This window comes from Homo sapiens, chromosome 10 (genome assembly GCF_000001405.40).
Source record: "Homo sapiens chromosome 10, GRCh38.p14 Primary Assembly".
NCBI lineage: Eukaryota > Metazoa > Chordata > Mammalia > Primates > Hominidae > Homo > Homo sapiens.
This window is the reverse complement of record NC_000010.11, coordinates 93858737-93930825: the sequence shown is the minus strand read 5'-3', so window position 1 is coordinate 93930825 and position 72089 is coordinate 93858737. Positions and strand designations below refer to the sequence as shown.

General features: G+C 40.6%; 1 protein-coding gene and 1 pseudogene across 6 annotated transcripts, besides 3 other annotated features; one reads left to right on the top strand and one right to left on the bottom strand.

Moving 5' to 3' along the window:
- Nucleotides 2693-3892: an enhancer, noted in NCBI's record as "MED14-independent group 3 enhancer chr10:95686691-95687890 (GRCh37/hg19 assembly coordinates)". NCBI's record gives its function as "activates an origin of replication core promoter dependent on BRD2, BRD4, P300/CBP and CDK7 cofactors, and independent of MED14, by STARR-seq in HCT116 cells {active_cell/tissue: HCT116}" and the evidence as "EXISTENCE:reporter gene assay evidence [ECO:0000049][PMID:35650434]".
- Nucleotides 20996-36848, bottom strand: SLC35G1 (solute carrier family 35 member G1). Of its 6 annotated transcripts, none has more exons than NR_144337.2 (3): nucleotides 36615-36848; nucleotides 24441-24574; nucleotides 20996-23727 (listed from the first exon to the last, which is right to left on the bottom strand). NR_144337.2 is itself a non-coding variant. In NM_001134658.3 (3 exons), exons 1-3 carry the CDS (start codon nucleotides 36790-36792, stop codon nucleotides 29336-29338), a joined length of 1098 nt encoding a protein of 365 aa, NP_001128130.1. In that variant the 5' UTR covers nucleotides 36793-36848; the 3' UTR covers nucleotides 27002-29335. The 6 variants fall into 6 exon arrangements, 3 of the variants coding, with proteins under 3 accessions (NP_001128130.1, NP_694958.1, NP_001332922.1); NR_144336.2 differs by having other exon boundaries at nucleotides 20996-22798; NR_144335.2 differs by having other exon boundaries at nucleotides 36666-36848.
- Nucleotides 34910-34959: a silencer, noted in NCBI's record as "silent region_2631". NCBI's record gives its function as "represses an Ori minimal core promoter by ATAC-STARR-seq in GM12878 lymphoblastoid cells {active_cell/tissue: GM12878}" and the evidence as "EXISTENCE:reporter gene assay evidence [ECO:0000049][PMID:35858748]".
- Nucleotides 36445-36874: a silencer, noted in NCBI's record as "silent region_2630". NCBI's record gives its function as "represses an Ori minimal core promoter by ATAC-STARR-seq in GM12878 lymphoblastoid cells {active_cell/tissue: GM12878}" and the evidence as "EXISTENCE:reporter gene assay evidence [ECO:0000049][PMID:35858748]".
- Nucleotides 48821-49603, top strand: RAB11AP1 (RAB11A, member RAS oncogene family pseudogene 1; annotated as a pseudogene).

The following is a 72089-nucleotide window of genomic DNA, read 5'->3' as shown; positions in this document are numbered from 1 at the left end:
TTTGTGTCTCTATCTCTTTCAGTTCTGCTCTGATCTTAGTTATTTGTTGCCTTCTGCTAGCTTTTGAATGTGTTTGCTCTTGCTTCTCTAGTTCTTTTAATTGCAATGTTAGGGTGTCAATTTTAGATCTTTCCTGCCTTCTCTTGTGGGCATTTAGTGCTATAAATTTCCCTCTACACACCGCTTTAAATGTGTCCCAGAAATTCTGGTATGTTGCGTCTTTGTTCTCATTGGTTTCAAAGAACATCTTTATTTCTGCCTTCATTTCGTTATGTACCCAGTAGTAATTTAGGAGCAGGCTGCTCAGTTTCCATGCAGTTGAGTGGTTTTGAGTGAGTTTCTTAATCCTGAGTTCTAGCTTGATTGCATTATGGTCTGAGAGACAGTTTGTTATAATTTCTATTCTTTTACATTTTCTGAGGAGTGTTTTACTTCCAACTATGTGGTCAATTTTGGAATAAGTGTGATGTGATGCTGAGAAGAATGTATATTCTGTTGATTTGGGGTGGAGAGTTCTGTAGATGTCTATTAGGTCCGCTTGGTGCAGAGCTGAGTTCAATTCCTGGATATCCTTGTTAACTTTCTGTCTCATTGATCTGTCTAATGTTGACAGTGGGGTGTTAAAGTCTCCCATCTTTATTGTGTGGGAGTCTAAGTCTCTTTGTAGGTCTCTAAGGACTTGCTTTATGAATCTGGGTGCTCCTGTATTGGGTGCATATATATTTAGGATAGTTAGCTCTTCTTGTTGAATTGATCCCTTTACCATTATGTAATGTCCTTCTTTGTCTCTTTTGATCTTTGTTGGTTTCAAGTCTGTTTTATCAGAGACTAGAATTGCAAACCCTCCTTTGTTTTGTTTTCCATTTGCTTGGTAGATCTTCCTCCATCCCTTTATTTTGAACCTATCTGTGTCTCTGCACATGAGATGGGTCTCCCAAATACAGCACACTGATGGGTCTTGACTCTTTCTCCAATTTGCCAGCCTGTGTCTTTTAATTGCAGCATTTAGCCCATTTACATTTAAGGTTAATATTGTTATGTGTGAATTTGATCCTGTCATTATGATGTTAGCTGGTTATTTTGCTCGTTAGTTGATGCAGTTTCTTCCTAGCCTCAATGGTCTTTACAATTTGGCATGTTTTTGCAGTGGCTGGTACCGGTTGTTCCTTTCCATGTTTAGTGCTTCCTTCAGGAGCTCTTGTAAGGGAGGCCTGGTGGTGACAAAATCTCTCAGCGTTTGCTTGTCTGTAAAGGATTTTATTTCTCCTTCACTTATGAAGCTTTGTTTGGCTGGATGTGAAATTCTGAGTTGAAAATTCTTTTCTTTAAGAATGTTGAATATTGGCCCCCACTCTCTTCTGGCTTGTAGAGTTTCTGCTGAGAGATCCACTATTAGTCTGATGGGCTTCCCATTGTGGGTAACCCAACCTTTCTTTCTGGCTGCCCTTAACATTTTTTCCTTCATTTCAACCTTGGTGAATCTGACAGTTATGTGTCTTGGAGTTGCTCTTCTTGAGGAGTATCTTTGTGGCGTTCTCTGTATTTCCTGAATTTGAATATTGGCTGCCTTGCTAGGTTGGGGAAGTTCTCCTGGATAATATCCTGCGGAGTGTTTTTCCACTTGGTTCCATTCTCCCCATCACTTTCAGGTACACCAATCAGATGTAGATTTGGCCTTTTCACATAGTCCCATATTTCTTGGAGGCTTTGTTCATTTCTTTTTACTCTTTTTTCTCTAAACTTCTCTTCTTGCTTCATTTCATTCATTTGATCTTCAGTCACCAATATGCTTTCTTCCACTTGATCGAATCAGCTACTGAAGCTTGTGCATGCATCACGTAGTTCTCGTGTCATGGTTTTCAGCTCCATCAGGTCATTTAAGGTCTTCTCTATGCTGTTTATTCTAGTTAGCCATTCATCTAATCTTTTTTCAAGGTTTTTAGCTTGTTTGCGATGGGTTCGAACATCCTCCTTTAGCTTGGAGAAATTTGTTATTACCGATGGTCTGAAGCCTTCTTCTCTCAACTCGTCAAAGTCATTCTCCATCCAGCTTTGTTCTGTTGCTGGAGAGGAGCTGTTTTCCTTTGGAGGAGAAGAGGCTCTCTGATTTTTAGAATTTTCCGCTTTTGTGCTCTAGTTTCTCCCCATTTTTCTGGTTTTATCTACCTTTGGTCTTTGATGATGGTGACGTATAGATGGGGTTTTGATGTGGATGTCCTTTTTGTTTGTTAGTTTTCCTTCTAACAGTCAGGACCCTCAGCTGCAGGTCTGTTGGAGTTTGCTGGAGGTCCACTCCAGACCCTGTTTGCCTGGGTATCACCAGCGGAGACTGCAGAACAGCAAATATTGCAGAATGGCAAATTTTGCTGCCTGATCCTTCCTCTGGAAGCTTGGTCTCAGAGGGGCATGTAGCCATATGAGGTGTCAGTCGGCCCCTACTGGGAGGTGCCTCCCATTTAGGCCCACTTGAGGAGGCAGTCTGTCTGTTCTCAGATCTCAAACTTTGTGCTGGGAGAACCACTACTCTCTTCAAAGCTGTCAGACAGGGACGTTTAAGTCTGCAGAAGTTTCTGCTGCCTTTTGTTCAGCTATGCCCTGCCCCCAGAGTTGGAGTCTACAGAGGCAGGCAGGCCTCCTTGAGCTGTGGTGGGCTCCACCCAGCCACTTTGTTTACCTACTCAAGCCTCAGCAATGGCAGACACCCCTCCCCCAGCCTCACTGCCGTCTTGCAGTTTGATCTCAGACAGCTGTGCTAGCAGTGAGCGAGGCTCCGTGGGTGTGTGGGACCCTCCAAGCCAGTCATGGGATATAATCTCCTGGTGTGCCATTCGCTAAGACTGGTGGAAAAACACAGTATTAGGGTGGGAGTGTCCCAATTTTCCAGGTACCATCTGTCACGGCTTCCCTTGGCTAGGAAAGTAAATTCCCCCACCCCTTGTGCTTCCTGGGTAAGGCAATGCCCCACCCTGCTTTGGCTCATGCTCCGTGGGCTACACCCACTGTCCAACAAGCCCCAGTGAGATGAACCCAGTACCTCAGTAGGAAATGCAGAAATCACCTGTCTTCTGCGTCGCTCACACTGGGAGCTGTAGACTGGAGCTGTTCCTATTCGGCCATCTTGGTACAACCGAGACAGACTCTTAAACTAATAATTAGAACACCCACTAGAACAATTACTGAGGTAAGAACAGGGCACTCCAGAAGGAGAAAAGGGGAAGAAACTCACTGTAACTGGGAGGTGAAAGTTTTTTGCTTTTTGTTTTTTTGAGATGGAGTCTTGCTCTATCACCAGGCTGGAGTGCAGTGGTGCGATCTTGGCTCACTGCAACCTCTGCTTCCCGGGCTCAAGCAATTCCCCTGCCTCAGCCTCCGAAGCAGCTGGGACTACAGGTGCCCGCCACCATGCCCAGCTAATTTTTTGTATTTTAGCAGAGATGGGGTTTCACCATGTTGGCCATGATGGTCTTGATCTCCTGACCTCGTGATCCGCCCACCTCGGGCTCCCAAAGGGCTGGGATTACAGGCATGAGCCACTGCGCCTGGCTGAGGTGAAAGGTTTCAAAGAGAGGTGAGTCTGAAAGAATAACTTGGAGGTGGAGAGAAGAGCCTTTGCCAAGCAGAGATGCTTCAAAAAGCTTGTGTGCTTAGAGACTCGGCTCTCCCCCTCTGTATTCACTATGCTTACGACATCACCTGTGGGCTACTTATGAGAGTGAATCTTTACAACGGCACATATGGGCTACTTATGAAAGTTAATCTTTTTTTTTCCTATACAGCTAATTTTCATTCTTCCTAGCAATACAGGAGGTCAGGGAGAAGGACTGGCAGGAAGGTTAAATTTTCTGTGGTCACACTGGCCTGTCAATACATGAAAGGTATAATAAAACAAAACACTGAGTGCCATAACATGTCTAAATTATAATTAAATACCTTGTAATCCATGCCAAGTTCTTCCCTTTATGGGTATAAATACATAATGATGATCTAGATTTATTTTGCTGGCATCTGACCATAATGAAATCAACTTGCATCGCTCTCATTTCCTTAATCCACTTCTAAATTCCTGCTAGGTAAGTCACAAGTTGGCTGGCATGTCTATGAGAAGAATAGATTCCTGGCTTGTTCTGGGTTTGCATGTGGCTGGCTTGGCTGGGGGAAACCTGTACCCCAGTAGGTGGTCTATTCCTATCTTTCTTCTCAAGGATCTGTCTGGGTTCTAGGTCTGGACCATTCACAGCTGAGTTCATTCTCTCACCATCCCAGGTGCCTGGTTGTGACAGGAAGAATCGGGTTCCTGGTCTGATTTTCGAGCCTTGCTCCTTGGACGAGCGGTGGGCATTTGTCTGGTTTGTTAATGGCCCTCTGCTTGCTCTACCCAGGCACTCTGGGGATGGCTGTAGAAAGATGTAAACTGAAAAGTTCTTCTGGCCCCCCTGGCTTCTTTGATCATCATCTGCTCATTTATTCAAAATTTCATTTTTAAATTCTGCAAGGATGATGTCTGCTAATGCCTAGTGCTGACACTGGCCTCAACCAGGACACAGAATCCTCTTGTTCCCTTAGGTTCAACATACACTGACTCAGGACCCTACAAGTGCTTGGAACAGAGTGTTCTCCTCAAATTCACCTACAATAAAGGTGATCCCCAAAAGCCCAGAAACCAGTAATTAAAAAGGAGCAAGAAACTGGGACTGGAATTGTTTGGGACAGGAAACTTAACATTTCATTTGTCTGTACTATGCAGTGTTTTGTTTTGTTTTTTCTAAACAAAGCATACCTATTAATTACATGAAAAAGAAAAAATAAATTCATTCTGAATTTTTAGCCTGGAAATGAAGTCCTTTCTTCAGATTAGGTTAGCATCAAAGCCCCTCTGGTGGCTTTCTTCAGAGGCTGGCAGCAGGACTCTTTTTCTCTGACTGTCGTCACTTGCCTTTTCTCATACTTAACTCTAAGAGCTTCTTTTCTTTTTCCATGCAGATGTCAGAAAGGAAAAAAAAATGTATAACAGAGGGCATCTCCCTACTGGAGGTGAGTACTCACTGGGAGTGAGATCATGCAGTGAAGTGGCTGAGAACACAGGACATAGGGGTTAGGCTGATGTGACAAAGAGGTCCTGACAAGCTACTTGTGGCTCAGCAAGACCTCAGAGAAGAGCATCCTTCACCTTGGCCCTGAGTGGCCTTTGCTTTTCCTTTCTTTAAAACAATAATAATCTCTAACACTTATTAGGGATCCGCCATTGTGCTAAGCTCTTTAACTCCATGATCTCATTTAATTCTTGCAATGTTCCTGTAAAATGGAGACTAGTAAAGCCATTTCACAGATGAGGAGACTGAAGCTCAGAAAGGTGATATTATCTGCCCAAGAGTCACCTAGCTAGTTAGAGATAGATAGAGCTAGAATTCAAACCCAGCATGGTCTGACTCCAGAACTGAAACTGTTAACCACCATGCCAGACTGTTTTTTCCAGTATAATGCACTTTTTACATGTGTACTGAAACATTATGAGGTGTTCAATAAATCCAATTTGAAAATATTCATTGGCCTGGCGTGGTGGCTCACGCCTGTAATCCCAATATTTTGGGAGGCCAAGGAAGGTGGATCATTTAAGGTCAGAAGTTCAAGACCAGCCTGGCCAACATGATGAAACCCTATATCTACTAAAAATACAAAAAGTAGCTGGGCGTGGTGGCACATGCCTGTAATCCCAGCTACCTGGGAGGCTGAGGCAGGAGAATTGCTTGAACCTGGGAGGCAGAGTTTGCAGTGAGCCGAGATCACACCACTGCACTCCAGCCTGGGCGACAGAAGAAGAGCCTGGGTGATGCAGGGGGACTCCGTCTCAAAAAAAAGAAAAAGAAAATATTCATTAGCTGGGGGGCATGGTGGTGTATGCACCTATAGTCCCAACTACTCAGGAGGCTGAGGCAGGAGGATCACTTGACCCAGAGTTTGAGGCTGTGGTGCTAGCTGTGACTTCGCCATTGCACTCCAGTCTGCAAAACAGAGTGAGACTCTGTCTCAAAAGAAAAAAAATAAAAATAAATCAGATACTTGGTGCTATCACAGTCAAGCATTTACTTAAAGTTTCAAAACCATCACTTTTCATTTGTTTTACAGGTTAAGTAAAATAATGTTATATTTAAAATTTCACCCCTGGAATTTTATCTGCATTGTAAGGTTGGTACAATTATGTTTCTGCATTGCCATATTAAGCTCAGTTAACTCAATTTGAAGCTATTTAGATTTTCTGATTTTAGTAGGATTTGTTAGGTAATTATACATCTATATCTATGCCTGTCTAGCTGTCTATCAATACACCATTTGGCTTCTAGTTCTTAGCTTACTTATTTTACTTCTACTGAAATACAGTAACATTTATAAAATTAAAAGCTAGGCCAGGCATGGTTACTCATAGCTGTAATCCCAACACTTTGGGAGGTCGAGATGGGAGAATCATTTGAGGTCAGGAGTTCAAGACCAGATTAAGCAAAATAGACCTGTCTCTGCAAAAAAATTAAAAATTAGACAGGTGTGGTGATGTGTGTCTTGGTCCTAGCTACTCTGGAGCCTGAGGCAGGAGGATCACATGAGCCCAGAAGTTTGAGGTTAAAGTGAGCTCTGATTGTACCACTGCACTCTAGCCTGAAAGACAGAGAGAGACCCTATCTGTAAAAAAAAGGCTGGGCATGGTGGCTCACGCCTGTAATCCCAGCACTTTGGGAGGCTGAGGTGGGCGGATCACAAGGTCAGGAGATCAAGACCATCCTGGCTAACACCGTGAAACCCCATCTCTACTAAAAATACAAAAAATTAGCCGGGCGTGGTGGCGGGCGCCTCTAGTTCCAGCTACTCGGGAGGCTGAGGCAGGAGAATGGCATCAACCCGGGAGGCGGAGCTTGCAGTGAGCTGAGATTGTGCTACCGCACTCCAGCCTGGGCGACAGAGCAAGACTCTGTCTCAAAAAAAAAAAAAAAAAAAAAAAGTAAAAATAAAAGGTAAACCATAAGCACTCAAACTTTATAAAAACTCTCTTATAAGTATAAGGGGTCAGACAGGCAGGACACCAAAATTATAAGAGCTAAAATTATATATAATATAATATAATCATGGCAAAGCAGCTTGTATGTTCTCTTGCTATTGTACAGTTTGTCATTACGATGTCATGAGCACCTGCACAAAGCAGATGGACCTGAACATTATCCAACATTTCCTGCAGGGCAGCCCCCGGGGCTGTGAGAGCATGCTTATTTTAACAATTTGTTGTGAGTGGTCCTGAAAAGTTCCTGAATTTTTTGAATAGTTTAGAACTACAACCTTCATAATCAGTTTACAGGAAGTTCGAATAATTGCTCTAAGATGGCAGAAGTTTCACTCCACATTGTTTACCAATATGATTTAATCTGGCCGTTTAAATTAACATATTGATGGTCTGAAATATATATACATGTTGTTTTTACTATTGTTTTCAAATGAATGAGGTATGTCTTTATCTTCTGACATGAAAAATTTTCGTGATATACTGTCTAGTGGGACAGAAGTTTCGGGACAGAATGTACCATATGATTCCATTTTGTAAAAATTAATCAATCAATTAAACAAACAAATCTATATGTATCTATCGAAAAGAGAATCCAGCTAGGCATGGTGGTGTACATGTGTAGTCCCAGGTACTTAGGATGCTGAGGCAGGAGGATAGCTTGAGCCCAGGAGTTCAACGCTGCAGTAAGTTCATACTACTGCAGTCCACTCTGGACTACAGAAGGAGAGCTCGTCTCTAAAAAAATGGGAAAAAAAAGAGGAGAAAAATAAAAGAAGAATCCACTCTACTACTTAAAGGTCAGGGGAATTGAGCCTTCCATTTATATTTTACATTTCTGTGTTGCTAATTTTTTAACTATATGGAAGTTTATTAATGATGCAATCCCTGATTTAAGATACAAGAAATGCATCAGAAATCCAGATGTCAATGTCCTATACAGATTCTTGCTTTGAAAATATGTTCTGAGAGCAATGTGATTGCAGTCCTTGGAAAATCTTCTCTGACTGTTGCTGCAACTTTACTTATTTATTTTAAATCTGTACATATTTAATGCATACAGCTTGATGAGTTTGGAGATAAGTATACATCCATGAAACCATTTCCACAATCTATGCCATAAACATATCAATTACCTCCAAAAGTTTCCTCCCACCCTCATTATAATTTGTGTTAAGAACACTTGACATTGATCTACCATCTTAGCAAATTTTTAAGTATAAAATGCAATATTATTAACTCTAGGCACTATGTTGTACAGATGTCTAGGACCTATTCATGTTGCATAACTGAAATTTTTTGTGCCCTTTGACCAATAGTTCCCCATCTTCCTTTGCCATATGGCCCTGGCAACCACCATTCTACTTTCTGATTCTACGAGTTTGACTATACCTGATACCTCATATAATTGGTATCATGTAGTATTTGTCCTTCTGTGTTAGGCTTATTTCACTTAGCATAATGTGCTCCAGGTTCATTCATGTTGTCGCAAATGGCAAGATTCTTTCTCTTTTAAGTCTAAATAATATTCCACTGTATGTATATATACACCACATTTTCTTTATCCATTTGTCCTTTGGAAATTTAGGTTGCTTGCACGTCTTGGCTATTGTGAATAATGCCGCAGTGAACACAGGAGTGAAGATATCTCTTCAGTATACTGATTTTGATTCCTTTGGATATATGCCCAGAAGTGGGATTTTTTAATCATATTATATTTTTAATTTTTCAAGAAACTTCCAAACTGTTTTCCACTGTGGCTACACCAATTTACGTTTCCACCAACAGTGTAGAAGGATTCCCTTTTCTTTACTTTCTCGCTTGTTGAATTTTTAAAGTATCACCTTTGAAAGATAAATACAGTATTTTTTAAAACAAAAATATTTCTCCAGGCATGGTGGCTCACGCCTGTAATTCCAGCATTTTGGGAAGATGAGGCAGATGGATCGCTTGAGCCCAGGAGTTCGAGACCAACCTGGCCAACATGGTGAGACCCTATCTCTACAAAAAATACAAAAATTAGCTGGGCTGGTGTCATGCTCCTGTGGTCCTAACTACTCGGGAAGCCGAGATGGGAGGATCACCTGAGCTTGGGAAGTTGACACTGCAGTGAGCTGAGATCAAGCCCCTCCACTCCAGCCTGGGTGACAGAGTGAGAACCTGTCTCAAAAAAAGAAAAAAAAATCAAGAAACGCAAGCCACTGGTTTCCACAGCAAGTCTTGACCATAGCTCCACACCACAAGGGGGTGCTGTGGGATTCTGAATGAGTCACATCACTGGCACCTCAGTTTCCCCTCTGTAAAACGAGGATAACACCCCCCTCACCGGGAGGTGGCGGAGCTGAAAAGATGTGGCTGTGAAAGCGAGTGGGTCTGAGTGGGTTCTGGGAGACTGCCTTTAATTTTCCTAAATTTGAATGGGGGTTGGGATAAGGTGAGACCAAAGAATCCCTGTTCTGGTCGATTATGTTTCTAAAACTAGAACTAAGAATTCAGTGCTTAGCTTCCTCCTCTGACCTAAGTCTCTTCTCACACTCCTATTCAAAGTGCTGGGGTGGAAGGAAGCTTGAAGTCACCCTGTCCTCAAAGAATCTGACAAAAGTTATGCACCTGAATCCCAGAAAACTGCATGGAAAGCTGAATTTTAAATATAATTCCTGGAGATTCCCAGGCCCACGTGAAGGATCCTTCATTGATTTAATTCAGGCACCTTATTTTACCCAGGAGAACAAAATTTAGAAATTAAGGCCACTGAACCTGGCTGTTAATGGCTCACAGATTCCCCATCCCCAAGAATTGCTCTGGGTATAAGACCCACCTACAATGCAGTGGTGTGATTTATGCTCCTGAAAGCACATCCTCTGCCAGGTGCAGTGGCTCAAGCCTGTAATCCCAGCACTTTGGGAGGCCCATGAGGGTGGATCACCTGAGCTCAGGAATTCGAGACTGACCTGGGCAACATGGCAAAACCCCATCTCTACAAAAAATTTAAAAAGTAGCCTGGTGTGGTGGCAGCTACTTAGGAGGCTGAGGTGGGAGGATTGCTTGAGCCCTGAAGGCAGAGGTTGCAGTGAGCTGAGATTGTGCTACTGCACTCCAGCCTGGGTGACAAAGTGAGACCCCGTCTCAATACATACATAAATTTAAAAAAGTGCATCCTTGCTTGCCTCTTTCCCCCTCCCTGGTCTGTTTTCCTCATGAGCTTTTCCTGAAGAGCATATGCCCAGTAAATCACACACACCTCAACCTCTGTCTGGGGCTCTCCTAGGGAATCTGACCTCATACTAGTACCAAGTGTCACTGGCATCATTTTATAGATTCCAGACATTGATAACATGTGATGACAATACACTGATAAGATATCTAACTGCTCTCTTCACTTTATAAAATCATGCTTGGGACCTCAGAGATCATTTAGTCATCTTAGAGGTGAGGACATGTATTATATATATGTAGATATATACTTTATATTATTTATATATTTATTCTCCTGCTTTTTCCACTTAATATCATAACATGACGATTTCTCTTTACTTCTTTTTTTGTGGCTCCATTTGGTAAGCTTTGTAAAAAGAACTTGTATTTGGGGCCGGGTGTGGTGGCTCACACCTGTAATCCCAGCCCTTTGGGAGGCTGAGGTGGGCAGATCACCTGAGGTCATGAGTTCAAGACCAGCTTGGCCAACATGGTGAAACCCCGTCTCTACCAAAAATACAAAAAAATTAGCCGGACATCATGGTGGGCACTTGTAATCCCAGCTACTCGGGAGAATGAGGCAGGAGAATCGCTTGAACCCGGGGGGCAGAGGTTGCAGTGAGCTGAGATGGTGCCACTGCACTCCAGCCTGGGTGACAGAGCGAGACTCCATCACAAAACAAAACAAAACAAAACAAAAACAAAAACAAAAAACTTTTAAGTTCAGGGGTACATGTGCAGATTTGTTATATAGGTAAACCTGTGTCTTGGGAGTTTGTTGTACAGATTATTTCATCACACAGGTGTTAAGCCTAGTACCCATTAGTTATTTTTCCTGATCCTTTCCCTTCTCCTACCCTCTACCCTCTGGAAGGCTCCAGTGTCCACTGTTCCTCCTCTATGTGTCCATGTGTTCTCAACATTTAGCTCCCACTTATAAGTGAGAACGTGTGGTATTTGGTTTTCTCTTCCTGTGTTAGTTTGCTAAGGATAACGAGCTCAAGCTCCATTCATGTTCCTGCAAAGGACATGATCTTGTTTTTTTATAGCTGTATAGTATTCCATGGTGTATATGTAGCACATTTTCCTGACACAGTCCACTATTGATGGGCATTTAGGCTGATTCCATGTCTTTGCTGTGAATAGTGCTGCAATGAACATATGTGTGCATGTCTTTATGATAGAACGATTTCTATTCCTTTGGATTTCCCTTTACTTCTGTCTTTATAAAGATACTTGTGAAAAGATGCATAATATTCTAATCTATGAAGGTAGCTTTTTTAAACCTAATATACTCAAATGGAATAGTTATTTGTATTTTTATTATTATAAATTATAAAAGGGAATGTCTTTATGTAAATATTTGTTTCTGTGTTTCAGGGGTTTTTTCCCTTAGGAAAAATCTTCTAGAAATAGTTACTGGGCCACAGGGTATGATATGTATTGCAAATTTTTCAAAAAATTTTTACCAACTTAACATTCCCAACCACAATGCTGTCTGGCAATTTGAACCCTCTTGCCAATATCAAGTGTTATTTTTATAAAAACAAACCCCAAACTCTGACTTAAAGTGAAAAGAACTCACTGCTCCATTAATTTATCTTTATTTACAGTAAAGTTGATTTTTTCATATATTTATTAGCCATTTATTTTTCCTGTTTGGGGGCGTTTTCCCCCTTGTGTAGGGCTTTACTAATGAATTTGTACAGTTTTTGACAGCCACTCTGAAAAAATATTATACTAGTTGTGGACTTTGTTACTAAGCCCTTGATTTAGAGATATTTATGCTATAATTTCTCCAGAGCAACATTTTTTACCTGTTCTGTGGCAAAGTGTATGGGGAAAGATTTGAGTCTGGAGAAATTCCATTAGTAATTAACACTCAACCAAATTTACCTCCCTCGCTACAGGCAAGACGGAATGTCTTTAAGAGAGGATTTCTAAACATAAAATGTAATGTGATAATTAAACAAAATATTTAAAGTGGAATGGAGGCAGAAATGAAAACAACCAGAAAACACTTACATATTTATGAAAAAACACAAAGTGGGCAGATGACATTGTTCAAAATGCTAGGGTTAGGGCAATGTAACCCATGTGCCTCGAAGATACTAACAAATTCAGACATCCCTAATGTTAGGTTTGTCTTAGGATTTCAACTTGTGGTTTTAAAAATGTTTCTCATTTGGTTGTTTTCTTATTTCAGAAATAAAGTTGACACTAAGAAAAATCCAATTGGATAGATAATCAACACTGCAAGTCAAGCAAGTGTTTTAGCCTCCTTCTCAGTGCAGTGTTATCATTTATCTGTTTTCATGATTAAAAAAATTAAGTGCTGACAGTTTTTCAAGAGACAAGATTAAATTCTGTACTGAAATTCTTCAAGCTTGAGCTCTAGCCAGAGGTGAACTTTATTTTGGAAAATCTGAGAAAATAAGCTCCATTAATTCTGAGGTGTGGAAAGAAAGATCTTGAAATACCCCTCACTTCTCCAGACACATTATTTAACCTAGCACATTCCTTACAGCAGCTGTTCCAAATCTTTTCCACTTTCCCCAAACCCTCCTAAGCCGTATGGAGAAGGCAGATGCTGGGTGACCTTCCTTGTCCAAGCTCCTCCCATCTCCAAATGCCCCCATGTCTACTCCCACTGAATCATAAATTCTTTTAGGACAGCCCACTGTCTTTCCTTTACACTCCCCTTCTCCTAGTCCAAAACGGAGTGCCCTGTTCATAAGAATGGTTCACTAAGAGTTTAAAAAGGAATGATTGGGGCAAAATCAACTTAAACAACATGGATCCTAGATTTTGCTGGTAGTCAGACCCTGACTAGAGTCAGTTTCCTTGGAATAATGAACTAAGGCAGGAACACAGCAGAGTGCCCCATACAGGCCTAAGTTAGAACCTGGTCCTACCACTCATTAACTGGGTGATCCGGGACAAATTAACCTCTCAACCCCACTCCCCCTCATTCTTCAGATACTTCATCTCAAAAAATGAGGAACATAGAAATTCCTGGCTCTTAGAGCTCTTAGGAGGATTAAATCAGAGAATGGAGTTGGTGCAGAATGTACCAGTTAATAAGCGCTCAAAATAGCTGTAATACATGTTGTCATATATCTTCAATATATCAAACCTCTGAATAATTTGCCAGGTTTGCAAACTGTTTTCCTAATCTCTTTCTGCCTTATGCAGGCAAACCTCAGTTTAAAAAAAGGAAAGAGGGTGTTGAAGGAGAGCTGATGGGAATTGTTTCTCAGCTCCTTCACCCTGATTTTAGAACTTTGATCTACCTCTGAAGCCAGGAAAACCTGCACCTCCCCCACTCCAGGATGGAGGACAGAACACATGACCTCTGCTTTACTTCGCCATCGGCTCTATGTACCGCGACTCCCTCTCCGATTCTAGTAGTCCCTAGCTCAGTGCCTGGCGTAGGGTGGCGCGCAACAGTCTGCACAGTTGAGTTGCTTAAATCCCCACGTCCCTTCTCACGAATGGACTCTGGGCAGAGTTGCTTACTTCTGTACCTGCCTGCTTGCATCTTAGAGATCATTTTTGTTCTGCAGACTCTAAAGCTCTTCCTCTGATTCCTATCAGAGCATAACTCAATCACAAAGATTTCAGGGCGGACTATTCCATATGCATTGATTATTTGTCGGTTCACTTAGTAAACATTTATTCAATGCCTACTGTGCTTTTTAAAAAAAGAAGAGCACATGTTTAGCTATAGAAGAACTTGTTTGCTTTTTTCCCCCTCAGATCCTTTAAACTCCGGTGAGGTTACCTTTCTCTTTTTGAGGCTTTAAAATAATGTCTGACTATAGTGACATCTACTGGTAAAACTGAGCTCTAAGCCAAGGGAATCATAAGCACCTAGCCTGTTATTTTGACAGTTCTTTTTTCCCTAAGTGTGGTCCAGGCGGATGTCCAAATCAACATTCTTTGATAATAAGAACTACTAAACCACTTCATTAAAGTCACTTTCCTGCTAATGATTTCTGAATCTTAAAAGCTGTTCTGTTTAAAATACTACCGCTATCCTTGCTGAAAAATCACAGACCAAGATGCCAGGCAGCCTTTTGAAAGGACCATACTTAAGAAAGTGCACAGAACCTTAGAAAGATATTGCATTAAAGTAACTCATATTGAATTGAATGGCTGCAAGCCCTGGCTAACACAGCATTGCTATGAACTGATGGATTCCAGGACATTTCAGTTCACGAATGAATTATTATTTAAAAGTTAATTTGTATGCCATGTGGCAGATACGATAACAAAGAGATGAGGTCACCGGATTCTTCTATTAAAGAAGTCATTGGTCAGGTTTAGGATTTTATTTTACACATAATGAAGTATTCAGTTGTTAAATTCTCAAGGTATCCATCAACAGGACATTTAACACAACATAAATACTGTGCATTTGCTGAAAAGAAAAGCAGGAAGGAATAAGAAATAATGCTTTTATAATATTAGTAAATTATATTTTCTAAAATGGAAAAATAAAGCTTTTTTAAGAATAGATTTTTAATTACCTTGAATTCTGGGAGAGAAACAACTATATAATTCTCCAGTAATTTGTTGCTAGCTTGCAAAATGTTAACTACGTCTGCTGGTGCCAATGAGTTTTATCAATCAAGATGCGTTTGGCTAGATGTCCTCATGGCAGCAAGAGGCTGAAGCAGCTCTAGCACCACCTCCTTACACAAACAGAAAACACTCTTCAGAAGCCTCATTGTGAGAACAAGCAACTCTTTCCCAGAGGTGTTGCCTGCAGACTGCCTCTCACGTATCATTGGTCAGAACTGGTTACTTTGCCCCTTTCTAAGCCAATCACTGGCAAGAGGATTGGAATGTTTGGTTTAGAGACTAATTGAAATTCACCCCTACCTTAGCCCCTCCTCTGGGTTTGGGTTGGGTGCACTTTCATCAGCGCGTGGCACGAGAACTTAAAACTGGGGAGATTCAAGCAAGGAAAAAGGGAGGAGGTTGAATTTGGGTAAGGAAACAATGGTGTCTACTACAATCAAGAGGTGAATGTGTGGGGAGGATAATGAGGCAGATGTGGGTCTCTAGAAATCTGCGTCGGATGGGAAGAACGAGGGTGCCAACCCAAGAGAAATGCTGGAGCGAGAGAAATGTTTGTTTGATTTTGTTTGGTGTGAATATAGAAGAGATCTGAACATATCTATAAGCAGAAGAGGGGTCAGTAGAAATGAAGAGTTTGAGAACTCAGAAAAACAAGTTCCCGGAGCAGATGAGAAAGAATGGAATCTCCAGTCAGGTACCAGACTTTGGGATTTGGAAGACCAAATTTCAAAAAAATGGCTGAGTCCATCAGAAAATTGCCAACTTTTAATTTCTTTGATCAGGGGCTTTAAAAAAAAAGTTAACAATTCTTAATTAAAGTTACTTTCGATTACAATTAATTGAAGGTAATCACAATTAATTTCCATTTATTTATCAGTTTCTGGATTTTAAACATTTTTCTTGTTAACTTTCTCCAGTTTTTTTTTTTTGGCTATCAATTACGTTATTGTGAAAATCTGAATAAGGTTGGCATAATAGATGATAGCACTGTATTGATGTTAATGTTCTGATTTTGCACATTTTACTATGCTTATTGAGAGAATGTCCTTTTAAAGGAAATATACACTGCAGGACTGTAGAAGTGCGATGGTCAATTTTATGTGTCAATGTGGCTAGGCTAACGGCACCCAGTGGTTTGGTCAAACACCAAAATAGATGTTGCTGGAAAGGTATTTTTTAGATGTGATTAACATTTAACTCAGTAGACTTTGAGTAAAGCAGATGGCCCTCCGTAATGTGAGTGGGCTTCATCCAATCAATTGAAGACTTTAAGAACAAAGACTGAGGTTTCCGAAAGAAGGAATTCTCCTCAAAGTTGCAACATAGAAACCCTGCTTGAATTTCCAGCCTGCTGCTCTATGGAATTCAGACTCAAGATTGCAATATTGACTTTTACCTTAATTTTCCAGCCTGCTAGGCTGCCCTATGGATTTCCGACCTGCCAACACACACAATCCCATAAGCCAATTTCATAAAATATATGTCTACTTTCCTTCTTCTCCTCCTCCCTGTACGTTCTTCTTTCTCTTTCATCCATTCATATATATATATTTTATATATATATATTTTATATATATTTTATATATATACATGTTATATATATATTTTATATATATACTTTATATATATATTTTATATATATACTTTATATATATATTTTATATATATACTTTATATATATATTTTATATATATATATATATATATATATATATATATATATATATATATGGAGAACTGTGACCCCCGACTATACAGGGGTAAATGGCTTCATGTTTTCAACTTACTCTCAAATATTAACTCTAGGGGAATCTGGGTAATGGGAATTCTTTGTACAATTCTTGCAGTGTTTCTGTAATTCTGTAATTCTGAAATTATGTCAAATTAATTATGTCAAATTAAAATTATGTCAAATTATGTCAAAATAAAAAGTTAACAGCAACATTTATTTGAAAGCCAGTTTGGAACATAGCTTTTCTCTTATATATAAGCATATAAACTTGGCTACATTCCTGAGGTAGCTGACAAAGTCCAATTTAACACATAATGTAGCTGAAATACTGTGCCCTCCCACAGGGATTAAATAGGAAGAAAGCAAGACCGTTTTAACGGTGATTCAACCAGAAGGGAAAACACTGAGATTGAGTAACAAATTTTAATTCATCTTTACTTGGGTGGAAAAACGATTGCACAGTTTAATATTCAACTGCCAATGTGGAAAATGGGGGAAAAAAACAACAGCTGGTGGGTTGAGGAAAGAATGGTTGATAAAGAAGAAACAAGTGCTTGGGTGTACCTAGAGAGGAAGGGAGGAGAGTTTTAAGGGAGGTTTTGTTTGATTTGGTTTGATCTGAAGAAATTTGAGCATATTTATACACAGAGGATGGAGCTAGGGTTGAGTGAATAGTTGAAATAATATCAGAGAGAAACAAATGGGATCTTAAGCAAGCAGTGTTTTTTAAAATTTTATATACCATCAATTTGTTTTAATAGTAAAACTGGAGGACCAATATAAAGTTGTTGACTTTTATATTTGCCAAGTGAAGACTTTAAACACACACACACACAGCCACCCAAACAATGACTATCCACTATTACCATAATTTCATAAAGGGTAAACACTAATACATAAAGGCAAAATGTAAACACTTACTAGATTTAGCATGGTGTTCTTATTTCACTGAGGACTGTTTTATGGACTCTGGCTTTTTAAGTTAGTCTTGGCTGAGCATCTATAAGCACCTGTGTCTATCCTGGTAACCTGTGTGAAGCCTGCTGAAGAGGGATGTTCTCAAACACACACTTTGGATGGTGGTACATCCTCATCTCCTCCATTGTGGCTTTGGTTCTTCCGAGGGCTTGCTTCCCCTTACCTCCATAGGTGATCCAGGTAAGCCCTGACCTTGGCTCTAGGTTCCGGTTCCTCCTCCTCCAAGGGCAACCTTACAAGTGGAACTGTGGCACTCACCTCCACTGGCTTTACTGAAATTGCATGTTTATCTTCGAAGTTTTTGAATACTTTTTATCACCAATTCTGCCCTTTGTTAATGTTCAAACCCACTTATCTCTTTCTGGTTAGTGGAGCTTTACTTGTGTTTTCGCCTTGCTCATCACCTCACCATTGCTTCTCATAGAATTTTTTGGCTGGAGAAATGTATTAGCACTTGTTTCTGTTTCTCTAATTCATGTTAGATGCCTCTTACCTTAACAGGGAACAGCTGGTTTGGCTACACACCTTACTGGTGAGATTAGTGCCATTCCCCTGTGCTTTGTTTAGGACCTTTCCTGATCCACAACCTTTAGGGTAAAACTCCAAGGCAATTCATGTCCTCTTACCTGTAAATGAAAAGCATGAGATCAATTAGAAAGTGTTTGCTTTGGGTCAGACAGACTGTGTGTGTTGTGTGCTTTGTCCTCTGTCCTTTTTAGCAATGTGACTTCACACAAGTTTCTTAAACTCGCTAAGTCGTCTTTCTCATTTGTAACATAGAGAAAATAAGAATCTCAAAAGGCTTTTCCAGGGATCAAATGAGAGAAATATGTAAGGAGCTTTGACATGTGCTGGCACATGGCAGGGCTCAAGAAATAGTGCCTGCTGTTATAACCCTCCTTTCTTCCTAGCACTTTCTAGAACTATGCTGTCAAACATGCTAACTACTAGTGTCACTGAAACACCAGGGGTTCGGTCTAGGTCCTGCTGCTTGCTGCACGGAAAGGCAATGACTGAGACAATGAGTATTGCCAAGGAAAAAGGCTTTAATTGGGAGCTGCACCCAAGGAGATGGGGGTTCAGTCTCAAATTCATCTCTCTTACTGATTAAAATTAGGGGTTTATATAGCAGGGAAGACATGTTACTATGTCTGAGAAAACAGGAACTCGAGAGGCGTAAGGAAGCAATCATGATGAATGAGGGGCCTGGCGTTTCATTGTGTGGATGCAATGACGTGGTTTCAGTTCTTTGATACTTCGTGAGAGGCCTGGGGATCCTTTCCTGAGGAAGGAACTCAGATACAAACAAGGGTCAATTTCTATGTTTATCCAAAAACAACTGTCTATGGGACTGTTAGTCGGTGTCACTAGCTAGTGGAGATGGTTGCCACAAATTCCACCTGTAGTTGCTCTTGGGAGGAGGAGGAACCAAAGCCTGGAGCCAGGTCAGGGCTGACCTGAATCACCTATACAGACAAGGGGAAAAGAACTCTCGGAAGAACCAATGTCATGATGGAGGAGATGGGGATGTACAACCATCCGAAACAACTTACAGCTCTAAGTTTCAAGCTTTAAGACTAGAAGGGCCAATTTCTACATTTATCCAAAAACAACTGTCTATGGGACTATTAGGTCATTTCACTAGCCACATGTACCCACTGAGCATCTGAAATATGGCTGGTCTCAGTTGATATGTGCAGTAACTATAAAACACACATTAGATTTTGAGGCATGGTATGATGGAAAGAATGTATCTCACTAATAATTTTTTATATTGATAACATGTTGAAACAGTAATATTTTGGATGTATTGGGTTAAATAAAATATATTATTAAAATCAATTTCACTTGTCTGTTTACATTATTTAATATGGCTTCCAGAAAACTAAAAATTATATGTGTAGCCTGCAGTGTAATTCTACTGGACGGTGTTATTTTAGAATCCTGATTTTTGTCTGTGAAATAGGTTGACAAATTGATGTATGGGATCTTTCTTCAGAGATCACTCCTGGATATGACCCCATCGTCCACCTGACATCCCTGCAGAGGATGGCATGTTGACTTTATGACTTCTTTGGCCTTAAACATCTGCTTTGTACTGTTTCTTGCTTTTCTCATGCACTTAGAAGATTAAAGATCTTAATAAGATAGAGAGATGTCATCTGAAAAAGGTTGGCCAGATAGCCCATCATATCCCCAAGGGTCGAGTCATGAAGAGATGGGAAATCTGCTTGTTAGCATATAGGTGGCAAATATTGGGTATTAATTAAGATTAATAATTAATACTTGCATTTGGGTACAAGTAAGAGAAACACTGTTTTTTGGGGGGTTTTTTTTGTTTTGTTTTGTTTGTTTGAGACAGAGTCTGGCTCTGTCACCCAGGCTGGAATGCAGTGGTGCCATCTTGGCTCACTGCAACCTCTGCCTCCTGAGTTCAAGCGAGTCTCCTGCCTCAGCTTCTCGAATAGCTGGGACTACAAGGTATGACCACAATGCCCGGCTAATTTTTTGTCTTTTTAGTAGAGACGGGGTTTTGCTATGTTGCCCAAGCTGGTCTCCTAAGCTCAGGCAATCAGCCTGCCTTCGCCTCCCAAAGTGCTAGGATTACAGGCGTGAGCCACTGCGCCCGGCCCAGAAACAAATTCTAACTTAATCACAAGTAGGGAACTAATTGGAAGGATAGTGGGGATCTCACAGACTTGATGGAAGAGCTGGACAACTGGGCATCAGGAGGGACAGGACCCAGTCTGTCTACAGGATTTCTACAGCCGGCACCCACGGCCCTTCTCTCTGGGCACTGCCACTGGACAGCTCCTTCTGCGCTTGAGACCCTGCTCATGATTCAAATTACAGAGAGAGATAAACCTGACTTGGCTGAGCTCAGGTCATGGGCCTGCCCACTTCCTAGGCCATTGGGGGTAGGATTCTGAATTGCCAGCTCCACCAAAACTAGAGACTTAGATTTCAGCAGTTCCCCAAAGGAAGGGGGTTATGGCAGAAACAATGCTTTAGGTTCACCAAATTCTGTTGCTATTGTTCTTTTCCTCTTCCTGAGCACAAAGGAAGACTTATTTCCTACCCTCCTTTTAAGTTAGGTTACAGCCAATGGCATTTGGGTAGAAACGATGTTCTCCGTCAAGACTGTTGATGTAAAATGTTGGTAAACTTGGAGGCTACCTGTATAAGAAGTCAGGATCATCAGGGGGAAGGAGCCTGGAGCCTAATCACCACTCAAAGGAGAGATACTGTAGAGACCTTGCAACTTACATCAGACTGTGAGGGAATCGAGATATAAAACTTTATTTTTTAAGACTCTTGAGATTTGGGGTGTTGTCTGTTATAGCAGCCAGCATAATTACTCTAATACAGGGATATTATTTTAGAAGAAAGGGGATGAGGGAAGCTGGGAATACATTCTATCTCTCTAGGAAGAGCAACAATAACCAAAAACATAGAGTCTTATTTGTGAAACGATACAAATTTTATTAATATACAACGGGAAATTTGACAGTTTAGGGAATCAGGTACTCAATCTTTTGATTCTCTTCTGCACTTATGGTATATGAGAAGCCAGATTATAATCACATAGTTATTTGATAACACAAATATACAAAGAACAAGGAGTGCTGATTTTGTAATGCAGTGTTCAGGGACATGAAGACTTGACTGTGTACTCATTGGGCCATGTTTCTTAAAATGAAGTTCAAGAGTCCCTCAAACCAGAGGTACATAAAGCCCAGGATAAATATGACACATCTGCCTAGGGTACCAAAGATTTGGGGAATAAAAAGCTAAATAACTGAATTGGTAATTTAAAAAAAAAAATTTACACTAAAACACACAGATATATTATTAATTAGGATGCAAAAAATTGCATGGATTTTTTTTTTTTAAAGCATGAAGCCTCCAAGAGGATTTGAGCTTGAAGTGGGCAGCTTTAGGCTTAGGGTAAGCAGAATAGTGGAGTCAGGAGCACAGGCTTGTAGTTGGACAGACCAGGGTTTTGAGAATAAGACTCTTGACACTTATTAGCTATGTGATCTTCGAAAAGTCATGTAACTTGTCCAAGCTCTATAACCTCATCAATATAATGAAAATAAACAGGCTTGTTGCAGGGACTGAAGGAGCCAGACCACAAAACTAGCTAGGACAGACACCTGAAGGATACAGTAAAGTATGGTGGTTAGTGTAGCTGTGATGGTAGCTATGCCTCCAGATTCTTCTCAGCTATTAGGGGTGCTTTGGGGAGAAAAGCTGGGAAGTCACTATCTTGGTGTATCTCATCTCTACAATGGAGCAAGCCTGCCAGAGTCACTCTCCTGTCCTTTCTCCTGAGCCTGGCCACCTTTCTTCTGATTGGCACACTGCACCTGTAGAAACAGTCTGGGGAAGTTACGGCTGAATGTGGCTGGCCCAGGGTTCACTTCTGTATATTCAGATGACTGTGTATAGCTCCATTCTTTCCTGCTTGGAGGCCGTAGGAAGCCAGCTCATGCCTAGGCTCTTGGGCAACATCTTGCTGTAGCCCACGCAAACTGATTATATAGTCCATATATGTCATGTTTGCTTCCAGTTATGACCAATGTGAGGGCTTGACAATATTTGGTGTTTCCTTGCATTGGCTAGGATTGTTTATGGCTACTGCCCAACAAATGTTAATTAGTAGATCGGAAGAAATAAAACTGAAATATATGCAGTGTTGTCATCACCTTCTATTCTTTCGCTTCTAGCTCTTGCTCTAGGAGGGGAAGGAGGAAGGAGGACATATGTATCCCTAAATCCCAAAGTCAAAAACCAACTCTTTCTCCACCACAGTGACAAATGACTCCCTGTTCTGCATTCTACCACCCTCAATTATGGAGGCAGCATGAAGTATTGGAAAGGGCAAGGTCTTTGGAGTCAGGCAGACCTCATGGCCCAACCTCATCATTTACTAGTGAGGGGACTAGAATTTAGCAGGTAGGTAACCCCATTCAACCTCTTTGAACTTCAGTTCCCAATCAGTCTATCTCCCAAGGTTGGTGAGGGAATGAGACAAAGATTAAGAAGCTCTTGGCTGGGATGAGGTTTATTCAATAAATGTTAGTGTCCTTTCCAAGTAAAAATTGTTTTGGTGCCATAGGAAAGCAGACATCTGAATCAGGGCCACACAACGCTTTCTAGGATCTTGGAGGATATAGTCCTATTAAAAAGGTGAACTTCAGTTTCATCTTTATATTCCCTTCAATCATGGAGATGTGGGAATTTAAGTATGGTCTGCAGACTCTATGAGGCAAAAGAGGAGGGAGCAAAAGGAAGTCCGTAAGGTGAGTCAGGGTGACAGCCCAGATTAAAGCAGTAAACATCTCTCTATGCATGTATGTATGTATGACATAATGTATATATGTAGCTCCCTATGTCTTTTACTCCTTTTCTTTCTCCTTTCTTTTCCATCAAGTCACCTTTTTATTTTTGTTCCACCAATTTTATTTTATTTTATTTTATTTTATTTTATTTTGACTAAGTTATTTACCCACCTGGTTCAAAATTCAAAAGGTGTAAAAGGGGATTCAGTGGAAAGTCTCCTCTCACCTCGCCCTTCAGCTGCCAAAGGCAACCAATGTTAACAGTTTCTTGCATATCCTCCTGGAATATTCTGTTTACCCTCTTTTTATACAAATGAGCACATACTCAACCATGATATGAATTTTGCTTTTTCACTTAACAATTTTGGACATTATTCCACACCCATATATGGAAAGCTTCCTTGCTCTTCTTAAATTTATTTTTAATTGCATTACATTTTATTTTGGGTATATACCATGACTTACTTAACCAGTACTCTATTGAGGGACATTCAGGCTAGTTCCATTTCTTCTTGCTATTACAAATCAGGCTGGAATAAACTTGTACATATCATTTTGCACATAAGTAAATCTGATAGATGGTGCCAAATTGCCCTTCCTAGAAGTTGTACCAATGCACACATGCTGCAAAGTACCAAAGACTTCTGACTTTTCTAAAATGCACATACAAAGGAACTAAAGCACATAAACAGGAAGTGTGTTCATCTGTTGTATCTCGTACTGTCACCCAGGCTGGAGTGCAGTGGCGCGATCGTAGCTCATTGCAGCCTTAAACTCCTGGACTCAAGTGATCTGGCCACCTTGGCCTCCCGAAATGCTGGGATTACAGGTGTGAGCCACTGTGCTGGCCTTGAAAGATAATGTAATTATATGTTAATATAAATAACACTTTAATAAAAAATAACTATTTTCCAAAAAAATTAGTGAGAAGAGTGGCATTGCTTTTTATTTTTGCAAACCTGGCTTGATAGATAATAGCTGTATTCTCCTATCTGCTTCTGCATTCAAGCTGTTGCAATTTCATGTCTAATAGCCTCTGGAAAGCTCCACTGTATACTTATGAAAGAATGATTGTGAAACAGACTAATAACATTCTTAGTATTATTATTAAAATAGTTTTGACATCGCAAACACTTTGAAAGGGTCCTGAGGACTCTGAGGTATCCAAACCACACTTTGAAAACAGTTGGTTTAGACCAACTTTATTATATTTTATTATTCTTATCCCCTATATATCTAATTTTTGTGAATTTTATCTGTCACAGGCTAAAAAAACCCCATGAAAATGTCCTACCTTTTGTTGATTTTTGTTCTTTTGAGGTGTTTTGCTTTATGTAATTGTGATTGTGTATAATGTGGTACATACATATCCAAGACAATTTTATCGTTTATATTTTTTTTTTAGTGGCTTAAAACAGTAATAACTGGTTTCTTTTTCTCACAAATCTGCAATTTGAGCAGAGCTCAGGAGGTAGGAGGAGGGCTTGTCTCTGCTCCACACAGCATCAGCTGGGGCAGCTCACCTGAGAGTTGGAGGATCCATTCCCAGTGTGCACACTCACCTGGCTGGCAGGCTCATGCTGGCTATCAGCTGGTAGTGCAGATGGGGCCAAGTGTCAGGGCCTCAGTTCCTCTCCACATGGGCCTCTTCATGTGGGCTTCTCCATGTAGCCCAGGCTTCCTCACAGCAATGTGGCTGATTTCCCAGGGGGAATATCAGAAGAAAGAAAATGTTAGTCCATTCTGAATTATGCTATTGCTTTGAATTCAATTCTAATATTATTGAGCTAGTACCTACTATAATCATAGAAAAAATCAAATATAGTTGTATTATTAGTTTCTCTCTTTCTGGTATGTTCTTGGCACATACAGCTTAATCTTAAATCATGGTCAAGTATACTTGGAACAGCGGTAAGAACAGCCAGGTTCTTATAACCTCAGATACAGGCCTTCTGGTTAGTAATGCACTCCTCTGGCCTGGCCTTTCCATGTACTTCTGCTGCACCATGGAGCTCCCAACCCTGGCATGGTACTTTCATGCTGCACCATTCACCTGAACACATTTCCTCCTGCCCAAGTCTACTTCTGCTCAACTATGGTTTTATACTTTCCTGACCCCACCCTGGCAACTAATCATGAATCTAGGTTACTTCCTTTGCTTCATCAGGCTTACTGGTATTAATCTCACATGGTTTCTAGAATCATGAAAGTTTAGTGGAAGAGACCCAGGCTCTTTCTCTAGTAATGACATTTCCTGAGCCCAGTGGAACGTTTTCCTGTGTACTGGGCATCTCTGCTACATTTACTGCCCTCCCTTGATACCAAGTATGTCTTCTCCTTACCCTCTTGCTATAAAGCCCACCCCTGAATTTCCAGGAGATGAGAAGTGCCAAGGTTCATGGGCTGTGAATTGTTTTCCCAGGTCCAGCTCCAAACTTAATGTTCAAAGAGGCTAAACCGTGGATCCATCAATGTGGATCAGAGTCCCTGATAGGTTATCTTGCAGAATTCTAGGTGAATATGGTAGCTGTATTAGATCTGATATAAGGCACCAAACGGGGCATAAAACAGCATGCTTAGGGTAGTGTCCAGGATTCATATATCCAACCTTCACCCATATAACCAAATTCTAATGCCCATTATTGACCATGGATCCATACACACCTAGATCAGAGACCAGGGTGATATCAAGAACATCTGGCTCTCTTCCCACTAGAATGCCCTCAAGAGAGTAAATATGCTTACCGAGTGCAATACGTAAGAGGCTAAAAGAACCATGCTGAGTACACAGTGCATGGGAAACACACATAAATCAGGCCCATTCCCCAGGTCAGAGCCAAGCATAATACCCATATAAGATCAGAGCTAGGGCCAGAACTGGAAAGGTGGTAACACCTGCGCATGAAAGGACTGGTGATCCTTGGCAGCCCTATATGGGAAGATCAGCTAGGAAGTGAAAGCTGGCCAACAGCACAATTCTGTGCTAGCAGGAGGGGGCCGAATGGAGTTTGCATTCTGATAGGCATGTTCCTACGGTTCCTGGTGAGGCTGCTCGGGAGTAAGGACTCTGGTATACGCCTCATTTTGAAGAGGAGAGTGAATACTCAATTCTACAGTCTTAACCACAGTTCAATACTTAATGTTTTCATCCTTCTTAATAGTCTATAAGCCCTTCTATGGCACTCATTTGCAAGAGGGACTGGGCAAGTGAGGAAAACAGGCTCAGGTGCATTAGGTGATTTGTCCAGCTGAAAAGTGATAAAACCACACTAGACCTTCAGATCCCAATCCAGTGCTTTACCCACTCTTCCAAGATGGATTATGTGGGTAGGAGAAGCTAGAGTCCAGAAGAAACAAAAGCCTAAGCTGAGCCATTGGAGGCTAACAGGCCTTAGAGGGTAAATAAGAGAAGGTAAGGACAGGGGGGAAATGCAGAGGAAGGACTCTACTGGCAAACATGGGAGCTAGTGGTAAGACTGATCTGAGTATCCCATTTGTGTTGGGATGTAGAAATCAGGTCGGAGAAGTGGGAGTAGGGCCAGATGAAAATTTGATGTGATATGGTGTGTAATAAGGCATCACTGTGGTTTCATGAGAACTAGAGTAACAGTGAAAACAGGGCTTTAGGAACATTAAGCTGGCACTGAGACAGGAATCAGAGTGGAAGAAAGAGTCTTGAAGCAGGTAACCAGTAAACTGTTGTGGTAATTCAGGTGTAAGGTGCTAAGTCTTGGGCTAAGATGGTGGCAGTGGAAATGGTGAGGAAAGAATAAATCCACAAGACAATAAGAAGACAATAAGAAGAAAGACTCTTCAGGATTTAGTAACGGATTAGCTACAGGAACAAAAAGTACAGAGTTCAAAGCTACTTTAAGTTCTCAGGATCTAGAAGAATGAAGGTCTCACTAACACAGAAGACTAATGCCTTTATTTTGGAGAGATAAACAGATTACACTGTTCATCTGACCCTCTTGATAGTACAAGTGGGTCAGACAGTTTAAACTTTGAGATTATATCCCAGCTGAATGGCTAGAGGTCAATCTCCTACAGAAAATATATTTTGAAGCATAGGGTTGAAAGGGAAATAAGTTATATATTTGCTATAATCATAACAACCAACATATAGCTTTCTTTCATATTATTTTATTAGTACTTATAAAAACAATTTATGAAAATATTTTCCTTTTCAAGATATAGAAACTACGCTCTGCAAAATATACATACCCATAGTTGTTACAATACATATCCTTGTATACACCTTGGACATTGTGTTTAAGAATCACACCCTGTAAGGGCTAGAAGAAACATTTTCTCTAACCTCAGTTATATAGTGTGACATTCAAGTACTTAAACTACATTGTTCAAACAAAACATGTCTCTAGTGTATGGGCCTAAAGGGATTTAACTTTCTAGGTGCCACTGATTCTTTCACTGTGCAAGGTAAAGAACTGGAAGAGGGTTCCCTGAGAGTTAATTCACCTTAGGTAGCTCAAGTAGTGGTTTACTGTCCATACTTTATCATGGAACTAAGGAAGGGAGGAAGGCCATGGAAATTCAACTTGGGCAGGTCTCCTCTCTATCATCCCTATCTACGAAGCATGGCCCCTATGTGATGATTTCTGAGACCTCTAGAGTTCTCAAATGCTCCTGATTCTGTAATTATCTAAGATATTTGCAGAATGATGTTTTTGCAAGTCTAAATTCCAATACTGTAAATCAGGTGGAACAGAGATGACTCACCTACATAGACTTCATTTAGGGTTTGTCAGGTGTCAAGGCAATTGATAAAATCAGCAAGCCAAAAATTCCCCCATTGGAACTATTGGAAAAGATTCTTTCTCACTAAGGCACGAACCCCAGAAGCCAAGTTCCTCTTTGCTTTGGAAAAATTATGATGAGAGGGTAGGAAAGAGCCTATAACCTTTCAACTCTGCAGGCTTAAGATAATGACAGATGCTTCATCTGACACAGTAAGAGCTGGAAGCTATTGCAACCTCACCAATAAAGGGCTCATTACAACAAGTAACCATTTATGTATACTCCCTAAGTCCTGACTAACCTCCCAAGCTTTTCTAGATATTAAATTCTCTCTAACTGCAAAGTATTGGTCTGATGAAGTTCCAGGTGTAAAACGTGCTGTTTGAATTCATGGCGTTAGTGTCATGGTGCTGCATCATGGTATGGCACTGACATTTAACATCATGCTGATAAACTAGAATTCATAGTGATTTTATTTCAATGCAGGAAACTATGAAAGTCAATCAAACATGGATTCACAAGTCTTTACATTTAATGTATAACATAAAGCATTATTACACATAATTTCATAACTATAAAAATAAGTTTAATACATTACCATATTTTAAAAAATTACTTTAAAAACATATACTCCAAAGTCTTCTATTTCATTTAGAGAATAATGGAGGTATCTATTAGGGTGAATCATATGAAACGATGGTTTTTCTAAGTTAAAATAGTAAAATCTTGGCAATTACATATGGTTCAACCTAATAAGATCCTGAGAAAATTTTATTTGGCATCACACTATAAATTCAAGGGGAATTTATAGAAAATCACATTTCTAGTGAAGAGAAAACACTTCAGGATGGAAACGTGCACACTGGTCATGCCAAGATTTCTCTTTGTGATTTAGAGATCTGAAATCTTGGAATGTTAAGAAAAATTTAGTGCAGTTTCAAAAAAAAGTGAGGACAATTAAAATTATAGTATGCTAGCTGCAGTTGCTAATGCCACTGAAACAAAACTACTAGCCAAATTTGGCAATTTAAGTGTTTTAGAGGTGACATAATAAAAATTCCAGCATTAAAATGAAAAGGCACAAATATGAGTTACAAGTATGATAATCATTTATAAAATCCTTGAAAATAAGGCCAATTCATTTGTATTATTAACACCATTAAGCAGGCACCTATTCTAAGCTTCAACTTCATCCTCCTAAATAGAATAAGGTTGCAAATGAATTATCAACATAATACTAATTATAGCAGCATTATCAATTGTCTGGAAGGCATAGTTTATAAAGATCATGGTAGTAGAACCAAGTTTCTTAGGCTCTACACTGCTAAAAGAATATCTAAAATAGCCTCCCCACCCATATCCCATCAGTACCAAAAATACATTTTAAAAATTACATAAATATTACTAGCCATAAAATGTTTTGGTTTTTCTTCAAACAATGAGCTCTCCTCTCACCAACTTGACCCCAACAACAACAACAAAAAAAACCAAAACCAAAACCAAAGCTACCAAAAAATTGTTACACCAAACAGACTAGCTATTCTTAACTAAAGACATACTATATTCAAAAATGGTACTTTAGGCAATTTATTAAATACAACCAATGAAGAAAATGCAGATTTTCCAGATGTGTGCGTATGCTGTATGTGAATTAGGTGATGGTGTACTTGAAAAAAATATGTATTTCAGCAATGATGCTTCATTTGGAACTTTGGTACCATTTACGAATGGCCGCTCCAACATTACTGGCTACTACGCAGAGAGCACCACCCACTGTCCACCACGTTGGCACATTATTAAAGAAAATAATCTGAAAGATAAAAGCAAAGACCACATCCATTGTCTTCATTATTGCTACTGGCCCTGCTTTTTCTATTTGAAGTGCTTTTGTGATAAATATCTGACCCCCCAAACCAAAGAGCCCAATGAATATGAGAAATAGCCTGTCCAACCCACAGTAAGGCAGACTCCACTCTCCTAATACAGAGAGGATGATGACACTTTCAACGAGGCCAAGTACTACATAATACCAAATGCTCAGAAAGTAGTCCACAGATTTTCCCATTTTTCTTAGGATAACTAGAGTCGATGCAGCAAATACGGCACTTCCAATTGCTGCGAATGTTCCCTTAAGGTGGCCTGAATAGCTTTCTTCCATCCCCGAAGTGTCGGAACCAAACAAAAATGGTGGTCTCACGATAAGGATCACTCCAGTGATTGTGAACACGGTGAAAAGAGCATCCCAAGGGCTATATTTTTCCTTGAGACATATCCAAGCAAATATGGACGTAAACACTGGACTGCTAAACGTGATAACTGTGGCATCAGCGAGGGACATTGTCTGGTAAGCATAGTATATAAGCATCATGGCGGTAGAACCAAGGACTCCTCTGAGAATGAGGAAAATTCGTTGACCTTTTGGGCCTATAAACCCAGTTCTGTAAATTCAAATGAAGAAATGCATATTAAATGAAATTAATATTTGTTTTTAAATTACAATTTGTAATTAAACATTATTTTAAAAGTACTAAATATCAAAAAATGAGGGAATAGTAAATTAATTATAATATCCACAAATGAATATTATATACTTTTTAAAAATAGTATTTTCTAAGTATAGTTAATGACAGTAAAGTGTTCACAGTAAAAGCAAAACCAGTGCAAGTGAATTACATGCATAGTAAAATTATAATTCAATTAATATAGATATTTATCCCACGTATATGTATATATATGCTTGCAAAAAGGACAAAAAGGAAAATAAACTAAATGTTAATCATGTTTATATCTTAATAGATAAACTCATAGGTAATTTTCTTTCTTTATATTTATTTTCTCCAAATTTTCTATAAACATATCACTTTTATGATAAATACAATGTCAAGATTCAGCTGCCCTGTGTAAGGAAACTTAGACCCAGCTAATGCTCATTCTCAATCTCATGAATTTTTCTATAAAACTTGAAACTGCTAAAATTTATTTTAGTCATTGAATATGAGACAAGTTTTCATTGTTCTCATGAGGAAAGAGTCAAAACACACTGAAAAAGAACATGTAGTGTTTGGAAAAGTATGATTACTGCTATTCAAATTCTTTTTCAATAAATATTTACTAAGTACCCACTCTGTGTAGGTTCCTGGCTAGGTGCAACTTGCTGACGTGTGCCAGGGCTAGACTTCATTAGATTATCATCTAGGCTACCCCGGGTATCTTGGAGTTAAAATGAAAGCACGGTCACATTTGGCCCATACTTTGAGAAGCAAAGAGTCTTCCATGATAATAAAACATAAAATGGGTCAAAACAGATGAGGACCAAGGATTTTAACAACATTCTTCCAGTGTCCTTCCCCTGACAATATCTTTATTTCAAAATGGGGGAGATGATTATGTTAGCATCGGTGTTCTGCTGCTACCCTTAGAAATTTCTAAAGCCCTACCATCATTTCTTAAAATAGTGTGACTTGTCCGCATTGACAGAAATTTGCAGGTATTAGCAGGTTTTCACTTTTCCCACCAAATCATCAGGATATGGAGTGAAACTATTCTAAGTGAATCCGCACCATGTTAGAGATACAAGGAGACTTTGGTGACAAGTGACTAAAGCTTTTCATTTGGGGTGTAGCCTTTTTTGCCCAAAGAGACAAAGAGCCAGGCAGCCACCAAGGACCCAACTGGTCTCGCTCTCAGGGTTCTAAATACACTGAGGTATATGGAGGTTACAATGGTTGAAGGAGGCATAATTTTAACCCAGGGAGGGTAGGGAGTTCAACAGGGAAGGAAAAGAGGAATTGGGTTGGGAGAGAACAGAGAGGGCGGAATAGAGACAATTTTCATATACTGTTACACTCTACACAAGGCACTCCACCCTATAATAAATCTTATTTGACCCTTGGAATCACCTTGTAGGGCAGAAGTCACACAGTATCATTCCCTCTAGTTTACAAAAGAGGAAACTAAATACGAAAGTAACCTTGCTCAGGGTTACCCCATCACCTTTTGAGGAATACCTAAATATTATTACTATAATCTTCTATTTGCCCTGGTAAGAAAGCAGCCCATTCTAAAAAAACTTCTGATACTAGGATACACTATTACTTCTTTTCATTCATTTTTTTAACTTCCAAACAGTAGTTATGCCAAAGGAAAGAAGGGAGGGTGATACAAGACAAGAGGAATTATACAAAGAAAGCTCTGTTTTCAAAAGGGGAGGTGGTGAAAAACAAAATTTCTTTCTCCCCACTTTGTTGGGTATGTGGTTTATGCTCATGGTAGAATCTTCTGTGGGTAGATGCTTATGACTTTTCATTAAGCAGAGCCAAGGGGCATAGGAACTGGTAAGTATATGAGATGGATAAAGCAGATAGAGTAATTATAGGCAGGTGAAAAGATATACACACATTTATTAATATCTTCTACTTTGCAGTTAAAAAATACTTACTTTCTGTATATTAAGCAAGGGATAACAACTAGCATTTGGAACACACATCGAAACGCACTAATCTCTACAGCATGGACGTCTTGCACTTTTTTAACAAATAAAGAGCCCACTGAGAAAAGGAAGGCAGACAATAATGTGTAAAACAAGCCAAGTCCAGGACAGGGTGCTTTCTTCTTGGCTTCTGAAAAAGATTAAATTCTGGTTAGTCCTTGCTTCCAAGTGTATGTGTTATCATTTTCACTTAGAAACTGAGAAAAATGGAACAGTGTCAAAGGTCAACAGGCTTTATTACCTCCTAAGCATATCATTTCTCTGGGCCTGTACCATTTTCCCCATCAATTATGAAGAACCATAGATGAGGATAACAATTTAAACCTGCATTTTTAAAATGCCGTTTCGCCCTATCAAATGGATTTCCTATGGCTCACTGAAGAATCATCCTCACTTACAAGTCAAGAAGTAGAACGCTTGCCAAGATGGTGAGAGAAATCTTTAAGAAACACTTGTCAAGATGGCAAGTAAAAAATCCTTCCAAGTGATATCTTACGCCACACCTCACTGGCGAAATTGGCTTTATGAAGAAAGTGTTCTTTTCTGGAAAATGGGTTATAATTGGGTTATACAGTTATCTGTTGATTATTTGACTTCCTCCCACAAGTCTGTGAGCTCTTCCAGGGCTGGGATCTTGCTGTCTTGTACATGCCTGGCACATGGAAGACACTGGATAAATATTCAGTGAATGAAAGATGAGAGAACTTCAGGGAAAGACTCAAGAGTCTAACACTATCGGCAACAGCATAATCTGGGAAGGTTCTCCATTTTGTTATTTTGAACTGTTAATCAAATCTATATTTAACTTTTCATGCTTTCACGACTTATCTTCCCATTCAGAGCACAAACTCCTCAAGGGGAGGGTGTGGGTTATCTAGCCCTTTGGATCCCAAGTGCTTTGTACAGAACTGCCATCTAATCCCTACTCTTGGCTCGATCTGAACGAGGAAACCAGTGCTTTCTCCAGGGCATCAAGTATTCAGTCATTAATGACAATCTGTGTGAGCTTTAAACTTGTTTAGCCACTTACTATGTCTTAGTTTCCTACACAGGAGTAGAACCTGCTTTCAGTCTTACTCCTCTGTCATTCAGAGAGCAAAAGCAGCAGGGTGGGCAGAGAATGCCCTAAAACAAAGGTCACACACTGCGGGATATATTCTTTTTTGAAATTAACACAAAAACAGGGTTGAGGGTAAGAAGGAAACACAAGTGGCCCTCATTGATTAAGAGCACAGTGGAACTGAAGGGTGAGTGGATATGAGCAACTTGTAGGAAAACTCGTATTATCATTCCAATCTAGGACTTTATAATGTGATAGCTATAAAACAGTATTGTGTAATGTTTTTTAAAATGCCCTTCTCTGATAAATGTAAACACCAGGTAACACATTTACACATCCTCAGGTTAGTGAGATGACTTTGCAAACTGGGACCAAAGTATGCTGATGCACAGGCTTTCTGGGGCATTCTACAGCCTGGCCTTGTGGTCAAAGGCACCCTTCTCTACCTCTTCCTGTTCTAGGTGCACAGCTGAAGATACTGCTTTGGAACTAGCAGTAGTCCTTCCCTTAAGATGCCAGAATCCTCATTCTGTTCTGTATCCATGTGCTTGTATACTGCAGAAATAAACTGCACACACGCAGCCCACGAGAAGGAAGCTTTAGAAGACTTCCAAGTGAAGCACCACAAAATACATGCCTTGGCTGTGGTCAGCCTTAGGGTCTGGCCTCTGAAATTTCAGAATTCAGTTCCAAATAAAACAGTTTTTCTTAAAAGAAACTCAACCCCTACATAGAAACTCCACCCTCAAACAGAACAGACCGAGAAGATCAAGGACAGAAAACATCTCCCTGCTCTGTTTCAAGTATCTTCTCCAACATAAACTTGCTAATTTTTCCCCAGGAATATTTTAACTTAACATTAAATATTTTAACTCTTTAAAAATGTAATTGCACCCCCTTGGCCCTAGTGACCTTTCCCCTTAAAACACATACACATGTATTTTCTTGCCTATAAACACTTAAGGCTCATGCTTTCCAACTGGGAAGGGACAGACATTAGAAGGCCTCGCTGCATTTGATGATTTGTTAACGAGGGTGAGGACTGGCTCCACTCAGACAAACCTCAGTTTCTTACTAAATCATTTCAATCCTGTCAATGGAGATGAGCATGACTAGCATAACTGAAAGAGGCATTTGTTTAGGTTCCATGTTCATATCTCACTGCAAGCATATCTAATAATTTGGTAACTCAAATTATTCAAATTAGGTAAGTGGCCATGGTGTAATTTCCTCACTTAGAAGAAAACTGAAAAATTACTCAGCTTCTCTATCCTCTGCTTTCAGCTGGTGATTCGCAATCCTGGTTGGGAATTAGAATCACCTGAGTAACACTTAAAACTTTAATTCCTGGGTGCAGTGGCTCATGCCTGTAATCCCAGCACCTTGGGAGGACAAGGTGGGAGGATCTCTTGAGCTCAAAAGTTTGAGACCACCCTGGGCAACACGGGGAAACCCCCTCATCAATGCAAAAAATATTTTTAAATTAGTCGGGTGTGGTGGTGTGTGCCTGTGGTCCCAGCTACTCAGGAGACTTAGATGAAAGGATCGAGTAAGCCCAGGAGGTTGAGGTCGCCGTGAGCTGTGATCACGCCAATGCACCACAGCCTTGGTGACAGAGTAAGACCCTATCTCCAAAAAAAAAAAAAATTAATTCTCAAGCCCCATCTCAGACCCACCGAAATAGAATCTCTGTAACTCTAAAAGGCTCCACTAGTTTGAGAACCACTGCTACACTCGATCACTAACTCCCTCCAGAGGATGTGAGGCACAGGCCTAAGAAACTACTTCTCCTTGCTTCAGTGTAAGACCCACACTGTCCCTGAAGAAAGTAAGGAGATGTCTTGGGACAGCTGTATGTGTCTGTTAAGGTCATCCAAGAATGTAAGACATATGGGTAACAGTTCCAACCAGAACTTGAAAAAAGCTTTGTTGAGATAAGCAGTTAGAACAAGAGGTGTCACAAAGTTCAATGACAACAGTAAAGTGTTTTTATGTCAATTTTCTTTCCAAAATATTATCTTGTCACCTTACAATAACTAAGTCTTACTGGTAGAAACTTTCTTTGAAGTTAAACACCCACAAGATTCTTAGATACACTCACGTAAGTTTCTCATCTTGCCATGAGCTGCCTGGGAGTAGAGAATTCCTCTTCCATTCACAAAAAGGGGAAACTTTAAGAGTTTGCATGGACTGATTCGGCATGCCACCAGAAGGACATTCACCCAGAGGGTGATAGGTGAGAAACTGACCTTTTCAAAGGCTGCTTATCTGTTCAATTCAGCCTGGCATAACCCCTGTTCTAGAGGCACCAGCCCATTTATAAATGATCACAAGTCTGATCATTTCGGTTTGCCTTTAGGACAGAAATGGAGCAAGAATAGTCTTCCTAGAGTCTGTCTCTCTAACTTGGGGAAAGTGCACAAAGGGAGGAGGGGAAAGCGCAGTGAGAGGAGAGGAACAGAAATCCAGGGTCACACTTAGGGGAGGTGACCCAGAGGACAAGGTGGTGCAGGCCGTGTAACTGTCCTAAAAAGAGATCTGCCTATTCCCTTCTTCTTGCAGGAAGCTGCTCCTGGTAGATGGTCGACTTCTAAGAGGAATGTGCTTGAAGCAGCACTTGTGGCCAGTGGAAAGGGCCCTAGGCCGGTATATGGCAAGCTGGGATCCTAACCCTGGTGCTCCCTGGACATGCGCCCCATCTCACCCCCACGTTCCACATCTTGGAGGAGACAAAGCAAACGAAAACCCAAAAGCCCTCACCTTCCTGGGCCTCACTTTGCTCATGTGTCGAAGGAGGGGGACTGAACATAAAGTGTTCTTCACGAGGGGTCCCTGACTTTGGGGACGGGGCTGTGAGCTTCTTAACAAGATATGCCTTGTTCTGCATCGTTTGCTAAAAAGTCCTTGTATCCCTAAAGGTTAAAAACTAGCGGTCCCACTTATCTCTGCCTTTCCAAGATTCTAAAACTCTAGGACGAACATTTTTTCTAGACTCGATGCTTTTCAGCTTCCTTTTCGGAGAGAACCCTTAACCACCGGGATCACTTTTCAGGGTCAGCTTCCTCGCAACGTCGCCCCACTGCAGGATGGCCTCTCTCGCTGACCCCCCACCTACGACCTAGGGGAGGGTACGCCAAACTGCAGTCTGACTCCACAGCCCTGCCCCGACACTAATTACAGGAGCAGCCTCGGAATCCCAAAAGGACTGCTAACAATCGGAAAGTTTCTTCCGTCTTAGCGCCGGCTGGGGCGCCGGGAATTCCGCTTTGCAGCCCCCCAGCTGACAGCTCGAGGGGTTTCCCGAGCCCCGGGCAGGGTGGGGACGGAGGCGCGGCGGGCACTGTGCCCGGGTTGCGGGGACCCCAACCCGCCGGCGCCCGCTCGGGACCCCCGAGCGAGACCAGAGCCCGATCCACACCGCGCACTCACCCGGCTCGGTGCGGGAGCAACACGGCGAGGAAAGGCAGAGCCAGCACCTACCGCGGTCTGGCGCCCCAGCTGCCTCGGCGGCCGCCGGCTCCTCAGTGGCGCCCGGGGGTGCATCGTCCGTTAGCGGCAGCCCGGGCTCCTGGAGCTCCGCGACCCCGGTGCTGTCCTGAGGCCGCATCTCGCGGCACGCGCTCTACCAGCGGCCGGTGCCGTCTGGCGCCAGCAGCAGCGCCTGGGCTGCCGCTCTTCCGGCGGGCGATGGCGCCCATGCGCATGCGCGCCCGGCCCACCCGCACCCTCCCCCAAGGAGACCGCGCGCGTCCTCCGCTGGCCTCTTAACCTGGGGAGACCCGCTGCCTCCCTGGTCGGGCTGTGGTGCCCACAGCTGGCTCTAAGGCGTCCAACCCTCTGCTGCGTTCAGGCTACATGGCCCAGCTGCTTGGAGCCATCCTTGGCAAGTCACACTGAACCTGTCTGTCATGGCACAGACAAGGAGGGGCGCTGGGTTCCCAAGCCCTGGCGCCCGGGGGTCCTGTGGCCTCCTTTTCAGGAGGCTCAAAGAGTGGGCGTTTTTTCATTGATGTAACCACGCATTCAGCACCTCTGTGATACCCCGAAGATTTTACAAAGCACCATGCTTGTCTTTAAATGGTCTAGGGTTTTTATGTTTTGTTTTGTTTTGTTTTGTTTTGTTTTGTTTCCCGTGTTGTCCCTTTGCTGCTTACCAAGGAGGGTAGAATTTTGCTGTTTTGGGAAATATTTTTAAGAAAGAATTAGTGTGTAATTATAGGAAAATATATCTATAAGACTGACCAGAACCCATTTATATGTTCTTTGCATTCTTTGCAAGAGTAGGCATGCATTATTGATCTTTGGTTTTCTTTTCTTAAATGGAAATATCCTAATTTGGCCAGATGTAAGATTCAAGTAATCTGATGTAATTAGACCTGGTAAAATATATTCTTTGGCCCAGGATTCACTAACAGCCTCTTTTTGTTTAGCTAATAATTCTTCTTCCATCTCTTTGCTTGCTTTATATGTGGAAGAACAGTCTCTGTGCAAGGATGAACGTATCTAAACTTCTAAGTCCAGTGCCAAGCAGATCACCAAAGGAGAGTGAAGTTTGCCTTTACTCAGACATTTGCACATAGTGATCCACAGCTGAAACAGTTTTAGACTTGAAGTCAGGAATCCTAGGTTCTGGCCCTGAGTGTGTGACCTCAGTCACCACTGTACCCCTCGAAGCCTTGATTACCTCCTTTATTTAATAGCGATCAAGTATTTCCCTTCCTGCTTCGCAGAGTAGTTATGTAAATAAAATGCAATGATGTGGGCAAAAGCATAATATCACCTGGAAAACACTATGTTAGAAAATCAAAGTGTGTTTTAAACTAGGGTCAGCATATAATTTATCCTCCAAACTGGACCTTTTTTTTTTTAAGAGTAAAAGGAGGAGCTCTTTTAAAAGTTACACAAGGGAATAGGCATAAACTGGGACTGTCCTAGGCAAACTGAGACAAATGGTCACCTGAATTCTAACTTGATTAACACATACTTTTGCCTTGTCTTAAAAGAGAATTTAAGGCTGGGCACGGTGGCTCAGCCTACCATCCTAGCACTTCGGGAGGCTGAGGTGGGAGGATTGCTTGAGCTTAGGAGTTTGAGACCAGCCTGGGCAACATAGACCTTGTCTCTATAAAAAAAATAATAATACTTTTAAAAGAATTTAAGGCTACTTACAAAAATATCTGTAACAGGTTTTGTTGTCGTTGTTTTAGATAGGGAAATTTCAGGGAAGGATGGTAAGGGTGGTAGATCATGATTATAAAGCAAGAACCAGGAAGCTTCCTCAAATATCTGGGAAGTCAAGTGCAGTTTCACAATTGCATTCTAAGATTTCGATATGGAAAGGGTTTGAAGAGTCCCCTCCTCTTAAATGGTGAAGATTATGGCTAGGAAGTGTGGTAAAGAAGAAAGAAGTGTGATGATTTGAGAAGGAAGTACCCTGACTGCTCCACTTTCAACACTTTCAACACCATCCTCGAAAAGGGAGAAGAAGAAGAGAAGAAAATGGGTACTACACCAGTTATTAAAGGTGGTGAGATGATTTCATACCTGCTGTTTATTCCCTTTAACTTCCTTCCCCTCCACTGCTGACCTTCATATATAAATGGTATCAGTTATATTCATTCTCCCATTTAGCTGACAGCCATGCTGACATAAAAGGCAACCAATGAGAAAAGTGCGGACCAAGCTGGCCTGTAATCCCAGCACTTTGGGAGGCCGAGGAGGGCAGATCACTTGAGGTCAGGAGTTCGAGACCAGCCTGGCCAACATGGTGAGACCCCGTCTCTACTAAAAATACAAAAATTAGCCAGGTGTAATGGCGGGTGCCTATAATCCCAGCTGCTCAGGAGGCTGAGGCAGGAGAATCACTTGAACCCAGGAGGCGGAGGTTGCGGTGAGCCGAGATCACGCTGCTGCACTATATCCTGGGCAACATGAGCGAGACTGTCTCAAAAAAAAAAAAAAAAAAAAAAAAAAAGTGCGGACCAGACTAGAAGTCAGAAGACATGGCTGTCCTGAAGCTCCACCCAGTAGAGGTGTGGGGCTGTTAAGGTCTCTCCTGAACATTGTTATTTCAGGTCTTTGGTGATGATAGTGATATTGAGCTGGTGACAGATAGATCTCCATAATGTGCAGGATGGGCCAGAAATCCCGACTGTAGAGGAGACTAGTTCAGAGCCTATTGAAGTGACCCAGATGAGATTCTGACCCCAGGTAGAGAAGGCAAGGAGGAAAGATGGATTTTGAGGTGGCTAGGAGATGGAATGTGCAGAACTCGTTGACTAGATGTGAAAGAGCATTGTTTCTGTATGCAAAATTGTGCTGTGTTCCAGCACACACTCTTCTGCTTCTGAAGTGATTCAATCTTCCAGTGAGAACAGGAGCTCTCACTGTGATGCCAGGTAGCCACAGCAAGGATGGCACTCCCATAGTTCTGGTGTCAAGAAGGAAGATGAAAATGGAGAAGAGGTGGGTTTTAACCTGTCCCTGCTAACCACTGAAAGTCCAAGATCCTCACCATCCATGTGGCAGCAGGTGGAGACTTCCAGGAGGAGTCAGATTCCTGGTTTCCACTGGTCTTTGCATGTCAGGGATGTTCCTAAGTGAGACGTTTGTATGTCAGAAACTGTCTTTCATAACAAACTGGTACCTTGGTACTGATTTGAAGGACTGCTTTTTTTTTTCCAAAAAATTCATGGATTCTTACCTTTTAAACTAATGCAACTTATGACTTGGGAAATGGCAGTTTGTTCCAAACAGCCCTAATGTTTTGTTTTGGGAAAAATCAGTACTGTGGAACATAAGATCATATTTCTAAATAATCTTTGTAAATGAAAGAAGGGACCAGCAAAAGAGAGGTCATTTAGGATAAATGTAGGATAGAACACTGGAGAGGCAAAATAAACTGTTCAAATAAGTAGGAGCTGACTCTGATAATATAACAGAAAAAAATGCCAGGAATGGCTCCTCAAAAAATTAGACATAGTTACTATATGATCCTCCAATTCTACTTCTGGATATATATTCCCAGATGAAGTGAAAGCAGGAAATTGAACAGATATTTGTACATTCATTTTCATATTAGTATTATTCACAACTGCCAAAAGCTGGAAACAACTCAAATGTCTGTCAATGAATGAACAGATAAGCAAAGTGTGGTATAAAGCATACAGTGGAATGTTATTCAGTCTTAAGAAATGAAATTCTGACATGCTACAACATGGATGAACCTTGAAGACATTATGCTAAGTAAATAAACTGAACATAAAAGGACAAATATTGTATGATTCTATTTATTAGCAGGGCCTAGCATAGTCAAATTCATGAGACAGAAAGTAGAATGATGGTTCCCCGGGTCTGGGATGTGGAGGGAATGGGAGTTAGTGTTTAATGGGTATGGCATTTCAGTTTAGGATGGTGAAAGAGTTCGGTGGATGGATGGTGGTGATGGTTGTTCAGCCATGTGAATGCACTTAATGCCACTGAGTTGTATATTTAAAGTGGTTAAAATGGTAAATTTTATGTGTATTTTATTAAAATTTTTAAGGGGTTAAAAATGCCAGGGAAAACATTTCTGAGAGTTTGAACTTTAATCTCTGTAGACAGTTTAAAGCCCTTACCAGATTTTTGAAGTTTCTTTGAAGTCCTGTGTTTCATCTTTAAAAAGGCATGACAATTTTCCATTCTGATCCCTAATATGTTTATCTTTATCTTCATACCATTTTTCATGTAATGCATTCAGCTAGTGTTGTTTGAGTGCCCACTTTGGACCACGTACAGTTCTTGGCAGTGGTGGAGTTGGGAACAAAAGAGACAAGGCCGAGGACGTGATCGGGATGGGGAGGGAGATGATGGAGAAATGAAGAAATGATGCTAGCATTACCTAGCATCCTGCAAAATCCATGAGCCAGGGGTGTGGCACTCGTTTAGTTCCCAGCTTTCTGTTCTCTCCTGTTGGACAGATTGGGCTGGAAGTCAGGATGCTCCCTTTCAAGGGAGCTCTGACGATGGGGCCAGGACATTCTCCAGTTCTTCCTTGCTTTCCTACTCTCTGATCTGTTCCCATGCTGCAAAAGGCACCTTCTGTATAAACGATTTCTGACACCCCAGGGAACTTGTATTTTTCTATGAGAACTTTCTGTTTATAGATTATCTGAGAGTGAGGATGCCTGAGCTTTAGAGTTGGCCCTGGGTGTTGCTACAGAATTCACGTTAACCCCAGATTTGTCATAACTTGGGATCTGGATTGCACTCAACTCTCATTTTGATAATTACCATTTATGAAAGAATCAAAATGTGCCAGGCACTATTGAGCTCATCAGCTTATTTGATACTCAGGAGAGCTTTATCCAGCAGTTTTGCTTAATAGTTAAAAGCAGGGCTCTGGAATCAGAATGCCCAGGGTCCATTCCTGGATGTACCACTTAACCAGCCTTGTGACTTCCGACACATGACAGCCCATTGCTCTGAGCCTCTGTTTTCACACCTATAAAATAGAATAATAATAGTATCTAGCTGTTGCGAGGATAAAATGAGATAATACTTGTAGAGTACCCGACAGTAAGTACTCTTTTTTAAACAGTATGCATTTTATCATCCTCATTTTATAGATGAGAAAATTGAGGCTCAGAGATGTTAAACCAGTTGCCCAAAGTCAAACTGATAGTGAAGGGCCCAGGTAGGATTGAAACCCAGGATCATCAGACGCCTAGGTGGGTGGTCCTGATGACTCTGCTCTATTATTTGCCCAGAGAGCTGAATTGCCAGGATTGCTGGTTTCTGAGAGGACCTCATTAGAGCATAGTTTCTTTCACTCAACGTTCTCCTTTGAACGCTGAGACCATTGCGATGGCAATACTCATGATGACTTTCCACACAACTGTGTGATGTGCACTAGGCTTATGGTGTCTCTCTAGCATCTTAACTTTCCTAGAGTAAAATGCTGTGAAATAAATAAGAAAAACAATTTTTATAATGCTATTAACAGAATCCAACCTCTGTCCTAATCTGCTATGACAGCAGTCGTACTCCAGTGTCTACAGCTCTGATCTCTTCCTAACTCAATTCTGCTGTCCAAAGTATGGGTCTCAGCTGGGTCCCACAGGGAATGGAGGCTGTTCATAGGCAATTTGCAACGTGAATACCTACATATAACTCAGACCTAATGTTAGTCCCTTCCTGAATCGTCTGCATGCCTCAGGCACTCTGTTATTCTCCGTCTTCTCCTTCTTTCTCCCTGCTCCATTTCTGTGTACCCATTACTGGATGTTCTTCCAACTCCTGATTCTGTCGAACAAAAAGGGCAAACATTAATTTCTACTAAGATGAGACCTCAGGGAGAAAGAAGGCTTAAGCCAAGTGTCAGTAAGCAGAGAATTCCAATACCAAACTACAAAGTATTATTTATCCTACAGACAAACATATGTACACACACACACAGTGCTTGGCTACCACAATCCAATAAGAGAAGCCAGTTCTAGTCCGCTAAAGCAGCAGCAATTTCACCTTCAGTGGTAGTAAGGATAGAAAGCACTCAAGAGGTTCCATTTAGATACAAAGCCATGTATATTTGCTTTGTATATTTGTATATTAGCTGGGACTACAGGCACATGCCACCATATCTGGCTAATTTTTCAATTTTTTGTAGAGACAAGGTCTCACTATATTGCCCAAGCCCGTCTCAAACTCCTGGCCTCAAGCAACCCTTCCACCTCAGCCTCCTAAAGGGGCTGGGCATGAGCCACTGTGACTGGCCACTGTGACTGGCCCCAAGCCCAAGTTCTTAACCATTACTGCCCTAAAACAACGAATGCTTTTAGGTAATTCTAGTTTGCCAAGGTCAATATTTCCTGCAGCCTCCATAGTGTGTGTGTATTCATATTTGTAAAACATTTAGATAAAATGTATGATAATTGTAACAATAGCTTACTTAAAGGATAGAGAGGAGGAAATAGGTTATAAGTTTCTTTAAATATATGCATTGTTAGTATTTTGTTTAGGACAGTCAATTACCTCTTAAGGAGATTAAAAAATGAGGAGAAAAATCTTTTACGTATACATAAATGTTTACCACTTCTGAAACTCTTCATTCCTTTGTCTAGGACTATGTCTCTATGTGATACATGTGATATCATTTTCTTTCAGCCTGAGGAAATTTTAAAATATTTCTTGTAGAGTAGATCTGCTGGCAACAAATTCTCTGTTTTTGTTTGTCTAAAAAATGTATTTCTATTTTGTGTTTTGAGGAATATATGTGTTGGATATACAGTTATAGGTTGACAGTTTTTTTCTTTCAAGACCTTGAAAATCTTGTTCTATTTTCTTCTGGCTGACTTGTCTCTGATGATAAATCAGTGTTAATATTATCTTTGTCCCACTGTTTTTTCTGGCAACTTTTTTTTTAAAGGTGATCAACCTTATGTCATTTATATTTTATTTTATATTTTTAACTTTTTTTATTTTTAATTTTTATGGGTACATAGTAGGTGTATATATTGATGGAGTACATGAGGTATTTTGTTACAGGCACATAATGTGTAATAACCCCATCAGGGTAAATCCATCACTTTAAGAATTCATCATTTCTTTGTGTTACTAACATTTCAATTATACCCCCTCAGTTATTCCAAAATGTGTAACAAATTATTGCTGACTGTAGTCACCCTTTAGTGTTATCAAATACGAAATCATATTCATTGTATCTAAGTAATTTTTGTACCTACTCACCATCCCTTTTTCCTACCCCTGCCCACACTACACTTCCCAGCCTCTGGTAACCATCCTCCTACTCTCTGTCTCCATGAGTTCAATTGTTTTAAATTTAGCTCCCACAAATGAGTGAGAACATGTGAAGTTTGTCTTTCTGTGCCTGGCTTACTTCACTTAACATAATGTCCTCCAGTTCCAGCCACGTCATTGCAAATGACAGAATCTTATTCTTTTTTATGACTGAAAAGTATTCCACTGTGTATATGTACCACATTTTCTTTATCCATTCATTTGTTGATGGGCACTTAGGTTGATTCCAAATCCTGGCTATTGTGAATAGTGCTGCAATAAACATGGGCGTATAGATATCTCTTTGATATATTAATTTTCTTCCTTTTGGGTGTATACTTAGCAGTGGGGTTGATGGATCATATGGTAGTTCTATTTTAGTTTGTTGAGGAACCTCATACTGTTTTTATAGTGGCTGTACTAATTTACATTCCCACCAATATTGTATGAGGATTTCTCTTTCTCCACATCTTCACCCACATTCATTATTGCCTGTCTTTTTGATAAAAAAATATTTTAACTGGGGTGAGATGATATTTCATAGTAGGTTTAATTTGCACTTCTGTGGTGATCAGTGATTTTGAGCGCATTTTCATATACCTGTTTGCCATTTGGTGTCTTCTTTCGAGAAATGTCTATTCAGACCTTAAGCTCATTTTAAAATCAGACTATTAAATTTGTTTTGTTTCCTATTAAGTTGTTTGAGCTCCTTATATATTTGGGTTATTAATCCTTTGCCAGATGGGTAGTTTACAAATATTTCCACCCATTCTGTGGGTCATCTCTTCACTTTGATGATTGTTGCCTTTGTTGTGCAGAAGTTTTTTAATGTGATCCTCTTTGTCCTTCGTTGCTTTGGCAGCCTGTGCTTTTGGGGTACTGCTCAAGAAATTTCTGCCCAGACCAATGTCCTGGAGAGTTTCTCCAAAGTTTTATTTTAGTAGTTTCATAGTTTTGGGTATGAAATTTAAGTCTTTAATCCATTTTGATTTTATTTTTCTATATGGTGAGAGATAGGGGTCTAGTTTCATTCTGCTGTGTATTTATTGCAACATTTATTGAAGAGACTGTCTTTTCCCCATTGAATGTTTTTGGCAACTTTGTAAAAAATGAGTTCAGTGTAGATGTATGGACTTGTTTCTGGGTTCTCTATTCTGTTCCATTGATCTATGTGTCTGTTTTAATGCAAGTACCATCCCGTTTTGGTTACTATAGCTCTGTAGTATAACTTGAAGTCAGGTAACATGATTCCTTTAGTTTTGTTCTTTTTGTTCAGGATGGCTTTGGCTATTCTGGGTTTTTTGTGGTTCCATATACATTTTAGGATTGTTTTTTCTATATCTGTAAAGAATGTCATTGGTATTTTGATAGGGATTATATTGAATCTGTAGACTGCTTAGGGTAGTATGGACATTTTAATAATATTGATTCGTTCAATCCATGAACATGGAATATCTTTCTGTTTTTATTGTGCCCTGTTTAATTTCTTGCATCAATTTTTTATAGTTTTGATTGTAGAGATCTTTCACTTCTTTGGTTAAGTTTGTTCCTAAGTATTTTATTTGTAGCTGTTGTAAATGGAATTACTTTCTCAATTTCTTATTCAGACTGTTGCTGTTGGCATATAGAAATGCTACTGATTTTTGGCCGGGCATGGTGGCTAGCACCTGTAATCCCAGCACTTTGGGAGGCTGAGGCGGGTGGGTCACAAGGTCAGGAGATCAAGACCATCCTGGCTAACACAGTGAAACCCCGTCTCTACTAAAAAAAAAAAATACTAAAAAATTAGCCAGGCGTGGTGGCAGGCGCCTGTAGTCCCAGCTACTTGGAAGGCTGAGGCAGGAGAATGGTGTGAACCCGGGAGTTGGAGCTTGCAGTGAGCCGAGATCATGCCACTGCACTCCAGCCTGGGGGACAGAGCGAGACTCCGTCTCAAAAAAAAAAAAAAAAAAAGAAATGCTACTGATTTTTGTATGTTGATTTTGTATCCTATAACTTCACTGAATTTGTTTATCAGCTCTAATAGTTTTTTGGTGGTGTCTTTAGTTTCTTTAAATATAGGATTATATCATTTGCAAACAAAGATAATTTGACTTCTTCCTTTTCAATTTTCATGCCCTTTATTTCTTTCTCTTGTCTGATTGCTCTAGCTAGGACTTTCAGTCCTATGTTAAATAACAGTGGCGACAGTTAACATCCATTTGTTTCCAGGAATTTTTCACTTTTCTTCTTAATTTCTTCATTGGCCCACTGGTCATTCAGGAGCATATTGTTTAATTTCCGTGTGTTTGTATAGTTTCCACGTTCTTCTTGTTATTGATTTCTAGTGTTAGTCCATTGTGGTCGGAGAATATATTTTATATGATTTCGGTTTTTTTTTTTTTAATGTTTTAAGACTTTAGGCTGGATGTGGTAGCTCACGCCTGTAATGCTAGCACTTTTGGAGGCCAAGGCAGGTGGGCCACTTGAGTCCAGAGTTTGAGACCAGCCTGGGAAACATGGTAAAACTGTGTCTCTACAACAAATTACAAAAAATTAGCTGGGCATAGTGGCTTGTGCTTGTAGTCCCAGCTACCCAGGAGGCTGAGGTGGAAAGATCAGCTGAGCCTGGGAGGTCAAGGCTACAGTGAGCCATTACAGTGAGCCATGGTCACACCACTGCACTCCAGCCTGGGCAACAGAGTAAGACCCTGTCTCAATAAATAAATTAATTAAATAAATAAATATTGGCTTTACATATCTGGGTGCTCCAGCGTTGAGTGTATTTATATTTATAATCGTTATATCCTGTTGTTGAATCGATCCTTTTTCCATTATATAATGACCATCTTTGTTTGTATTTATAGTTTTTGTCTTGAAATGTATTTTATCTGATATAGGTATAGCTACTCCTGCTCTTGTTTTGATTTTCATTTGCATGGAATATCTTTTTCCATCCCTTCATTTTCAGTCCATGTGTGTCTTTGTAGGTAAAGTGTGTTTTTTGTAGGCAACAGATCACTGGGTCTTGTTTTGTTTTGTGTTTTTAATCCATGTAGCCAGTCTATGTCTTTGGTTTGGAGAGTTTAGTCCATTTACGTTCAATGTTATTAATGATAAGTAAAGACTTACTCCTACCATTTTGTTATTTGTTTTCTGGTTGTTTTGTGGTCTTCTCTTCCTTCTTTCCTTCCTGTCTTCCTTTTTTTTGGAAGTGATTTTTTTCTGGTGGTATGTTTTGATTTTTTCTTTTTTTTGTGTGTGTAACTGTTGTAGGTATTTGATTTGAGGTTACCATGAGGCTTGCAAATAACGTCTTGTAACCCATTATTTTAAGCGAATGACAACTCTGATTGCAAAATTGAACAAAGAAGCTAACAAACAAGCAAGGAGAAAACTAATACAAATTCAATACTTTAACTTCATCTCCTCTCAAGTTTTTGTTGTTTCTGTTTATATCTTATTATACTCTCTGTCTTAAAAATTTGTTGCAGTTATTATTCTTGATAGGTGCATCTTTTTAGTCTTCCTACTTAAGATAGAAGTAGTTTGCACACCACAATTACACTGTTACAGTATTCTTTATTTGTTTGTGTACTTGTTGTTACTTACCGGTAAGTTTTGTACCTTCAGATGATTTCTTATTGCTCATTAATGTCCCTTTCTTTCAGATTGAATTCCCGTTAGCATTTCTTATAGGACAGGTCTGGTGTTTAAAAAAAAAATCACTCAATTTTTGTTAGTCTGATAAAGTCTTTATTTCTCCTTCATGTTTGAAAGATATTTTCACTGGATATAATATTCCAGGATAAAAGGGTTTTTTTCAGCACTTTAAATATATCATACTACTCTTCTGGCCTGTAAGGTTTCCACTGAAAAATCTGCTGCCAGACATACTGGAGCTGCCTTATATGTTACTTATTTCTTTTGTCTTGGTGCTTTTAGGATCTTTTCTTTATCCTTGACCTTTGGGAGTTTGATTATTAAATGACTTGAGGTAGTCTTATTTGGGTTAAATTTGCTTGGTGTTGTATAACCTTCTTGTACTTGAATATTGACATCTTTCTCTAGGTTTGGAAAGTTCTTCGTTATTATCTCTTTGAATAAACTACCCTATTCTCTCTCTCTACCACCTCTTTAAGGCCAATAATTTAGATTTTCCCTTTTGAGGCTGTTTTCTAGACCATGTAAGCATGCTTCATTTTTTTTATTCTTTTTTCTTTTGACTTCACTGACTCTGTATTTTCAAATAGCCTGTCTTCAAGCTCACTAATTCTTTCTTCTGCTTGATCAGTTTTGCTGTTGAGAGATTCTGATGCATTCTTCAGTTTATCAATTGCATTGACTAGCTCCAGAATTTCTGCCTGATAATTATTTCTGCTTTTTAATTATTTCAATCTCTTCGTTAAATTTATCTGATAGGATTCTGGATTTCTTCTTTGTTTTATCTTGGATTTCATTGAGCTTCCTCAAAACAGCTATTTTGAATTCTCTGTCAGAAAGGTTACCTATCTCTGTCACTCTGAAATTTGTCACTGCTGCCTTATTTAGTTTGTTTGGTGAGATCATGTTTTCCTGGATGGTACTAATGCTTGTGAATGTTTCTCAATGGCTAGGCATTAAATAATCATTTATTTTTTTCTAATCCTTACAATCTAGGCTTATTTATACACTTCCTTCCTGAGAAAGCTTTCCAAGTATTCAAAGGGAGTTGAGTGTTGTAATCTAAGTCTTTGGTCACTGTGTGGCAACTTTTTATCATTAGTTGTCATCAATATGTGTTGATATAATTTATAGTTTTCTCTGTTTTTATTCTGCCTGAGGATCATTGAGATTCTTGCATCTTCGGATTGGTACTTTTCATCAAATGTAGAAAATTAGGAGCAGCAATGCCTCCCTAGTCTCACAGATGCTACTACCGCTCCCACCCCTTCACTCCTCAGTTGTGCAATGGGCACCTGCAACAATGAGAATGACTACCTCTTTAATGTTATCCTTATTGGAGATTCTGGTGTTGGAAAGAATAATCTCCTGTCTTGATTTACTCAAAATGAGTTTAATCTGGAAAGCAAGAGCACCACTGGAGTAGTTTGCAACAAGAAGCATCCATATTGATAGGAAAACAATAAAGGCACAGATGTGGGACAGAGCAGGGCAAGAGTAATACGAAGCTATAACATAAGCTTATTATCATGAAGATATAGGTGCCTTATTGGTTTAAGACATTGCTAAACATCTCACATATGAAAATACAGAATGATTGCTGAAAGAACTGAGCGATCACACTGATAGTAATGTTGTTGTCATGTTATCATGGACAAATAAGAGTGATTTACATCATCTCAGGGAAGTTCCTAGAGTTGAAGGCAAGAGCTTTGGCAGAAAAAAATGATTTGTCATTCATTGAGACATCTGCTCTAGACTCTACAAATGTAGAAGCTACTTTTCAGACAATTCTAACAGAGATACCTCACATTGTTTCTCAGAAGCAAATGTCAGACAGAGCCGAAAAAGACATGTCCCCAAGCAATAATGTGGTTCCTGTTCATGTTCCACCAATCACTGAAAACAAACCAAAGGTGCAGTGCTGTCAGAACATCTAAGGCGTTTCTCTTCTGCCCTGGAAGGCAATGTATAACCCATTTCTCAAGTCCAATATTTAAATACTGAGGAGAACAAAAACCACCCAGTAACAGGCCCTGGAGACAAATACTCCTTATGTGAGGAATTTAGAAGGGAGCAAAGACCACCTGTTGACCACAAAACAGGCAAAACTCCTTATCTGAAGAATTTAGAAGTAATTAAACTTCCCTAGTATCCAAAGTTGGCATCTGGTTCCAGGCCTCTTTTCAACTTAAAGTTTGTAAAGATGTATAGACGTTCTATACGTCTCCAGAATGCCATGTCAAAACTCATTGTGCAATCCTTGCTGACATTAAGGCACCAAAAGTACTACAAATGTAATCATTTATTATGACCTATGTGGCTAGTATGGTCCCAATTACCCTCAAGCTCCTGCCTTAAAGTTCATAACTACTCCTAAGGAAAAATCCACCACGGTGCACTCCGCCCTCTCATTGAGGTGCCCTGATGCACTCTCTGGCAACGTTCTTTCTTTCTAATAGTACTTTCCTTTTTCAAACCTATACTGTTGTCAGTAAATTCTTACCAGCCTGTGAGTCAACCACTTCTAGATGCTGGGGCTCTGATACCTTGCCTGGCAAATATTTTTGTAATTCTTGTGTCATTTTTTTTCTTATTACTTCATACTTATGAATTTTTCCATATCTTCAGTGTTTTGATTTTAGTTTTATAAAATTATCCACTTATCCCAAATGATTGCAACCTTTTTCATGCTATGGCTTCACTAGACTTAGTTTAATAGGTGGAATGTTTGGATTCCTCAATTATTGTTTACTTTTCATTCTGGAAGCCCATCACTGTAGGACATAATAGAACTTGATCACTAGAAGCTCAGACCTATTGGTCTTGATCAAATCAAACTAAGACCTTAGAAATAAGCTATCATTTTGCCACAGAGCAGCTTATAGGTTATATACTCTTCTCTCAGTGCAGTGTATATTTCCACAAATGTAAGGTGACCCTATAAACATAGCAGGATTTTGAGAGCTGAAAAATGTTCCATTATTCTGGAAGTCAATTTCTAAAATGCCTTAATAGGTTTATGTAGTTTAGTAAATTTTGTTTTTTAATTTTTGTAAGCATCAGAGTTGATTAGAGAGGGAGACATGTTTTTTTTCTGGAGAAGAATTATCTAAACAAACACAAAAGATTTGTTACGGTTTTGTTAGTAGTATGTTTATGGGGCCATATGTTAAATAATGTTTCCCATCAGGCTGGGAACTGGTGAGACTGGTAGAATCCCATCTGAGGTGCCTCTGTTGCAATGATCAGGCAGCCCAAACCATTTAAGCAATCTCATTTTCCAGCCGTAGATAACGTGGCGTTTTATTACTCAGGCAATAACTGGTTTAATACTGGTAGTATCAAATTTTGAAGTGTTAATTTTGTCTTAAAACCTTCCAGTAAGTGAAATGAAACCAGTTTTATGACCATATCTACCAGCAGGCATGGATAATTATTTTGACAATGCTGATATTTGAGTTTTGCAGTATATTATGGAATACAGTTCAGTTAAATCTTTGGTTTCAGTGTGTCTAAAGAATACAATGAGGAATTTCTGCTCAAATGGTACCACTTAAAGGCATGCATTCTTTTAGTATATGAAATGAAATAGCACCTTGAGTTTAAATAGAATGCACTTAGGCATTGCAGAGACTGGATATAATTTTCTTCCACTACATTATTAAAATCAATGAGACAATTAGTTTCTCATTCAGAAATGTGCATACTAATATTTAGTTTTGCTTTCTTGTGGATAATATTAAGCACTTACTCAGCAGTTTTCTGGAAGTTGTGTCAGCTGTAATGATACTGCTATTCAGGATAGTGGGATATCCCCAAAAATATATATATGTGGGCTTGCTTAGATTACTGTGTTTCATAATTCATCTTTTGTCTTTTGCTTTGCTCATGATGTGTGGTGAACATGGAAGGCATTGCTGTAGTCAGTCACCTGGGTTTTCTTCTGTAGCCATTTTATTATTTTAGTGTATGGATTATGAAGATACTATTATCTGTTGGTGAATTGCTAGTTTGTATTTTTGCATGCTCTGTAACTTGATTTTTTAGTTATTAATTTGGAACACATTCACATTCTAATAAACAGTTATGGGGGGATTTTAAAAAAAGAAAATTAGTAGTCATTTCCTGAAGCATTTTCTTTGCTGCCTCCTTCCATCCTCCTAATCTCCCTTCTAATTTTACAATCATACAAAAGTCAGACTGCTAATTTTGTTTCACAGATCACTGAGACACTATTCATTTTTTAAATCCTCTTTTCTCTCCATGCTTCAGTTTAGATAGTTTCTATTTCCTGTGTTCATTTCAGGTATTATATTCTTTAACTCTAGAACTTCCATTTGGATCTCTTTTTTTGATTTGTTTCCATTTCTCTCTTTATTGTGTCCATGTTTTCCTTTAGATCATTGAATATATTTATAACAACAATTTTAAAGTCCTCACCTGCTAGTTCTAGCTTCTCCTCCATTTTTGGGTCTCTAGATTCACTAATTTTTCTCCTTGTTAAAGGTCATATTTTCCTACTTCTTTTCACAACTAGTGAAGTTTTTTTAAAATTGGTTGCTAGATAGAATTTAGATTTTATTCTCTTCCTTTAATGAGTGTTGAGCTTTATCCTGGCCTGTAGTTAATTTATTTGTGGATCAGTTTGACCCTATTAAAGCTTGAATTTAACCTCTTCTAGGATAGGTCTACAGTGGCTTTTACCTTAAAGCTAAATATTTTTATTTATAAGACCTGGAATTGGGGCCAGGCATGGTGGCTCACGCCTGTAATCCCAGCACTTTGGGAGGCCAAGGTGGGTGGATCACCTTAGGTCAGGAGTTTGAGACCAGCCTGACTAACGTGGTGAAACCCCAGCTCTACAAAAAATACAAAAATTAGCTGGACATAGTGGCGGGTACCTGTAATCCCAGCTACTCAGGAGGCTGAGGCAGGAGAATCACTTGAACCCGGGAGGCAGAGGTTGCAGTGAGCCGAGATCCCACCATTGCACTCCAGCCTGGGCAACAGAGCAAGACTCCGTTAAAAAAAAAAAAAACAAACCTGGAATTTCTCTTTGTGATGATTTTGTGATAAGTCATCCAAAACATTGTGAGCTCCTTAGTTCATAGCTCCCTGGAAGTTGTTCTTTTCTCAGTAGGTTATTTATTTATTTATTGCCTAGACTAGGGAATTTTGCTTACCCTATACTGAGTACAGCTTAGTATGTAGAGACAAAGACTCAAGAGGATCTTCATACATATTTCTGGAGCCTTTTCGCTATAAAGCACTCCAGAAATATGTATGAAGATACCCTCGAGTCTTTGTTTACTTATTCCTCTCCCTCTCCTTTCTTTCTCTCTCTTTTTTTTTTTTTTTTTTTTTGAGGCGGGGTCTCACTCTGTTGCCCAGGCTGGAGTGCAGTGGCATGATCTCGGCTCACAGCAATCTGCCTCCCATCCTGGGTTCAAGTGATTCTCTGACCTCAGCCTCCCAAGTACCCGGGACTACAGGTGCACACCACCATGCCCTGCTAATTTTTTGTATTTTGGGGGGAGAGATGGGGTTTCACCATGTTGGCCAAGCTGAGTTGTTCTTGAACTCCTGGCCTCAAGTGATCCACTCACCTTGGCCTCCCGAAGTACTAGGATTACAGGCATGAGCCACTGCGCCTGGCCTCACTCTCCTTTTTTATCGGTAGATTAGTGTCGTTTCAACTACTTGCTTAATGCTATACTCCTACTTTACACATAGAGCTTATTCTTTTATGTTAAAACTTTCTCTTGTAGGATTATGTTTCATTATTTTTGTAAAGTAAATTTTTACACTAGTATAGCAATCATACAGAAAAGTGCACAAATCCTGTGTATGGCTCAATAAGTGTTCATAAAGTGAACATGCCCATGTAAACAGCACCCAGATCAAGAAATAGAACTTACGACCAGTTCCCCAAAAGTCCCTCTTTTGACCCTTCCCATTAGTGCACCCCCTCCAAAGGTAACTACTAACCAGACTTCTAAAACTAGGTATTAAATTTGCTTATTTTTAAGCTTTATATGATGGGAATTGTACAATATGCATTCTTTTTTGTGCAGCTTCTTTCACTGATTGTGAGATTCATCCATATTACTGTGTGTAGCTTTAGTTGATTCATTCTTTTATCTATATGATATTAGAGTGTATGAATATATCATGCATCTTTATCGATGTTGACCATTATAAGGGACATTGCCAAGTTAAAACTATAGTGTCTCTTGGCCATTTAACAAATTTCCATTGCAAAACTTTGGAAAGACTGTTGGACCTGAGTTCCAAAAACTGTTGTATCACACTCTGTATATATTGAACTCTAAAACTCAAATTTATGTTAATTCACAAATATTTATCAACTGTATACTATGTGCCAAGTACAATGCTAGACACTAGGGCTGGGGGCCCTTGAGGATTTAATAGTCTAGTGAGAAGGTGTAGACATGTAAGTAGATAATCATAATATACTGTAGAAAAATGTTAGAGAAAACCATAACTATGGCTTCATTAAAAGTACTTTAAATGATGTAATTTTAAAAATATTCAGTTTCACAAAAGGCATCAGCCTGTATTAGTTGACTAATCTTCTGGAATTCCCAGAGATGATTTTAAAGATCATTTAGACAGATTTAGAAAGATTACAGAGTCACTCTTTTCAAACAGTCTCAGTGTTCAGTCAGTTGGGAAGATCCCATTATGCATCAAAGAAATGCCAATGTTATTTCCCACAGGCTTTCCCTCCTCTGTGTTCCCCTTAAATACCCTCAGCCCCTTTCATTTCTTAATTATGTCTTCTCTCAACAAGCTCATCTGTTCTCTTGGCTCTAACACTTGTATCTGTCCATGACCCCCGTATCTTTAACTCTACTCCAGTCTTCTCTCTGAGCCCATATGTAATTTCCCTGGCATTTAACCATCTATCAGGTAGCTTCACTGGCACATCAGTTCAACAAGACCATAACAGAACTGACTGCTGTCTACACAGTCCTCCCCTTCCTCTATTTTCTATCCCAGTGGGGCCACTACTAGTCACTCAAGCTGGGGGCCATTTTAAACTCTGTATCTTCCTTCACCCTCCACATCCAGTCAGTCATAAGGCTTGTTAATTCTACCTTAAAACTATCTCTTCAATCTTTCCACTCTTTTAATTTCACAGCCACTATTCTGATTTAGGCTTCTGCCATCTCTGGATTGTTGCCACTGCCTCCTCATGGATCTTTCTGACTTTAATCTAGTTTTTCATACTGATCTAGCTTCCAAACCATGATTTAGAATGCAAATCTGATCCTATTGTTTTCTTGCTTAGATATCTTCAATGACTCTCCATTACCCATAGTAGTAATTACCGTAAGGTGTGCCCTAATTTGCTGCAGTGGATTAAGATGTGCCAAGGTTGGCCGTGGCTGGACAGGTGTGTTGCAGCCCAGTGTGCCCGATGTGTTTTCATTTTCCATGTATAGTATGAATGGAATGGTTAGAAAGGACTGGCTACAAGATTTGGTCCAAACTCCAGACTCCTGCCAACTTCTCTAGTCCATCTCTAGCACTAGTCCATCTTCATCGCCTCACACTCTATTGTCTGATGACTGGCATTTCCTGTGACGTGCCAGGCTGTTTCATGTCTGTATCATTGCACAGAGGGCAAGCTCTTTCATCAATCTGGGGAGAACTTCTCCCTTTCTCTACTTGGCAAACTTCTACACACCTTTTTAAAATTTAGTTCAACCTTTTCCCTCTTGAGTACACTCCTCTGAGTTTCTAGGCCATTCCAGCCTTTGTACTTTCATTGTAACTCATAATCTACCTCTATTATGGCACCATCATGCTTAAGCGCATCTTTTGGTTAACATATGTATCTCTCTTGCTAGTTTCAACTTCTTGAAGCTTTTCATCTTTGTTTTCCCAGTGCCTTGTGCAAAGGAGGATCGAAAAAAGGTTAGGTGAACCAAGTGCAATATAATAACTTACATCAGTCAAGATGGGCTAGTTTATGCTGCTGTGACAAGTAACTTAACACAATAAAACTTTAATTCTGAGTCATGCTATAATCAGTCAGGCTGATGGATGCTCCATATCAACTCATGCTTCTGTGGTCACCCTGGAGAATTATGAGTGCTTGTGTGTGTGTGTGTGTGTTTACATGCACGTGTGTGCACATATATTCATTTTTTAAGTCTGTGGTATAATATATATAAAATTTAGCAATTTAACCAAGGTGTACAATTCAGTGTCATTAAGTATATTCACAGTGTTATGCAACCATTACCACTATCTAGTTCCAGAGATATTTCATCACCTCAAATGGAAATCTTCGACTCATTAAACAGCCACTTCTTTTTAGTACATAATATAATGTAGCCAAATACCACCCAAACTAATAATTAAGCTTCTCCTTTCTTTTTTTTTTTCAAGCACTGGGATGTCTAGGGATAAGCTTTCATACTAGAATTAATCTCTCAATACCTTCACAAGTAACTGCTATAGTACATTTTGTTAAATGAATTAACTAAGCAATCATATTCTGTTGAAGCTACAAAATCAATTTTAAAAATAAGGAAATAGAAATGTGCGTGGAAGGATTTTCCTTAAAAGGAGCACTTGATGTAAACAAGCATCTCTTGTCACCCAGCAACTGCTCCTCTGGAGTTGTCTTTAATGGGGTAATTTCAGCTGGCAGCTGGTGCAACCTTGAAATGATCCTGTTTATTTTTCCTCCTCCCCGATGTGTAGAGGTCACTGCTGATAATAATGTGATTGCTATTCATTATTATCTGGATATGATAACATGGCAGAACTACCTCAAAATGCTCTTTTTGGAAATCTTGACATTGACTGTGCAGATACAGTTGGGTCACACTAGACATACATTTTGAAGTCAAAGATATTTACATTTTAGAAATAAAAATGACCCATATGGTGACATTTTGGGCTGTATGATTTACCAAAAACAGAAGAAAAATGACCTACATGGGTGGTGGATGGAGAACAAGCATTGTTATGCTTTTTCCATTTTGTAGCTGTTTAATTGAATAAATAAACATTCATTATTCAAACTGCCTGGGTTTGAATCTTGGCTCTGCCTCTGCCAGTTGTGTGTTCTTTGACATACTCATCTCTCTGTGCTGAACTTGAATCATCTACAAAAATAGGGCTAGTAATAGTATTTACCACACTACCATGTGAGGATAAAATGAGCTTATGTATGTAAAATGCTTAGAACAATGTCTGGCAGACCGTAAGTTCTATGTAACTGATGACTTTGAATGTTTCAGGATTGTGTTCCCTCTTGACAAATCGCTTCCTTTCCTACCCCTCTGACCTCCCCTGACTGAGTTAGCCACCCTCTGCCATGTGCCTCTCTGACATCCTTTCTTCCCCCAAGGCTAAACAACACTTAAACAGAATTGTGTCTTTAATTAACTGTGTCGTCCAAGAGCTAGAAGCTCTGAGTGGACAGAGACTTGGTCAGTCTTCATCATTAAATCCTCATGTGTTCGATGACTTACTCACCTGTGTGTGCCCTAAGCAAGGCAGAGTAAGGCTGCAGAAGTGGCCAACCTAATTTAATGGGGAACACAGAGAGGGCAGCAGTTTGCTGAGATTTACTAAGACTTTGCAGGAACTCTTGAGAAGAAAACTGCTGAGTCACAGGCATGCATTTTGAACAGAGAATAATCTTAACTTGAGATCTTGCAACATTGCTTGGGCACGTAGCTGTTACTGGCTGCCCCACCTGAAAACAAAGGCGTACAAATACTAATTATCTTAGCTTTAAACTCTTTCATTGGAAGTAATGGGACTCACTTGAACAATAATATAATATATAGTTTCAAGTAGCTACAAGGAAGATATTGAATGTTCCCACATTCACACAAAGAAATGATAGATGTTTGAGATGTGGATATGCTAATTACCATGACCTGATCGCTCTACATCATATGTATAAAAAATCACAATGTACCACCAAAATTTTTACAAATATTATATGCCATTAAAGAACATTTTTTAAAAGGTTAAAAAAGAAGAAAACAGTGGGTTTGTAGACAAAAATGTTAAGATTTTATGTAGTAATCTATGATTCTGGTTTCCAAACACAATGGACTTGGGAATATGAATATATTCATATTGTAAGGAAAGGGGGTGGGTGGACAGGGATGTAAGTAAGGACATACAGGGTGTGTCCCAGAAGCCAAGGGCAGGAATACAGGGTCTGCCTGTGAGGAAATGTCTGGAGCTGAGCCACCCTCTCAGTCTCTTATTTCTTTCTGGGGCCAGATGGTTCCTTGATGCTAGGGCTCCCTGACCATCTGTTTCTTTTTTCACTCTCTTCAGGCTGCCTCTCTTTACTTATCTATTGAGTGGAAGAAAAACCCCCAGCTCCTGGAGTTATGTGCACCTCACTTCCAGCTGCACGCTGAGAATAACTAGCCATTGCTTAGCCACTAAACTTGGCTTCTAGGGAGACTCTGATTGGTTAAAATAGAGCCAGATGTCTCTTTCCATCTTATTCATAATTGCCAAGGTTGTCTATTACAAACATGATTGCCAGGTGAGCAATTCACTCCGAACAGGCTCACTGAAGAACAGGCAGAGACTCCAGTATCTAAACAATGTAATTTAAAATGGTCCCCAATGTTATGCAAGGTTGAGTCAGGCAAATAACAGCATAGAGTACAGAGTTTGTCTTAGCCAACCAGAAACCACTGGGTTTCAATAGATTGTAGGAATTGTCCCTGTGATGGCATTAAAAACATACAAACCAACCAACCCTCTTGGATGGGGTGTTATTCAGATGTACTATGTAATTCTCTGAAAACAGGAATTCCTCCCTTTGTCTGGAATTCTCTTCCTCTCCTTATACATTAGACTGATCCCTAATTATTATACATCTTTCAGATCTTAGTTTGATGCACAAACTCAGGCATGCAAAATACAAAAATGTAGTTTTCTACAAATGAACTTAATTTCTCTGATGAGCCCCCTTTCTGATTTCAGTGGTAGCCATTTAATCTTAGTCAATCAGGGATTCCCACTTTCCCAGGGATTCCCAGTTTCCTAGTGTTGCACCAGAGTTTAGTATCTAGCACTGGTAATGGTGGTGGAGGTGGGTAGTAGGGGGGCAGCTGGAATTCCTGATTGGTGTTTACTGGCATCTCCTAGCAAGTCCTCATTCCCACCTGGTCTTTAGTTGTTAATACACATAATCCCAGCTGAGTCATTCTGTTATCAAACTGGACTTGGGTCTGCCTGCCTGGTATAGCAAAGCCAAGCACTGACATAAGGATTGCAAAAAAAGAAAGTGAAGCATTTATTGCAGGGTGCCAAGCAAGGAGAATTGGGAAGACCCAAACTCCCTTATGGCTTACAGGTAAAGGGTTTTAAAGGCAGGGAGGCCGAGGTTACAGGAGTCATTAATCAATATATGGTGGTTATACATTGGTTTGACCTAAAGAGGTGGGGTATCTTGAAGCATGGGGCTTACAGGTCATAGGTAGAGTCGAAGGTTCTCTGATATGTAGCTAGTTAAGGAAGGTGAGCTTTGTTTAAACATTTGGAATCAGCAGACAAGAATGTTAGCTCTGGCTTATGGATGTGACTTCCTCCAGGCCCCTTAGGAAGAACTTCAGAACAAAGAACGGCCATCTACATGCCAGTGGGTTCATTTGTCAGGTTTCTGAAGAACAACTCACGGACATATGTTAAGATGTTATTTTTTGGCCGGGCACGGTGGCTCACACCTGTAACCCCAGCACTTTGGGAGGCCAAGGCGAGCAGATCACGAGGTCAGGAGATGGAGACCATCCTGGCTAACACGGTGAAACCCTGTCTCTCTACTAAAAATACAATAAAAAATTAGCCGGGCGTGGTAAAGGGCGCGTGTAGTCCCAGCTACTAGGGTGGCTGAGGGAGGAGAATGGCGTGAACCCGGGAGGTGGAGCTTGCAGTGAGCTGAGATCACACCACTGCACTCCAGCCTGGATGACAGAGCAAGACTCCGTCTCAAAAAAAAAAAAAAAAAAAAAAGATGTTATTTTTTTATTTCTATAGGGAACAAAACATCTCATGACTCTAACTTCCTTGGCTATTTATTTATTACTTTCTTGCTTAGCAAGTTGCTTATGTACTTCTTAAGGCTAGCTAGATGCCTGGAATTTCTCTTGAAGGAACTCAGACTTTTTTTATTTCCAGGCTCAGGCTGGGGTGCAGCTGCAGGCCTCTAAGAGGAGTCCCTGTTCCATCTCAATCCCTCCTCCTGAACACTGCACTCTGTTGGGTCTGAGGCTCTCTTGACTCACCCGGGCACCTTCTTAGGAGCCTGGGATTCTTGGTGCTCCACATCATACCAGACCCACAGGAACTCTATGAGGTGTTTGCTGTCCTGCACCATGTCTGGACTGTATTTGTTCTGGGAGATTATCTATTGTCCCTATACTTAGCTGGGTATAGGGAACCCCCAGTGAAGATGTCTCAGGCCCAGGCCACCATAGCTATTTATAGTCTGCAGTCTAGCCGATAGTCCCTTCCCTGAGCTCAGAATCCCAAATAGAGTTTCTACTGTTTGCCTTTCTTGGGCTCTTCTGGAGAGAGGCAGCTTAAATCCCACCTGCATTTAGAACCCCAAACCTATCTAGGATTTCTGTTCTTCCCCTCTCCTATGATTAGGCATCCCAGGAGAGAAGCAGGGTGAAGTTTACTCTTAGAACCAAGCAGAGCCAATCTACTCACTAGCTCAGGCCAGAAAAACTTTATCTAGTCTGGGGGTAACAGGTAGAGGAGGGAGGTGGGATGGGATAAGGAAGTATGAAAGAGATGGACAAGGAATAAACAAAGAAATAAATGCAAGAATGAAAAAATAAGCTTTGCATAGCTTTCTATGGCTTTGTCTATCCATGCCAAAAGTCTGGAAGTTTCATTTAATGAATCTTTTACCCACTTGAGAAATCAGTGGTCACTGGGAGTCAGCAAGAATTCACTAGCTGAATTAATTTTATTCCTTTTTTGATGAATTATGAAGCTGGAAGATCACGGCAATGCTGGAGACAATTAAGACAATTACTGGATTTCAATGGAGCAAGTAGGGAAGCAGTGGTCACTGGGAGTCAGTCAGAATCCTTAGCATTATTAGTTCTTTTCGATGCATTCTTTCATTTAATCCCAAAACAACCCAATGACTGGAAGAAAATTAAATGTATCCTGAATGTCAACTACAGCTTTTGTACAGCTAAAGAAACTGAATCGCAGGCAGATATTATAATTTCTCTAAGACTACATGGGTGGTGTTTCCGTTAAAACCCTCTCAGCAGCAAATGACACTGGAATCCTACTCAAACTGAGTATTTTAACTATCTATTGCTATATACCACTCCATAACTTAGCATTTTGGAATATACCACTCCATAACTTAGCATTTTGTTTATTTGCAATTTGGGCAGGGTTCAGTGGGGAAAGCTTGTCAACTATGGCTGGAAGTCTCACTTCCAGGGGGGCTCACTCATGTGGCTGGTGGGGTTGTGCTGGGAGTCTCAGTTCTTGCTGTCAGCTGGGGTCCTTGGTCCTTCACAAGGCCTTTCTACATAGTTAGCTTGTTCTCATAGCATGATAGTCTCAGGGTAGTTGCACTTCTGCAGTGGTTGGTTTCCAAGTGTGCCATAGCTGAAATCTGAAGGCTGATGCCCAGAACTTGCACGCCGTCATCTTTATCACAATTTATTGTTTAAAGAGAGGCAAGGGGTCAGCCCAGATTCAAGGACAGAAGGCTACACAAGGTATGAATACCAGGAGGCCTGGTTCATTGGAGGTCACTAAAGTGGTAATCTAACCACATTGGACTAAGGATTTTACTGATTCACATTACCAGCAGGTCCAAGAAGTATAGCTGGTGCGGGCATGTCAATGACAAGGCACTCAAGTGAGATCAGCAAGAATATGCTACTCTTTGCCTTCCACTCCTGCTTCCTGTGGAGACATCATTCTCAGACAGGCTTCTTGCTAATGGTGGCAAGGTGGCTATCATATTTCTGATGTTCAAGGAGCCATGTGGGATTATGTGTCCACCTATGCACCCATGCTATGACTTGGAGGATAGAATATGCTAACTAGGTAGTCTGGGCCATATCTTCATCTATGGTATGTTCTATTAATTATCTACCTACCCAACAGTGTTTCCTGGCTCTCTTCTCCTTTGATTGAAAGCCTGAAACCAAATTTTCAGTTTCTCAGTTTCTCTCCCAGCTCCATGTGACTGAGTCTGGCCAATGAGGTGAAAGGAGATGTGATTTTTCTGGACTTTCAGGGAAGATTTTTCTTCCCTAGTTAAAAAAAAAAAAAACTAGTCTCCTTATACATATACCTCTTCTCCCACCAGCAACTTCCTGCTTTGATACTAATGTGTGAGAATGAAAAGACTGTAGTATGACAATGAGGAGAAGACCATGAGAATCTCAGATATGCAGACCTAGAGTCTGGTATCATTCAACCACTGGTCAAATGCAGAAATCTCCTACACCCAAACAATAAGTATCTTGACAGTTTAAGGCACTTATGATTGAGTTTTCCCTTGCATCATAAGTAAACACCATTCCTGGGGCTGGGAAGGTGGATCCAAACTTGCTTAACCGTATGGACTGTGAGTGTAGGAGGGGTGGTTCCCCAAAGGAAAATAGGACAGTTACTAGAGGAAGGGGGGAATGAGTAGATGCTGTGCAGGTGGAAAGTGTCCCTTTCACCTGGAAAGTCCTGGGGAGAGGAATTGGTGTCAGGTTAGTCTGCTCTCAGAGCCTCATGAAATCAGCATTGTTATACTCAGTTTGCACATTAAGAAATGGAAGCTGAAGGAAATTAAGAGAATTGTTCATTGTCACTCAACTCATTCGCTGCAGATCTGAGAATACTACCCAATTCCTTGCATTTTTATGTCATTGCTGCTTCCATGAAGCAGCACAAAGCAATAGGGATAACTAATTACCTTGAAAGAGAATTAAACTCCCAAAGGATTTTGATAAGCTGGAACAATAGGCTAAATCTTGGCGGAACATGAGAGAAAAAGATTGAGAAGTATTACTTGATTATAAAATCAACATGAATCATTGGGGTAACATGGCAGCCAAAATAGTCAATGTGAGCTTGAATTGCATTAATTAAGGATGACATTTAATTGTTATACTCTGTTTACTATATTAATTACCTATAGCCACATAACAAATTATGCTCAAAACTTAGCAGCTTGAACCAAATATTTATCATCTCACAGTTTCTGTGGGTCAGGAATTTGAGAGTGGCTTCTTGTGGGTGGCAGGGGCTTGGGGAGGATTTTGGTTCAAGATCTCTCATGAGGCTGCAACAAAACTTTCAGCCAGGGATTCTGTCATTTGAGGGCTTGACTGGGGCTGGAGGATCCACTTCCAAGCTCACTCATGTGACTGTCTGCAGGGAGTTTCAGTTTCTCACTGTCTGTTGGCTGGAGGCTCAGTTCCTCACCAAATATGTCCTCTCCGTAGGGCTTTTTGAGCTTCCTCATGACAAGGAAGCTGGCTTCCCCCAGAGCCAAGAGAGAGCAAGCAGGAAACAGCAGTGCCTTTTATGACCCAGTCTCTGAAGTTACATTCTGTCACTTAATGCTTTTTTTGTATTTGTTAGAAGCAAGTCAGAAGTCTAGTCCCTACTTGAGGGAAGGACTCCATCTTTTGAAGGCAGGGTCAAAGAATTTGTGGACATAGTTAAACTACCCAGTGTTCCTACTGACAAGACCACACATGAAGCATTTTATTTGATTCTGGCAATTAAATTTGAGAGAAACATATAACCCTGTAGTTTTCCTTTGTAACACCTATTACTTCTTTGTGGGTGTAGTATTCATATAATTATCTACCTCATCTACAGGGCTATATGCTCCATTAAGCAGAAATGTAACCTATTTTTCTCACCATCTCCTTCCCAATATCTAGTTTACTAATTGGTATGAAGAAAGTTCACAAGAAATAATTGTTGAATGTTGAAAGATTTCACTGGATAGGTCCAAAGGGATGTAAACCCCTTGCCACATGAGAAATAGTTGGAGTAGATTGAGATTTAGCCTGAAAAGAAAAGACTCACTCAGGAACATGAGAGCTCTCTTCAAACATTTGATGAGCTGTCACCTGCAAAATGGAAGGGATTGATTATGGACACATCCAAGGTGGGAGCTGCCATTGACTGGTGGAAGCTACAAGGTGGCAGAGTTTACCTGACTATGAGGAACAACTGTGTAGCAACTAGGACTATTTTACAATGGAATAGAATGCTTAAGGAGGAAGTAAGTAGTTTAAATGCCTGCTGGAAGATCCTTGTTGGGAATACTGCAAAAAAACAAACAACAACAAAAAAAAACACATGATTAATACATTAGATAGGATGTGGGTTAGTTGACTTTTATGGAACTCTGAAATTATGTGTTTCTGTAATCTCAGGTTTATGCTATTTACCTAAATTTAAAATGTCAAAACAGATAAACAAAACACTATCAGTCTATCCCCTGTGGTGGTCATTGGATGGTTTATTTATCCAGCATGTGTTCCCATTCCTTTTTGAAAATGTATCCCTTTGTTTTGAGGGACTGCTCTACCTGCCAACCCTGTAATTTTAGTAGGAGCTGCTAATCAGAGTACCCTGCCCATTCTACACCAACTACAGTAGATGTGGGACACTGACTGATCATTCAGAATACTCCTTGGGACTTTTCTTATCTATGTATTTATTTAAAATATATATTTTCAAAAATGAGAGATGGGTCTCACTATGTTGCCCAGGCTGGTCTTGAACTCGTGGGCTCAAGTGATCCTCCCGCCTCAGCCTCCCCAAGTGCTGGGAGTACAGGCATGAGCCACTGCACCTGGCCAGGGACTTTTCCAAGTGGAACTAAGCAAGCAAGTTCTGTCACCTCTGGTGTCAGAGTGGGGAGGATGTGAGCCTGGGAGATGTTGGCAGTGGTAGTTCCAGCTTTATGAATGAAGCAAGGACTGGGAGCCTTATTTTGTTTCCAGGCAGGACTCCAGGGCTGCGTAGCCAGATTTTTCAAGTGAAACTGGAAATCAAATTTTTTAAATCTGCCAATGAATCACATTTATTTTTATTTTATGAGACACAGTCTTTGTTGCTCAGGCTGGAGTGCAGTGATGTGATCATAGCTCTCTGTAGCTTTGACCTCTCGGGCTCAGGTGATCCTCCCACCTCAGCCTCCCAAGTAGTTGGGACCACACACATGAACCACCATGCCTGGCTAATTTATTTTTATTTGTTGTAGTGATGGGACCTCACCCTGTTGTCCAGGCTGGTCTCAAACTCCTGGGCTCAAGCAATCCTCCCACCTCGGCCTCCCAAAGTGCTGGGTTTGTAGGCAGGAGCCACCATGCCCGGCCCTGAATCACATTTAAAAATACATTGTGCAGGCTAAACAAGACAACTCTGAGCTGAGTCTGTCCTGCAGGCTTCCCATTTGTGACTTTTGCCATAGAGAACACTGCCTACCTTCTCCACTTCTACATGGACCATTCCTGCTTTCTGGGCCATTGCCTTAGTGAAAAGGCTAGATTTCATCAATATTATTATGTACAAACCTGGTTTTAACTGCCAGTAATTCATGTCTGGACATACTGGCTACATTTGCTTCAGCAAGGTGGGTTTTCTATTAACACATTTAGTATTCCTCAGTCCAAGTTTCCTTTTTATAGGATCAAAGAATTAATGAGTCTGAAGGGAGTTTACGGGGTAGAGGGGGGAATGCCTTCTCTTTCAGTCGCCCTCTCTTCTTTGGCATGACACATGGTCATTTAGGCTCATCACCAGGACTGCTACAGGCAGGCAGATCACTGCCTGCCAGCAATGGGTCCACACATGAATGAGCGGGTCCCCCTAGATACACAGGACACTGTGTAACCCTTGCAGCTCAACACAGAGGAATCCTGAACTTGTTCTTCTGAACAGCGCAAAATAAGGCTATTTTCAGTCAAAATCATAGAGACAGAAAGTAGAATAGGTAGTTGCCAGGCACTGGGGCAGGGGAGCAGGAAATGGGAACTTAGTGCTTAATGGGTACAGAGGTCCAGGTGAGGAAGATAAAAAAGTTCTGGAGATGAAAGGTAGTGATGATCGCACAACAATGTGAACGTACTTTACGCGAAAGAACTGTAATTTTAGAATGGTTAAAGTGGTAAATTTTATGTTATGTATATTTTACCACAAAAAACAAATGGCTTTTATGAATGAGCAGAACAGTCTCCTAGCCATGTGATGCTATTTTGGGGTTCAGTAACAATTACTTTATCTAAGACACGCTCTATTAAAATGCTAATACTCCTAGGATAAAACAAAATAAAATAAAATGAATCTACTTTCTCTTTCACATGCCATGATGGTCTGCAAGTGATTGACAGGCAATCAGATATTAGATCTGGGAAAGTGTAATAGGTTATGGTGGCACCATATTCCAGGTGCAAGCCAGGAAAGCAGGAAAAGGAGAGGTATGGACTAAAAAGGAAGAAAAGAGGAAAAAGGATATGAAATAGTTAAGAATGGGAGATGCTAGGGGAATTTTGCCCAGATAGAGGAAGAAAGAGAGGCTTATAAGAGTTTCACTGGGGCAGTTTTCTGAGGAGCAAATGATGCAAGATAAAGGGACAAGACTGGAGTTCTAGTTAGAAAGACCTGACCAAGAACCAGGTTGCAGATAAAGCAGGACAGTCTTGGGGAGATACAAGCTGCAACTATGTAAATCAGACTTTATAGACTAAACTAGTGAAGGAAGACATGTAACCATAATCCACTATCCTGTATGTCTTATGGATCCAAGATTTCATCATTCTAAAGCAAAGTTGCTGTGCATATGCTGATAAAGCATGCCATTATGAGAACCTGTGATACCAGAAAAATGTATGAGGCTAGATTGTGGGTTGAAATCTCAATGAAATAATACCTCCTAAAAAGAATACACATAAAAGCATATTTATAGGGCACCATGTAATTGTAAGGTGTTAGTATCAGTTAGAGTTCTGGCAGATAACAGATGATGTATTAATCTATCACGTCTGGGTTAAGAGAATCTGCAAGGCATGGTGACACCTCCAGGCATCATCAATAGTAGAGAGGCATTACTATCCCAGGCCTGAAGGGATAAGGGGGAGGATGACATTAATGGATATCAGTAGGAGAAGGACTGCTTGATATGCCTTCAGTAGAGGAGCAGAACTTCTGCTAAACCAGAGCCTCCCATCCTCCATAACCACTGACTGAACCAAATGGTAAACCAGAGGACATGTAGGCCTGTGTACTGATGTTCTTAGAGAACAGGCTTCCGGAACCCACATCAGGATAAAGAATGGGAAGAAGGGATATGGAGGGGCAAATGGAGACTATCCAGCACAGAATTAATATGGTATGGCCGGGCATGGTGGCTCATGCCTGTAATCCCAGCTCTTTAGGATGCCAAGGTGGGAGGATCACTTGAGCCCAGGAGTTCAGGACAAGCCTGAGCAACATAGCGAGACCCCATCTCTACAGATAATTTTAAAAATTAGCCAGGTGTGGTGGCACACGCCTGTGGTCCCAGCTACTTGGAAGGCTGAGGCAGGGGGATCACCTGAGACCAGAAGGTCGAGGCTGCAGTAAGCTGTGATTGTGCCACCACATTCCAGCCTAGGTGACAGAGTGAGACCCTGTCTCAAAGAAAAATGACGTGGTGTTTAGGAGGTATGTTAGTCCATTTTGCATTGCTATAAAGAAGTACCTAGGGCTGGGTAATTTACAAGGAAAATAAGTTTATTTAGCTCATGGTTCTGCAGGCTATACATGAAGCATGGTGCCAGCATCTGCTTCTGGTAAGTCCTCAGGAACCTTACAATTATGTTCCAGGAAGGGGAGCCAATGTGTCACATGGCAAGAGAAGGAGCAAGAGAGACAGGGGGAGATTCCAGGCTCTTGTAAATAACCAGATCTCATGTAAACTCATTATCATGGAGAGGGCACCAAGCCATTCATGAAGGATCCAATTTCATGACCCAAACACCTTCCACCAGGCCCCACCTCCAACACTGGGGATCACAATTTGATAAGAGATTTGGAGGGGACAAACATTCAAACTACACCATTCCTCCCGTGGACTCCCAAATCTCATGTCCTCCGCACATTGCAAAATAAAATCATTCCTTCCCAACAGTACCCCAAAGTTTTAACTCATTCCAGCATTAACTTAAAAGTCCAAATCTCAAGTCCAAAGTCTCATCTGAGACTCAAGGCAAGTTCCTTCCACCTATGAGCCTATAAAATCAAACCAAGTTATTTTCTTCCAGATACAATAATGGTACAGGCGTTGGGTAGACATTCCCATTCCAAAATGAAGAAATCACCCAAAGAAAGGGACAATAGGCCCCACACAAGTCTGAAACTCAGCAGGGCAGATATTAAACCTCAGAGCTCCAAAATAATCTCCCTTTACCCCATGTCCTGCATCCTGAGTACAATGGTACAAGGGGTGGGTTTCCAAGGCCTTGGATAGCCCCATCCCTGTGGCCTCTCTGGGTGCATCCTGTGTGGTTGCTCTCATGGATTGGAGTCTGGTGCCTGTGGCTTTTCCACACTATGGTTGTAAGCCACTAGTGGTTCTACAATTTGGGGATCTGAATGATGGCAGGTCCTTCCCCACAGTTCCACTAGGCAGTGCCCTGGTGGGAACTCTGTGTGGGGGCTCCAACTGCACATTTCTCCCATGACATTGCCCTAGTAGAGGCTGTCTGCAGAGACTTCTCTCTGGACACCCAGACTTTCTGATATATCCTGTGAAATCTAGGTGGAAGTCACGAGGCCTCCCTCATGCTTGTATTCTGTGCACCTGCAGGATTAACACCATGTGGAAGCTGCCAAGGTTTAGAGCTTATGCTCTCCAAAGTGGCAGCCTATTCATTGTTTTGTTGTTGTTGTTTATTTTTTTATTTTATTTTATTTTTTTGGTAGAGACAGTGTTTCACCATATTGCCCAGGCTGGTCTTGAACTCCTGGACTCAAGTGATCCACCTGCTTTGGATCACTTGCAAAGTACTGAGATTACAGGTGTGAGCCACTGTGCCCAGCCTCAAAGCAGCAGCCTGATTTGTAACTGAATGACAGCTGGAGCTGAAGCAGCAGGGTTGGGGAAAGCAGCCTTCCGAGTTGGTGCAGGGTAATTGTGCCCAGGGCCTGGCCCCTGAAACCATTCTTTCCTCCTAGGCCTCTCAGCCTGTGATAGGAGGGGCTGTCCCAAAGACTTCTGAAATGTATTCAAGGCCTTTTCCCCACTGTCTTGGCTATTAGCTCTTGGCTCCTGTTTAGCCATGCTAATCTCTCCAGCAAGTGGTTGCTCCACAGTCCTCTCGTATTTCTCTCCTGAAAATGCTTTTTCCTTCTTTACCACATGGCCAAGTTGTGTCTTTTCTAAATTTTTGTGCTCTGCTCCTTTTTAAATTGTAAATTTCCAGTACCTGATCATAGGTTGTTAGAAGCAGCCAGATCACCTCTTGAACGTCTTGCTGCTTAGAAATTTTTTCTGCCAGCCGGGCACAGTGGCTCACGCCTGTAATCCCAGCACTTTGGGAGGCCGAGGTGGGAGGTCAGGAGATCAAGACCATCCTGGCTAATACAGTGAAACCCCGTCTCTACTAAAAATACAAACAAATTAGCTGGGCATGGTGGTGGGCACCTGTAGTCCCAGCTACTAGGAAGGCTGAGGCAGGAGAATGGCGTGAACCTGGGAGGCGGAGCTTGCAGTGAGCTGAGATGGCGCCACTGCACTCCAGCCTGGGCGACAGAGCAAGACTCTGTCTCAAGAATAAATGAATAATAATAATAATAAAGAAATTTCTTCTGCCATATTCCCTGGGATATCAGCCTTCAGTTCAAACTTCTACAGATCTCTACAGCCTGGACATAATGTAGCCAAGTTTTTTGCTAAGGCATAACATGGGTGACCTTTATTCCTGTTCTCAATAACTCCCTCATTTCCATCTGAGCCTGGCCTTCACTGTCCATATTTCTATCACCATTTTGGTCACAACCATTTAACCAGTCTCTGAGAAGTCCCAAACTTTCCCTCATCTCACTGTCTTCTTCTGAGCCCTCTAAACTCTTCCAACTTCTGCCCTTTACCCAGTCCCGAAGCCTGCTTCCACATTTTCAAATATCTTTATAGCAACACCCTACTTCTCAGTACCAATTTTCTGTGTTAGTCCATTTTGCATTGCTAGAAAGAAGTACCTGAGGCTGGATAATTGATAAAGAAAAGAAGTTTATTTGGCTCGCGGTTCTGCAGGCTGTACATGAAGCATGGTGCTGGCATCTGCTTCCAATGAGTTCTCAGGAAGCTTACAATCATGGCAGAAGGGAAGGAGAGCCAGCATGTTACATGGGAAGAGAGGGAGCAAGAGAGAGAGAGGGGGTAGGTGCCAGGCTCTTTTAAACAACCAGATCTCTTGTGAACTTGTTACCATGGGGAGGGCACCAAGCCATTCATGAGGGATCCGCCCCCATGTCCCAAACACCTCCCTCTAGGCCCCACCTCCATCAGGCATCACATTTCAACATGAGATTTGGAAGAAGGCATAAATATCCAAACTATCAGGAGGCCAGAAGCCAGGCTACCTGGGCTTGAATGCTGCACCATCTCTTTGTAGCTATCTGACCTAAGCAAATGATTTATCTTCTCTTTAGTGTGGCAGGTGCCAATCTCTGGCTGACCCAGTGGTCATTCCCATTCCCTTCCCCCTTACTGCCTTCTACTTTAGAGTCTGGAAAGGTTAAATACCCACTTTCCCATGCCCCTTTGTAGTCACGAGTGGCCAAGTGACACATTTCTTGCCAATAGAACATAAGTAGAAGTTAATGGGACAGTTTCTGGGAATGCTTTTACTTTTTTAATAGAAGGGCAGATGAACAGATATGATCCCTGGAATTGGGATAATCCTCTTATGACCATGAGGGAAAGACCTTGAAAATATCTGAGACACTGGCCCTGGCATCACTGAGCCATGAGCCAGTGCCAGCAGCCACCTACCTCTGGACTGCTCGTTAGGCTTGTTATAGGAGACGGGGGAAGGGGGAAGAGAGAGAGAGAGACAGAGAGAATATAATGTAAGCCACCATTAGTTAGGTTTTCTGTTATTTAAAGCTGAAAACATTTCCAACTCATATACCAAGACTGTTTTCTAATTTTACAAAATAACAGTGTTTACTTCAGTTTTATTGTAAAGATTAAATAAGGTAACAATACCAACATTTGTATGGCACTTATGATATACCAGGCACTGTTTTGAGTAATTTATGTATGTGAACACTTTAAAATCTCACAAGACCTCTGTGTGGTAGACATTATCATTATCTCCATTTTAGAGATAAGGAGATTATCATTTGACCAAAGTCATAGAACTTGTATTAACATATGGCAGAGCCAGTGTTTGCACTCAGGTAGCCTGACTCCAAGGTCTGACCACTTATAATATAAAGACTTAGTGCAGAAGTACAAAGTAGGTACTCAAAAAATGTCAGCAATAATATTGATGATGACCAGGTGTCACAGGAATGCCCAGAAAATGATGCAGGGGCACATTTATTTGAGTTGACTTGGAGGGTAGTTCTTCCGCAAAGTTCAGTCTGAAAATAGAGCTCTACACCTAGAAAAAAATCTTAGAAGCAGATGAGAAACTCCAGGAGAGGAAGGACTTTAGGTTGGCAAGGCTGGAATTCTGGAGCCAACTATCTGATGGCATTCCAGAACTTACCCCATGATTCTTTTCCTGAGTCCTTTTTATCATCCTTGAGTCTTCATTTCCCAGTGGCTATGCTCCCACCATCCTGGGGCCAGGATGCCCTCATGCCCTTGCCCTTCCAAACCCAAGATTTTACCTTTCAAGAACCAGGAACATTTCATTTCTTTTTGGGGGCCAAAACATATCGAACATTTAATATAAAATCTGCCCAGTAGGTGTCAGCATCTATCACAAAATGAGCCATTGTTTAACCCATCCTTTATGTTTAAACTTTAAGATTCAAATCATATGGAATAAAGCTGTTTCCTACTGTATTAATGCTTAGAAGGTTGTAACTCCACTTCCAGCCTTCCATTTTGCTGGACATATGGTCAGAAATTACGTTTCAAACATTTTAAAATGTAGAGGAAACTTTGAGGATAGAAGCTTGCTTGATGAAAAGATTAAGAAAATAATTTGGGGGGAGAGGCAAAAAAGAAAATAATTTTTCTATAAAATGATTGATTCTGTTATCGATTGACATCATTATTCTGTGTATTCAATGATAAAGAAGACACACTGGAAGCCTGGAGTAGGACCTCCCCCTAGAGTAGGATAGGCTCCTGCATGCTATAGGATACTGAAGTTTAGAATGATGCATTTTTGACTACTGGTGTCTTTTTTTGGTAAATGTTGTCTTAATTCTGCTGTTTTCTCCCCAACCTATAGATATTCT

What these genes read in the sequence shown, in the direction of transcription:
- SLC35G1 (NM_001134658.3), bottom strand. Translation starts at nt 36,792, where the DNA reads ATGCGGCCTCAGGACAGCACCGGGGTCGCGGAGCTCCAGGAGCCCGGG. An exon ending in TTGCTCCCGCACCGAGCCGG is followed by an intron (nt 32,256 to 36,614) that starts GTGAGTGCGCGG and finishes AATCTTTTTCAG; the next exon opens with AAGCCAAGAAGAAAGCACCC. An exon ending in CCTTGCTTAATATACAGAAA is followed by an intron (nt 30,075 to 32,074) that starts GTAAGTATTTTT and finishes TTGAATTTACAG; the next exon opens with AACTGGGTTTATAGGCCCAA.